A 72,089-nucleotide genomic window follows, 5' to 3' on the forward strand; every position below is an offset into this window, starting at 1 on the left:
CTCTTTTTTTCACAGCTCCCTACTGGACTCCTTTTACCCAATCACCAGGATTCTGTGGGAAACAGCAGTAGACAACTTGAGGTTACTTGGTCTCCAGTACTGGCAGGTTTTGAAAAAAGGCGGGGCTTTGGGAGCATGGCGAAAATCGCCATCACGCCATGGAAATACGTTTGCCTCTCATTTCTTCAGTTATCGTGATATCGCTCCGACACTTCTGGTGAGTGATCCTAGTCTGACCCCCAAGAGAAGTAGACAGCTGAAGTTTGTGGGCGTGGCCTATTCTCTTAAATAGCGCCCCCTAGGTCCATTTAAACTAATAGCCCCAAGCCAAGCTTTGACTGAGGATTGCGAAATTTGGTACACTAATGTGGTGTCTCAGGACCTACAAAAAAGTCTCTTGGAGCCAAGTGCAAAGTCGCACAGGAAGTCGGCCATTTTGGTCCAAGTACGCGATTTAGTGGTTTTCGCACACGTTGTTTGGAGAGTGATGCTCCGTCGCCCTTTTCACCAATCTCCTTCAAACTTCTGCTATATACTCTTAAGACATAGGGGAAAAAATTCAACCGTCGGATTTTTCAAAAGTTGAAAGGTGTGGGCGTGGCTAAGCCTCAAACTTTGACCTGTCGCCACGCCACTCTTTTTTTCACAGCTCCCTACTGGACTCCTTTTACCCAATCACCAGGATTCTGTGGGAAACAGCAGTAGACAACTTGAGGTTACTTAGTCTCCAGTACTGGCAGGTTTTGAAAAAAGGCGGGGCTTTGGGAGCATGGCGAAAATCGCCATCACGCCATGGAAATACGTTTGCCTCTCATTTCTTCAGTTATCGTGATATCGCTACGAAACTTCTGGTGAGTGATCCTAGTCTGACCCCCAAGAGAAATAGACAGCTGAAGTTTGTGGGCGTGGCCTATTCTCTTAAATAGCGCCCCCTAGGACCATTTAAACTAATAGCCCCAAGCCATGCTTTGACTGAGGATTACGAAATTTGGTACACTAATGTGGTGTCTCAGGACCTACAAAAAAGTCTCTTGGAGCCAGGACAAAGTCGCACAGGAAGTCGGCCATTTTGGTCCAAGTACGCGATTTAGTGGTTTTCGCACACGTTGTTTGGAGAGTGATGCTCTGTCGCCCTTTTCACCAATCACTTTCAAACTTCTGCTGTATACTCATACGACGTAGGGGAAAAAATTCAACCGTCGGATTTTTCAAAAGTTGAAAGGTGTGGGCGTGGCTAAGCCTCAAACTTTGACCTTTCGCCATTACTTTACTTGACTTAATAACTCCCATGTGCATGATCAGATCTTTTTCAAACTTTGTCTGTGTGATCATTGACCATATCTGTAAAAAATGACAATGTGGACAGCTGACATCACCTAAGCCCCGCCCCCTGACTACAGGAAGTCTATTTTTTATTCTGAAATACCCATATTTGTCCCCTCTAATTTAGTGAACATGACACTAAGGTCATACACTGTCTTCATGATGTTGTAATGACCATTCAGATCTGATTGCTTTCCAGAAAGGGAGGGGCTTTTATGCCATGGCGAATTCTGGCGTAACGCCGTAACCTTACAATTCAATTTAATGGTGAGCTCAGAGGGGATGCTGAGTCAGGGTGAGGTGCGGACTAGGAAGCCATTTGCAGATTCTGGCGTCGGGGTGGTTGACGATTCTGTTCTGCCAGACGTGCCCTGGTGCCCCGGGCTGCTGGCCAGGCCGGAGCGGCGCAGAGCTGCGAGGGCCGAACGACGCTGCTTGCAGCTTTAATTAGGCCCGAGCAGCGAAAGCGCTGCGAAGGCCTCTTGTTTTTGCTCTGATTATTATTATTTTTTGTTATTCCGTGCCCCCTTTGAACAGCTTTTTGGGGACCTTAACATACCCCAAAACTCACAATATTTTGCACACTTGTCAGGCCTGGTGAAAAATTTGATATTTTAAAGGTCCCAAAAAAATCGCAAAGAAAATGGCTGAACAGCGCCCCCTACAAAGTGAAAAAAAACCCTCTCCATAAAGCTTAGTTTATCGTACAGTTATGAAATTTGGTACACTTGTAGTACTCAACAGTCCGCACAGAAAAGTCTCTTGCAACCATGGTCAATATCAAACAGGAAGTCGGCCATTTTGGGTTGAAATGGCGATTTTTTGCCGTTTTTGCCGTTTTTAGGGTCCGTTTCTGATTGGATTGCTCGATCATTTTTCGCACGATCGTCTCAAAAATTGTGTAAAATTGCTCAGAAGGGATGGGCGAACAAAATGAGATAAGGATTCTGAGTTTTCGTATATGTTGAAGGGGCGGAGCCAGGCCTCGAAGTTTGACTACTCGCCAAAAATATTTAAATTGCTATAACTTCATAACTGAATGGAATAGAGTTACCAAACTTTCTGTGGTCATTCGTCATCCACCCACAAAGTAAATTGAAAGGTCGGATGATGACATCACACAAGCCCCGCCCCCTCAGGACCAAAAAGATCAAGATTTACTGTGAAAGGTCCCAAATTGCCCCATTTCACTTAATCACCACAAATTTGTAGCTGGTAACTCAAGACAAGTGGGGGTTGCTTGGCGTCACTTTATGGGAGTTTTCGGCAGAGGGCGGGGCTGTGGTGGCGCGGCGAATTCAGGCGTACCGCCTTGGCCTTACGTTTGCCTCCCATTTCGTCATTTCCAAAGATATCGTCACGAAACTTCTTGTGAGTGATCCTAGTCCGGCCCCCCAAAAGATCTGATGTGAACATCTGGTGGGCGTGGCCTATTTTCTGAAATAGCGCCCCCTAGGACCATTAAAACTGTCAGCCCCAAGCCATGCTTTGACTGAGGATTACGAAATTTGGTACACTAATGTGGTGTCTCAGGACCTACAAAAAAGTCTCTTGAAGCCAAGTGCAAAGTCGCACAGGAAGTCGGCCATTTTGGTCCAAGTGCGCGATTTAGTGGTTTTCACACACGTTGTTTGGAGAGTGATACTCCGTCGCCCTTTTCACCAATCACTTTCAAACTTCTGCTATATAGTCTTAAGACATAGAGGAAAAAATTCAACCGTCGGATTTTAAATAAGTATAAAGGTGTGGGCGTGGCTAAGCCTCAAACTTTGACCTTTCGCCACGCCACTCTTTTTTTCACAGCTCCTTATTGGACTCCTTTTACCCAATCACCAGGAATCTCTGGTAAATAGCAGCAGGCAAGTTGAGGTCACTTGGTCTCCAGTACTGGAAGGTTTTGCAAAAAGGCGGGGCTTTGGGAGCATGGCGAAATTCGCCATCACGCCATGGAAATACGTTTGCCTCTCATTTCTTCATTTATCGTGATATCACCTCGACCATTGTTGTGAGTGATCCTAGTCTGACCCCCAATAGAAAAGGTCAGCTTAAGTTTGTGGGCGTGGCCTATTTTCTGTATTAGCGCCCCCTAGGACCATTAAAACTGTCAGCCCCAAGCCATGCTTTGACTGAGGATTACGAAATTTGGTACACTAATGTGGTGTCTCAGGACCTACAAAAAAGTCTCTTGGAGCCAAGTGCAAAGTCGCACAGGAAGTCGGCCATTTTGGTCCAAGTGCGCGATTTAGTGGTTTTCACACACGTTGTTTGGAGAGTGATGCTCCGTCGCCCTTTTCACCAATCGCCTTCGAGCTTCTGCTATATACTCTTAAGACATAGAGGAAAAAATTCAACCGTCGGATTTTAAATAAGTATAAAGGTGTGGGCGTGGCTAAGCCTCAAACTTTGACCTTTCGCCACGCCACTCTTTTTTTCACAGCTCCCTATTGGACTCCTTTTACCCAATCACCTGGAATCTCTGGTAAATAGCAGCTGACAAGTTGAGGTCACTTGGTCTACAGTACTGGCAGGTTTTGAAAAAAGGCGGGGCTTTGGGAGCATGGCGAAATTCGCCATCACGCCATGGCAATACGTTTGCCTCTCATTTCTTCAATTATCGTGACATCGCCACAAAATGTCTGGTGAGTGATCCTAGTCTGACCCCCAATAGAAATGGGCATCTGAGATTTGTGGGCGTGGCCTATATTCTGAAATAGCGCCCCCTAGGACCATTAAAACTGTCAGCCCCAAGACAAGGTTTGACTGAGGATTACGAAAATTGGTACACTCATGTAGGGTCTCTGGCCCTACAAAAAAGTCTCTTGGAGCCAAGCGCAATTTCGCACAGGAGGTCGGCCATTTTGGTCCAAGTACTCGATTTAGTGGTTTTCGCACACGTTGTTTGGACATTGATGGCCCGTTGCCCTTTACACCGATCACCTTCAAACTTATGCTATGTACTTTTAAGTCAAAGCGGAAAAAATTCAACCGTCGGATTTTAAATAAGTATAAAGGTGTGGGCGTGGCTAAGCCTCAAACTTTGACCTTTCGCCATGACATTACTTGACTTAATAACTCCCATGTGCATGATCAGATCTAATTCAAACTTTGTCTGTGTGATCACTGACCACATCTCAAGATAAAGACAATGTGGACAGCTGACATCACCTAAGCCCCGCCCCCTGACAACAGGAAGTCTATTGTTTTATGGTGAAATGCCCATATTTGTCCCCTCTAATTTAATGAAAATGACACTCAGGTCATACAGTGTCTTCATGATGTTTTAAAGACCATTCAGATCTGATAGCTTTCCAGAAAGGGAGGGGCTTTGATGTCATGGTGAATGCTGGCGTGACGCCATGACCTTACATTTGACTGTAACTTCCACAAACGGCCTCCGATTTGCCCGAAACTGAATATGGCAATGAACAATCATGCCCTTTAGCCAATGAGGCACAAACGGTTGGTGAATGTTATATAATGTCACCAAAGCTGACCTCAATGGGACTTTTCTGTAGTTGGTCACAGCGCCACCTAGATAACGTTATCCTTCGATAACTTTAAAAAACATGGTCAGAATAGCATTAAAGTTGGTCACTGTCATCACACCACCAGTGTGGTAAAGATAGAGGATTCCCTAGTGGTGAGACATAAAATATAATGGTGGGCTCAAAGGGGATGCTGAGTCAGGGTGAGTTGCGGACAAGGTGGCCGTTAGCAGTTTCTGGTGTTGGGGTGGTCGACGTTTGTGTTCTGCGGACGTGCCCTGGTGCCCCGGGCTGCCGGCCAGGCAGGAGCGGCGCGGAGCTGCGAGGGCCGAACGACGCTGCTTGCAGCTTTAATTAGGCCCGAGCAGCGAAAGCGCTGCGAAGGCCTCTTGTTTTTGCTCTGATTATTATTATTTTTTGTTATTCCGTGCCCCCTTTGAACAGCTTTTTGGGGACCTTAACATACCCCAAAACTCACAATATTTTGCACACTTGTCAGGCCTGGTGAAAAATTTGATATTTTAAAGGTCCCAAAAAAATCGCAAAGAAAATGGCTGAACAGCGCCCCCTACAAAGTGAAAAAAACCCCTCTCCATAAAGCTTAGTTTATCGTACAGTTATGAAATTTGGTACACTTGTAGTACTCCACAGTCCGCACAGAAAAGTCTCTTGCAACCATGGTCAATATCAAACAGGAAGTCGGCCATTTTGGGTTGAAATGGCGATTTTTTGCCGTTTTTGCCGTTTTTAGGGTCCGTTTCTGATTGGATTGCTCGATCATTTTTCGCACGATCGTCTCAAAAATTGTGTAAAATTGCTCAGAAGGGATGGGCGAACAAAATGAGATAAGGATTCTGAGTTTTCGTATATGTTGAAGGGGCGGAGCCAGGCCTCGAAGTTTGACTACTCGCCAAAAATATTTAAATTGCTATAACTTCATAACTGAATGGAATAGAGTTACCAAACTTTCTGTGGTCATTCGTCATCCACCCACAAAGTAAATTGAAAGGTCGGATGATGACATCACACAAGCCCCGCCCCCTCAGGACCAAAAAGATCAAGTTTTACTGTGAAAGGTCCCAAATTGCCCCATTTCACTTAATCACCACAAATTTGTAGCTGGTAACTCAAGACAAGTGGGGGTTGCTTGGCGTCACTTTATGGGAGTTTTCGGCAGAGGGCGGGGCTGTGGTGGCGCGGCGAATTCAGGCGTACCGCCTTGGCCTTACGTTTGCCTCCCATTTCGTCATTTCCAAAGATATCGTCACGAAACTTCTTGTGAGTGATCCTAGTCCGGCCCCCCAAAAGATCTGATGTGAACATCTGGTGGGCGTGGCCTATTTTCTGAAATAGCGCCCCCTAGGACCATTAAAACTATTAGCCCCAAGCCATGCTTTGACTGAGGATTACGAAATTTGGTACACTAATGTGGTGTCTCAGGACCTACAAAAAAGTCTCTTGGAGTCAAGTTCAAAGTCGCACAGGAAGTCGGCCATTTTGGATCAAGTACGCGATTTAGTGGTTTTCGCACACGTTGTTTGGAGAGTGATGCTCCGTCGCCCTTTTCACCAATCTCCTTCAAACTTCTGCTATATACCCTTAAGACATAGGGGAAAAAATTCAACCGTCGGATTTTTCAAAAGTTGAAAGGTGTGGGCGTGGCTAAGCCTCAAACTTTGACCTGTCGCCACGCTACTCTTTTTTTCACAGCTCCCTACTGGACTCCTTTTACCCAATCACCAGGATTCTGTGGCAAACAGCAGTAGACAAGTTGAGGTTACTTGGTCTCCAGTACTGGCAGGTTTTGAAAAAAGGTGGGGCTTTGGGACCATGGCGAAAATCGCCATCACACCATGGAAATACGTTTGTCTCTCATTTCTTCAGTTATCGTGATATTGCTACGAAACTTCTGGTGAGTGATCCTAGTCTGAGCTCCAAGAGAAATAGACAGCTGAATTTTGTGGGCGTGGCCTATGTTTTGAAATAGCGCCCCCTAGGACCATTTAAACTATTAGCCCCAAGCCATGCTTTGACTGAGGATTACGAAATTTGGTACACTAATGTGGTGTCTCAGGACCTACAAAAAAGTCTCTTGGAGTCAAGTTCAAAGTCGCACAGGAAGTCGGCCATTTTGGATCAAGTACGCGATTTAGTGGTTTTCGCACACGTTGTTTGGAGAGTGATGCTCCGTCGCCCTTTTCACCAATCTCCTTCAAACTTCTGCTATATACCCTTAAGACATAGGGGAAAAAATTTAACCGTCGGATTTTTCAAAAGTTGAAAGGTGTGGGCGTGGCTAAGCCTCAAACTTTGACCTGTCGCCACGCTACTCTTTTTTTCACAGCTCCCTACTGGACTCCTTTTACCCAATCACCAGGATTCTGTGGCAAACAGCAGTAGACAAGTTGAGGTTACTTGGTCTCCAGTACTGGCAGGTTTTGAAAAAAGGCGGGGCTTTGGGACCATGGCGAAAATCGCCATCACGCCATGGAAATACGTTTGTCTCATTTCTTCAGTTATCGTGATATTGCTACGAAACTTCTGGTGAGTGATCCTAGTCTGAGCTCCAAGAGAAATAGACAGCTGAAGTTTGTGGGCGTGGCCTATATTCTTAAATAGCGCCCCCTAGAGCCATTAAAACTTTCAGCCCCAAGCCATGCTTTGACTGAGGATTACGAAATTTGGTACACTAATGTGGGGTCTCAGGACCTACAAAAAAGTCTCTTGGAGCCAAGCGTAAAGTCGCACAGGAAGTCGGCCATTTTGGTGCAAGTACGTGATTTAGTGGTTTTCGCACACATTGTTTGGAGAGTGATGCTCCGTCGCCCTTTTCACCAATCACCTTCAAACTTCTGCAATACACTCTTAAGACATAGGGGAAAAAATTCAACCGTCGGATTTTTCAAAAGTTGAAAGGTGTGGGCGTGGCTAAGCCTCAAACGTTGACCTTTCGCCATTACTTTACTTGACTTAATAACTCCCATGTGCATGATCAGATCTTTTTCGAACTTTGTCTGTGTGATCATTGACCATATCTGTAAACAATGACAATGTGGACAGCTGACATCACCTAAGCCCCGCCCCCTGACTACAGGAATTTATTTTTTATGCTGAAATGCCCATATTTGTCCCCTCTAATTTAGTCAACATGACCCTAAGGTCATGCACTGTCTTCATGATGCTGTAATGACCATTCAGATCTGATAGCTTTCCAGAAAGGGAGGGGCTTTGATGCCATGGTGAATTCTGGCGTAACGCCGTAATCTTAATATTCAATTTAATGGTGAGCTCAGAGGGGATGCTGAGTCAGGGTGAGGTGCAGACTAGGAGGCCATTCGCGGTTTCTGGTGTCGGGGTGGTTGACGTTTCTGTTCTGTCAGACGTGCACTGGTGCCCCGGGCTGCCGTCCAGACCGGAGCGGCGCGGAGCTGCGAGGGCCGAACGACGCTGCTTGCAGCTTTAATTATTATTATTTTTTGTTATTCCGTGCCCCCTTTGAACAGCTTTTTGGGGACCTTAACATACCCCAAAACTCACAATATTTTGCACACTTGTCAGGCCTGGTGAAAAATTTGATATTTTAAAGGTCCCAAAAAAATCGCAAAGAAAATGGCTGAACAGCGCCCCCTACAAAGTGAAAAAAAACCCTCTCCATAAAGCTTAGTTTATCGTACAGTTATGAAATTTGGTACACTTGTAGTACTCAACCGTCCGCACAGAAAAGTCTCTTGCAACCATGGTCAATATCAAACAGGAAGTCGGCCATTTTGGGTTGAAATGGCGATTTTTTGCCGTTTTTGCCGTTTTTAGGGTCCGTTTCTGATTGGATTGCTCGATCATTTTTCGCACGATCGTCTCAAAAATTGTGTAAAATTGCTCAGAAGGGATGGGCGAACAAAATGAGACAAAGATTCTGACTTTTCGTACATGTTGAAGGGGCGGGGCCACGCCTCGAAGTTTGACTACTCGCCAAAAAATTTTAAATTGCTATAACTTCATAACTGAAAGGAATAGAATTACCAAACTTTCTGTGGTCATTCGTCATCCAGCCACAAAGTAAATTGAATGGTCGGATGATGACATCACACAAGCCCCGCCCCCTCAGGACCAAAAAGGTCAAGTTTTACTGTGAAAGGTCCCAAATTGCCCCATTTCACTTAATCACCACAAACTTGTAGCTGTTAACTCAAGACAAGTGGAGGTTGCTTGGCGTCACTTTATGGGAGTTTTCGGCAGAAGGTGGGGCTGTGGCGGCGCGGCGAAGTGAGGCGTACCGCCATGGCCTTACGTTTGCCTTCCATTTCGTCATTTCTAAAGATATCGTCACGAAACTTGTTGTGAGTGATCCTAGTCCGGCCCCTCAAAAGATCTGATGTGAACATCCGGTGGGCGTGGCCTATTTTCTGAAATAGCGCCCCCTAGGACCATTAAAACTGTCAGCCCCAAGCCATGCTTTGACTGAGGAGTACGAAATTTGGTACACTAATGTGGAGTCTCAGGACCTACAAAAAAGTCTCTTGGAGCCAAGTGCAAAGTTGCACAGGAAGTCGGCCATTTTGGTCCAAGTACGCAATTTAGTGGTTTTTGCACACGTTGTTTGGAGAGTGATGCTCCGTCGCCATTTTCACCAATCTCCTTCAAACTTCTGCCATCTGCTCTTAAGACATAGAGGAAAAAATTCAACCGTCGCATTTTTCAAAAGTTGAAAGGTGTGGGCGTGGCTAAGCCTCAAACTTTGACCTGTCGCCGCGCCACTCTTTTTTTCACAGCTCCCTACTGGACTCCTTTTACCCAATCAGCAGGAGTCTCTGGCAAATAGCAGTAGACAACTTGAGGTCACTTGGTCTCCAGTACTGGAAGGTTTCAAAAAAAGGCAGGGCTTTGGGAGCATGGCGAAAATCGCCATCACGCCATGGAAATACGTTTGCCTCTCATTTCTTCATTTATCGTGATATCATTACGAAACTTCTGGTGAGTGATCCTAGTCTGACCCCAAAGAGACATAGACAGCTGAAATATGTGGGCGTGGCCTAATTTCTGAAATAGCGCCCCCTAGGACCATTTAAACTAATAGCCCCAAGCCATGCTTTGACTGAGGATTACGAAATTTGGTACACTAATGTGGTGTCCCAGGGCCTACAAAAAAGTCTCTTGGAGCCAAGCACAAAATTCCACAGGAAGTCGGCCATTTTGGTCCAAGTACGCGATTTAGTGGTTTTCGCACACGTTGTTTGGAGAGTGATGCTCCGTCGCCCTTTTCACCAATCGCCTTCAAACTTCTGCTATATACTCTTAAGGCATAGGGGAAAAAATTCAACCGTCGGATTTTTCAAAAGTTGAAAGGTGTGGGCGTGGCTAAGCCTCAAACTTTGACCTGTCGCCGCGCCACTCTTTTTTTCACAGCTCCCTACTGGACTCCTTTTACCCAATCAGCAGGAGTCTCTGGCAAATAGCAGTAGACAACTTGAGGTCACTTGGTATCCAGTACTGGAAGGTTTCAAAAAAAGGCGGGGCTTTGGGAGCATGGCGAAAATCGCCATCACGCCATGGAAATACGTTTGCCTCTCATTTCTTCATTTATCGTGATATCGTTACGAAACTTCTGGTGAGTGATCCTAGTCTGACCCCAAAGAGACATAGACAGCTGAAATATGTGGGCGTGGCCTAATTTCTGAAATAGCGCCCCCTAGGACCATTTAAACTAATAGCCCCAAGCCATGCTTTCACTGAGGATTACGAAATTTGGTACACTAATGTGGTGTCCCAGGACCTACAAAAAAGTCTCTTGGAGCCAAGCACAAAATTGCACAGGAAGTCGGCCATTTTGCTCCAAGTACGCGATTTAGTGGTTTTCGCACACGTTGTTTGGAGAGTGATGCTCCGTCGCCCTTTTCACCAATCGCCTTCAAACTTCTGCTATATACTCTTAAGGCATAGGGGAAAAAATTCAACCGTCGGATTTTTCAAAAGTTGAAAGGTGTGGGCGTGGCTAAGCCTCAAACTTTGACCTTTCGCCATTACTTGACTTAATAACTCCCATGTGCATGATCAGATCTTTTTCGAACTTTGTCTGTGTGATCATTGACCATATCTGTAAACAATGACAATGTGGACAGCTGACATCATCTAAGCCCCGCCCCCTGACTAAAGGAAGTTATTATTTTATGCTGAAATGCCCATATTTGTCCCCTCTAATTTAGTCAACATGACACCTAGGTCATGCACTGTCTTCATGATGCTGTAATGGCCATTCAAATCTGATAGCTTTCCAGAAAGGGAGGGGCTTTGATGCCATGGCGAATTCTTGCGTATGCCGTAACCTTACAATTCAATTTAATGGTGAGCTCAGAGGGGATGCTTAGTCAGGGTGAGGTGCGGACTAGGAGGCCATTTGCTGTTTCCGGTGACGGGATGATTGACGTTTCTGTTCTGCCAGACATGCCCTGGTGCCCCGGGCTGCCGGCCAGGCCGGAGCGGCGCGGAGCTGCGAGGGCCGAACGACGCTGCTTGCAGCTTTAATTAGGCCCGAGCAGCGAAAGCGCTGCGAAGGCCTCTTGTTTTTGCTCTGATTATTATTATTTTTTGTTATTCCGTGCCCCCTTTGAACAGCTTTTTGGGGACCTTAACATACCCCAAAACTCACAATATTTTGCACACTTGTCAGGCCTGGTGAAAAATTTGATATTTTAAAGGTCCCAAAAAAATCGCAAAGAAAATGGCTGAACAGCGCCCCCTACAAAGTGAAAAAAACCCCTCTCCATAAAGCTTAGTTTATCGTACAGTTATGAAATTTGGTACACTTGTAGTACTCAACAGTCCGCACAGAAAAGTCTCTTGCAACCATGGTCAATATCAAACAGGAAGTCGGCCATTTTGGGTTGAAATGGCGATTTTTTGCCGTTTTTGCCGTTTTTAGGGTCCGTTTCTGATTGGATTGCTCGATCATTTTTCGCACGATCGTCTCAAAAATTGTGTAAAATTGCTCAGAAGGGATGGGCGAACAAAATGAGATAAGGATTCTGAGTTTTCGTATATGTTGAAGGGGCGGAGCCAGGCCTCGAAGTTTGACTACTCGCCAAAAATATTTAAATTGCTATAACTTCATAACTGAATGGAATAGAGTTACCAAACTTTCTGTGGTCATTCGTCATCCACCCACAAAGTAAATTGAAAGGTCGGATGATGACATCACACAAGCCCCGCCCCCTCAGGACCAAAAAGATCAAGTTTTACTGTGAAAGGTCCCAAATTGCCCCATTTCACTTAATCACCACAAATTTGTAGCTGGTAACTCAAGACAAGTGGGGGTTGCTTGGCGTCACTTTATGGGAGTTTTCGGCAGAGGGCGGGGCTGTGGTGGCGCGGCGAATTCAGGCGTACCGCCTTGGCCTTACGTTTGCCTCCCATTTCGTCATTTCCAAAGATATCGTCACGAAACTTCTTGTGAGTGATCCTAGTCCGGCCCCCCAAAAGATCTGATGTGAACATCTGGTGGGCGTGGCCTATTTTCTGAAATAGCGCCCCCTAGGACCATTAAAACTATTAGCCCCAAGCCATGCTTTGACTGAGGATTACGAAATTTGGTACACTAATGTGGTGTCTCAGGACCTACAAAAAAGTCTCTTGGAGTCAAGTTCAAAGTCGCACAGGAAGTCGGCCATTTTGGATCAAGTACGCGATTTAGTGGTTTTCGCACACGTTGTTTGGAGAGTGATGCTCCGTCGCCCTTTTCACCAATCTCCTTCAAACTTCTGCTATATACCCTTAAGACATAGGGGAAAAAATTCAACCGTCGGATTTTTCAAAAGTTGAAAGGTGTGGGCGTGGCTAAGCCTCAAACTTTGACCTGTCGCCACGCTACTCTTTTTTTCACAGCTCCCTACTGGACTCCTTTTACCCAATCACCAGGATTCTGTGGCAAACAGCAGTAGACAAGTTGAGGTTACTTGGTCTCCAGTACTGGCAGGTTTTGAAAAAAGGCGGGGCTTTGGGACCATGGCGAAAATCGCCATCACGCCATGGAAATACGTTTGTCTCTCATTTCTTCAGTTATCGTGATATTGCTACGAAACTTCTGGTGAGTGATCCTAGTCTGAGCTCCAAGAGAAATAGACAGCTGAATTTTGTGGGCGTGGCCTATGTTTTGAAATAGCGCCCCCTAGGACCATTTAAACTATTAGCCCCAAGCCATGCTTTGACTGAGGATTACGAAATTTGGTACACTAATGTGGTGTCTCAGGACCTACAAAAAAGTCTCTTGGAGTCAAGTTCAAAGTCGCACAGGAAGTCGGCCATTTTGGATCAAGTACGCGATTTAGTGGTTTTCGCACACGTTGTTTGGAGAGTGATGCTCCGTCGCCCTTTTCACCAATCTCCTTCAAACTTCTGCTATATACCCTTAAGACATAGGGGAAAAAATTTAACCGTCGGATTTTTCAAAAGTTGAAAGGTGTGGGCGTGGCTAAGCCTCAAACTTTGACCTGTCGCCACGCTACTCTTTTTTTCACAGCTCCCTACTGGACTCCTTTTACCCAATCACCAGGATTCTGTGGCAAACAGCAGTAGACAAGTTGAGGTTACTTGGTCTCCAGTACTGGCAGGTTTTGAAAAAAGGCGGGGCTTTGGGACCATGGCGAAAATCGCCATCACGCCATGGAAATACGTTTGTCTCATTTCTTCAGTTATCGTGATATTGCTACGAAACTTCTGGTGAGTGATCCTAGTCTGAGCTCCAAGAGAAATAGACAGCTGAAGTTTGTGGGCGTGGCCTATATTCTTAAATAGCGCCCCCTAGAGCCATTAAAACTTTCAGCCCCAAGCCATGCTTTGACTGAGGATTACGAAATTTGGTACACTAATGTGGGGTCTCAGGACCTACAAAAAAGTCTCTTGGAGCCAAGCGTAAAGTCGCACAGGAAGTCGGCCATTTTGGTGCAAGTACGTGATTTAGTGGTTTTCGCACACATTGTTTGGAGAGTGATGCTCCGTCGCCCTTTTCACCAATCACCTTCAAACTTCTGCAATACACTCTTAAGACATAGGGGAAAAAATTCAACCGTCGGATTTTTCAAAAGTTGAAAGGTGTGGGCGTGGCTAAGCCTCAAACGTTGACCTTTCGCCATTACTTTACTTGACTTAATAACTCCCATGTGCATGATCAGATCTTTTTCGAACTTTGTCTGTGTGATCATTGACCATATCTGTAAACAATGACAATGTGGACAGCTGACATCACCTAAGCCCCGCCCCCTGACTACAGGAATTTATTTTTTATGCTGAAATGCCCATATTTGTCCCCTCTAATTTAGTCAACATGACCCTAAGGTCATGCACTGTCTTCATGATGCTGTAATGACCATTCAGATCTGATAGCTTTCCAGAAAGGGAGGGGCTTTGATGCCATGGCGAATTCTGGCGTAACGCCGTAATCTTAATATTCAATTTAATGGTGAGCTCAGAGGGGATGCTGAGTCAGGGTGAGGTGCAGACTAGGAGGCCATTCGCGGTTTCTGGTGTCGGGGTGGTTGACGTTTCTGTTCTGTCAGACGTGCACTGGTGCGACGGCAGACCGGAGCGGCGCGGAGCTGCGAGGGCCGAACGACGCTGCTTGCAGCTTTAATTAGGCCCGAGCAGCGAAAGCGCTGCGAAGGCCTCTTGTTTTTGCTCTGATTATTATTATTTTTTGTTATTCCGTGCCCCCTTTGAACAGCTTTTTGGGGACCTTAACATACCCCAAAACTCACAATATTTTGCACACTTGTCAGGCCTGGTGAAAAATTTGATATTTTAAAGGTCCCAAAAAAATCGCAAAGAAAATGGCTGAACAGCGCCCCCTACAAAGTGAAAAAAAACCCTCTCCATAAAGCTTAGTTTATCGTACAGTTATGAAATTTGGTACACTTGTAGTACTCAACAGTCCGCACAGAAAAGTCTCTTGCAACCATGGTCAATATCAAACAGGAAGTCGGCCATTTTGGGTTGAAATGGCGATTTTTTGCCGTTTTTGCCGTTTTTAGGGTCCGTTTCTGATTGGATTGCTCGATCATTTTTCGCACGATCGTCTCAAAAATTGTGTAAAATTGCTCAGAAGGGATGGGCGAACAAAATGAGATAAGGATTCTGAGTTTTCGTATATGTTGAAGGGGCGGAGCCAGGCCTCGAAGTTTGACTACTCGCCAAAAATATTTAAATTGCTATAACTTCATAACTGAATGGAATAGAGTTACCAAACTTTCTGTGGTCATTCGTCATCCACCCACAAAGTAAACTGAAAGGTCGGATGATGACATCACACAAGCCCCGCCCCCTCAGGACCAAAAAGATCAAGTTTTACTGTGAAAGGTCCCAAATTGCCCCATTTCACTTAATCACCACAAATTTGTAGCTGGTAACTCAAGACAAGTGGGGGTTGCTTGGCGTCACTTTATGGGAGTTTTCGGCAGAGGGCGGGGCTGTGGCGGCGCGGCGAATTCAGGCGTACCGCCTTGGCCTTACGTTTGCCTCCCATTTCGTCATTTCCAAAGATATCGTCACGAAACTTCTTGTGAGTGATCCTAGTCCGGCCCCCCAAAAGATCTGATGTGAACATCTGGTGGGCGTGGCCTATTTTCTGAAATAGCGCCCCCTAGGACCATTAAAACTGTCAGCCCCAAGCCATGCTTTGACTGAGGATTACGAAATTTGGTACACTAATGTGGTGTCTCAGGACCTACAAAAAAGTCTCTTGAAGCCAAGTGCAAAGTCGCACAGGAAGTCGGCCATTTTGGTCCAAGTGCGCGATTTAGTGGTTTTCACACACGTTGTTTGGAGAGTGATACTCCGTCGCCCTTTTCACCAATCACTTTCAAACTTCTGCTATATAGTCTTAAGACATAGAGGAAAAAATTCAACCGTCGGATTTTTCAAAAGTTGAAAGGTGTGGGCGTGGCTAAGCCTCAAACTTTGACCTGTCGCCGCACCACTCTTTTTTTCACAGCTCCCTACTGGACTCCTTTTACCCAATCAGCAGGAGTCTCTGGCAAATAGCAGTAGACAACTTGAGGTCACTTGGTATCCAGTACTGGAAGGTTTCAAAAAAAGGCAGGGCTTTGGGAGCATGGCGAAAATCGCCATCACGCCATGGAAATACGTTTGCCTCTCATTTCTTCATTTATCGTGATATCGTTACGAAACTTCTGGTGAGTGATCCTAGTCTGACCACAAAGAGACATAGACAGCTGAAATATGTGGGCGTGGCCTAATTTCTGAAATAGCGCCCCCTAGGACCATTTAAACTAATAGCCCCAAGCCATGCTTTGACTGAGGATTACGAAATTTGGTACACTAATGTGGTGTCCCAGGACCTACAAAAAAGTCTCTTGGAGCCAATCACAAAATTGCACAGGAAGTCGGCCATTTTGGTCCAAGTACGCGATTTAGTGGTTTTCGCACACGTTGTTTGGAGAGTGATGCTCCGTCGCCCTTTTCACCAATCGCCTTCAAACTTCTGCTATATACTCTTAAGGCATAGGGGAAAAAATTCAACCGTCGGATTTTTCAAAAGTTGAAAGGTGTGGGCGTGGCTAAGCCTCAAACTTTGACCTGTCGCCGCGCCACTCTTTTTTTCACAGCTCCCTACTGGACTCCTTTTACCCAATCAGCAGGAGTCTCTGGCAAATAGCAGTAGACAACTTGAGGTCACTTGGTATCCAGTACTGGAAGGTTTCAAAAAAAGGCGGGGCTTTGGGAGCATGGCGAAAATCGCCAGCACGCCATGGAAATACGTTTGCCTCTCATTTCTTCATTTATCGTGATATTGTTACGAAACTTCTGGTGAGTGATCCTAGTCTGACCCCAAAGAGACATAGACAGCTGAAATATGTGGGCGTGGCCTAATTTCTGAAATAGCGCCCCCTAGGACCATTTAAACTATTAGCCCCAAGCCATGCTTTCATTGAGGATTACGAAATTTGGTACACTAATGTGGTGTCCCAGGACCTACAAAAAAGTCTCTTGGAGCCAAGCACAAAATTGCACAGGAAGTCGGCCATTTTGGTCCAAGTACGCGATTTAGTGGTTTTCGCACACGTTGTTTGAAGAGTGATGCTCCTTCGCCCTTTTCACCAATCGCCTTCAAACTTCTGCTATATACTCTTAAGGCATAGGGGAAAAAAGTCAACCGTCGGATTTTTGTAAAGTTGAAAGGTGTGGGCGTGGCTAAGCCTCAAACTTTGACCTTTCGCCATTACTTGACTTAATAACTCCCATGTGCATGATCAGATCTTTTTCGAACTTTGTCTGTGTGATCATTGACCATATCTGTAAACAATGACAATGTGGACAGCTGACATCATCTAAGCCCCGCCCCCTGACTAAAGGAAGTTATTATTTTATGCTGAAATGCCCATATTTGTCCCCTCTAATTTAGTCAACATGACACCTAGGTCATGCACTGTCTTCATGATGCTGTAATGGCCATTCAAATCTGATAGCTTTCCAGAAAGGGAGGGGCTTTGATGCCATGGCGAATTCTGGCGTAACGCCGTAACCTTACAATTCAATTTAATGGTGAGCTCAGAGGGGATGCTTAGTCAGGGTGAGGTGCGGACTAGGAGGCCATTTGCTGTTTCCGGTGACGGGATGATTGACGTTTCTGTTCTGCCACACATGCCCTGGTGCCCCGGGCTGCCGGCCAGGCCGGAGCGGCGCGGAGCTGCGAGGGCCGAACGACGCTGCTTGCAGCTTTAATTAGGCCCGAGCAGCGAAAGCGCTGCGAAGGCCTCTTGTTTTTGCTCTGATTAGGCCCGAGCAGCGAAAGCGCTGCGAAGGCCTCTTGTTTTTGCTCTGATTAGGCCCGAGCAGCGAAAGCGCTGCGAAGGCCTCTTGTTTTTGCTCTGATTATTATTATTTTTTGTTATTCCGTGCCCCCTTTGAACAGCTTTTTGGGGACCTTAACATACCCCAAAACTCACAATATTTTGCACACTTGTCAGGCCTGGTGAAAAATTTGATATTTTAAAGGTCCCAAAAAAATCGCAAAGAAAATGGCTGAACAGCGCCCCCTACAAAGTGAAAAAAAACCCTCTCCATAAAGCTTAGTTTATCGTACAGTTATGAAATTTGGTACACTTGTAGTACTCAACCGTCCGCACAGAAAAGTCTCTTGCAACCATGGTCAATATCAAACAGGAAGTCGGCCATTTTGGGTTGAAATGGCGATTTTTTGCCGTTTTTGCCGTTTTTAGGGTCCGTTTCTGATTGGATTGCTCGATCATTTTTCGCACGATCGTCTCAAAAATTGTGTAAAATTGCTCAGAAGGGATGGGCGAACAAAATGAGACAAAGATTCTGACTTTTCGTACATGTTGAAGGGGCGGGGCCAGGCCTCGAAGTTTGACTACTCGCCAAAAAATTTTAAATTGCTATAACTTCATAACTGAAAGGAATAGAATTACCAAACTTTCTGTGGTCATTCGTCATCCAGCCACAAAGTAAATTGAATGGTCGGATGATGACATCACACAAGCCCCGCCCCCTCAGGACCAAAAAGGTCAAGTTTTACTGTGAAAGGTCCCAAATTGCCCCATTTCACTTAATCACCACAAACTTGTAGCTGTTAACTCAAGACAAGTGGAGGTTGCTTGGCGTCACTTTATGGGAGTTTTCGGCAGAAGGTGGGGCTGTGGCGGCGCGGCGAAGTGAGGCGTACCGCCATGGCCTTACGTTTGCCTTCCATTTCGTCATTTCTAAAGATATCGTCACGAAACTTGTTGTGAGTGATCCTAGTCCGGCCCCTCAAAAGATCTGATGTGAACATCCGGTGGGCGTGGCCTATTTTCTGAAATAGCGCCCCCTAGGACCATTAAAACTGTCAGCCCCAAGCCATGCTTTGACTGAGGAGTACGAAATTTGGTACACTAATGTGGAGTCTCAGGACCTACAAAAAAGTCTCTTGGAGCCAAGTGCAAAGTTGCACAGGAAGTCGGCCATTTTGGTCCAAGTACGCAATTTAGTGGTTTTCGCACACGTTGTTTGGAGAGTGATGCTCCGTCGCCATTTTCACCAATCTCCTTCAAACTTCTGCCATCTGCTCTTAAGACATAGAGGAAAAAATTCAACCGTCGCATTTTTCAAAAGTTGAAAGGTGTGGGCGTGGCTAAGCCTCAAACTTTGACCTGTCGCCGCGCCACTCTTTTTTTCACAGCTCCCTACTGGACTCCTTTTACCCAATCAGCAGGAGTCTCTGGCAAATAGCAGTAGACAACTTGAGGTCACTTGGTCTCCAGTACTGGAAGGTTTCAAAAAAAGGCAGGGCTTTGGGAGCATGGCGAAAATCGCCATCACGCCATGGAAATACGTTTGCCTCTCATTTCTTCATTTATCGTGATATCATTACGAAACTTCTGGTGAGTGATCCTAGTCTGACCCCAAAGAGACATAGACAGCTGAAATATGTGGGCGTGGCCTAATTTCTGAAATAGCGCCCCCTAGGACCATTTAAACTAATAGCCCCAAGCCATGCTTTGACTGAGGATTACGAAATTTGGTACACTAATGTGGTGTCCCAGGGCCTACAAAAAAGTCTCTTGGAGCCAAGCACAAAATTCCACAGGAAGTCGGCCATTTTGGTCCAAGTACGCGATTTAGTGGTTTTCGCACACGTTGTTTGGAGAGTGATGCTCCGTCGCCCTTTTCACCAATCGCCTTCAAACTTCTGCTATATACTCTTAAGGCATAGGGGAAAAAATTCAACCGTCGGATTTTTCAAAAGTTGAAAGGTGTGGGCGTGGCTAAGCCTCAAACTTTGACCTGTCGCCGCGCCACTCTTTTTTTCACAGCTCCCTACTGGACTCCTTTTACCCAATCAGCAGGAGTCTCTGGCAAATAGCAGTAGACAACTTGAGGTCACTTGGTATCCAGTACTGGAAGGTTTCAAAAAAAGGCGGGGCTTTGGGAGCATGGCGAAAATCGCCATCACGCCATGGAAATACGTTTGCCTCTCATTTCTTCATTTATCGTGATATCGTTACGAAACTTCTGGTGAGTGATCCTAGTCTGACCCCAAAGAGACATAGACAGCTGAAATATGTGGGCGTGGCCTAATTTCTGAAATAGCGCCCCCTAGGACCATTTAAACTAATAGCCCCAAGCCATGCTTTCACTGAGGATTACGAAATTTGGTACACTAATGTGGTGTCCCAGGACCTACAAAAAAGTCTCTTGGAGCCAAGCACAAAATTGCACAGGAAGTCGGCCATTTTGGTCCAAGTACGCGATTTAGTGGTTTTCGCACACGTTGTTTGGAGAGTGATGCTCCGTCGCCCTTTTCACCAATCGCCTTCAAACTTCTGCTATATACTCTTAAGGCATAGGGGAAAAAATTCAACCGTCGGATTTTTCAAAAGTTGAAAGGTGTGGGCGTGGCTAAGCCTCAAACTTTGACCTTTCGCCATTACTTGACTTAATAACTCCCATGTGCATGATCAGATCTTTTTCGAACTTTGTCTGTGTGATCATTGACCATATCTGTAAACAATGACAATGTGGACAGCTGACATCATCTAAGCCCCGCCCCCTGACTAAAGGAAGTTATTATTTTATGCTGAAATGCCCATATTTGTCCCCTCTAATTTAGTCAACATGACACCTAGGTCATGCACTGTCTTCATGATGCTGTAATGGCCATTCAAATCTGATAGCTTTCCAGAAAGGGAGGGGCTTTGATGCCATGGCGAATTCTTGCGTATGCCGTAACCTTACAATTCAATTTAATGGTGAGCTCAGAGGGGATGCTTAGTCAGGGTGAGGTGCGGACTAGGAGGCCATTTGCTGTTTCCGGTGACGGGATGATTGACGTTTCTGTTCTGCCAGACATGCCCTGGTGCCCCGGGCTGCCGGCCAGGCCGGAGCGGCGCGGAGCTGCGAGGGCCGAACGACGCTGCTTGCAGCTTTAATTAGGCCCGAGCAGCGAAAGCGCTGCGAAGGCCTCTTGTTTTTGCTCTGATTATTATTATTTTTTGTTATTCCGTGCCCCCTTTGAACAGCTTTTTGGGGACCTTAACATACCCCAAAACTCACAATATTTTGCACACTTGTCAGGCCTGGTGAAAAATTTGATATTTTAAAGGTCCCGAAAAAATCGCAAAGAAAATGGCTGAACAGCGCCCCCTACAAAGTGAAAAAAACCCCTCTCCATAAAGCTTAGTTTATCGTACAGTTATGAAATTTGGTACACTTGTAGTACTCAACAGTCCGCACAGAAAAGTCTCTTGCAACCATGGTCAATATCAAACAGGAAGTCGGCCATTTTGGGTTGAAATGGCGATTTTTTGCCGTTTTTGCCGTTTTTAGGGTCCGTTTCTGATTGGATTGCTCGATCATTTTTCGCACGATCGTCTCAAAAATTGTGTAAAATTGCTCAGAAGGGATGGGCGAACAAAATGAGATAAGGATTCTGAGTTTTCGTATATGTTGAAGGGGCGGAGCCAGGCCTCGAAGTTTGACTACTCGCCAAAAATATTTAAATTGCTATAACTTCATAACTGAATGGAATAGAGTTACCAAACTTTCTGTGGTCATTCGTCATCCACCCACAAAGTAAATTGAATGGTCGGATGATGACATCACACAAGCCCCGCCCCCTCAGGACCAAAAAGATCAAGTTTTACTGTGAAAGGTCCCAAATTGCCCCATTTCACTTAATCACCACAAATTTGTAGCTGGTAACTCAAGACAAGTGGGGGTTGCTTGGCGTCACTTTATGGGAGTTTTCGGCAGAGGGCGGGGCTGTGGCGGCGCGGCGAATTCAGGCGTACCGCCTTGGCCTTACGTTTGCCTCCCATTTCGTCATTTCCAAAGATATCGTCACGAAACTTCTTGTGAGTGATCCTAGTCCGGCCCATCAAAAGATCTGATGTGAACATCCGGTGGGCGTGGCCTATTTTCTGAAATAGCGCCCCCTAGGACCATTAAAACTGTCAGCCCCAAGCCATGCTTTGACTGAGGATTACGAAATATGGTACACTAATGTGCTGTCTCAGGACCTACAAAAAAGTCTCTTGGAGCCAAGTGCAAAGTCGCACAGGAAGTCGGCCATTTTGGTCCAAGTACGCGATTTAGTGGTTTTCGCACACGTTGTTTGGAGAGTGATGCTCCGTCGCCCTTTTCACCATTCTCCTTCAAACTTCTGCTATGTACTCGTAAGACATAGGGAAAAAAATTCAACCGTCGGATTTTTCAAAAGTTGAAAGGTGTGGGCGTGGCTAAGCCTCAAACTTTGACCTGCCGCCACGCCACTCTTTTTTTCACAGCTCCCTACTGGACTCCTTTTACCCAATCACCAGGATTCTGTGGGAAACAGCAGTAGACAACTTGAGGTTACTTGGTCTCCAGTACTGGCAGGTTTTGAAAAAAGGCGGGGCTTTGGGAGCATGGCGAAAATCGCCATCACGCCATGGAAATACGTTTGCCTCTCATTTCTTCAGTTATCGTGATATCGCTCCGACACTTCTGGTGAGTGATCCTAGTCTGACCCCCAAGAGAAGTAGACAGCTGAAGTTTGTGGGCGTGGCCTATTCTCTTAAATAGCGCCCCCTAGGTCCATTTAAACTAATAGCCCCAAGCCAAGCTTTGACTGAGGATTGCGAAATTTGGTACACTAATGTGGTGTCTCAGGACCTACAAAAAAGTCTCTTGGAGCCAAGTGCAAAGTCGCACAGGAAGTCGGCCATTTTGGTCCAAGTACGCGATTTAGTGGTTTTCGCACACGTTGTTTGGAGAGTGATGCTCCGTCGCCCTTTTCACCAATCTCCTTCAAACTTCTGCTATATACTCTTAAGACATAGGGGAAAAAATTCAACCGTCGGATTTTTCAAAAGTTGAAAGGTGTGGGCGTGGCTAAGCCTCAAACTTTGACCTGTCGCCACGCCACTCTTTTTTTCACAGCTCCCTACTGGACTCCTTTTACCCAATCACCAGGATTCTGTGGGAAACAGCAGTAGACAACTTGAGGTTACTTAGTCTCCAGTACTGGCAGGTTTTGAAAAAAGGCGGGGCTTTGGGAGCATGGCGAAAATCGCCATCACGCCATGGAAATACGTTTGCCTCTCATTTCTTCAGTTATCGTGATATCGCTACGAAACTTCTGGTGAGTGATCCTAGTCTGACCCCCAAGAGAAATAGACAGCTGAAGTTTGTGGGCGTGGCCTATTCTCTTAAATAGCGCCCCCTAGGACCATTTAAACTAATAGCCCCAAGCCATGCTTTGACTGAGGATTACGAAATTTGGTACACTAATGTGGTGTCTCAGGACCTACAAAAAAGTCTCTTGGAGCCAGGACAAAGTCGCACAGGAAGTCGGCCATTTTGGTCCAAGTACGCGATTTAGTGGTTTTCGCACACGTTGTTTGGAGAGTGATGCTCTGTCGCCCTTTTCACCAATCACTTTCAAACTTCTGCTGTATACTCATACGACGTAGGGGAAAAAATTCAACCGTCGGATTTTTCAAAAGTTGAAAGGTGTGGGCGTGGCTAAGCCTCAAACTTTGACCTTTCGCCATTACTTTACTTGACTTAATAACTCCCATGTGCATGATCAGATCTTTTTCAAACTTTGTCTGTGTGATCATTGACCATATCTGTAAAAAATGACAATGTGGACAGCTGACATCACCTAAGCCCCGCCCCCTGACTACAGGAAGTCTATTTTTTATTCTGAAATACCCATATTTGTCCCCTCTAATTTAGTGAACATGACACTAAGGTCATACACTGTCTTCATGATGTTGTAATGACCATTCAGATCTGATTGCTTTCCAGAAAGGGAGGGGCTTTTATGCCATGGCGAATTCTGGCGTAACGCCGTAACCTTACAATTCAATTTAATGGTGAGCTCAGAGGGGATGCTGAGTCAGGGTGAGGTGCGGACTAGGAAGCCATTTGCAGATTCTGGCGTCGGGGTGGTTGACGATTCTGTTCTGCCAGACGTGCCCTGGTGCCCCGGGCTGCTGGCCAGGCCGGAGCGGCGCAGAGCTGCGAGGGCCGAACGACGCTGCTTGCAGCTTTAATTATTATTATTTTTTGTTATTCCGTGCCCCCTTTGAACAGCTTTTTGGGGACCTTAACATACCCCAAAACTCACAATATTTTGCACACTTGTCAGGCCTGGTGAAAAATTTGATATTTTAAAGGTCCCAAAAAAATCGCAAAGAAAATGGCTGAACAGCGCCCCCTACAAAGTGAAAAAAACCCCTCTCCATAAAGCTTAGTTTATCGTACAGTTATGAAATTTGGTACACTTGTAGTACTCAACAGTCCGCACAGAAAAGTCTCTTGCAACCATGGTCAATATCAAACAGGAAGTCGGCCATTTTGGGTTGAAATGGCGATTTTTTGCCGTTTTTGCCGTTTTTAGGGTCCGTTTCTGATTGGATTGCTCGATCATTTTTCGCACGATCGTCTCAAAAATTGTGTAAAATTGCTCAGAAGGGATGGGCGAACAAAATGAGATAAGGATTCTGAGTTTTCGTATATGTTGAAGGGGCGGAGCCAGGCCTCGAAGTTTGACTACTCGCCAAAAATATTTAAATTGCTATAACTTCATAACTGAATGGAATAGAGTTACCAAACTTTCTGTGGTCATTCGTCATCCACCCACAAAGTAAATTGAAAGGTCGGATGATGACATCACACAAGCCCCGCCCCCTCAGGACCAAAAAGATCAAGTTTTACTGTGAAAGGTCCCAAATTGCCCCATTTCACTTAATCACCACAAATTTGTAGCTGGTAACTCAAGACAAGTGGGGGTTGCTTGGCGTCACTTTATGGGAGTTTTCGGCAGAGGGCGGGGCTGTGGTGGCGCGGCGAATTCAGGCGTACCGCCTTGGCCTTACGTTTGCCTCCCATTTCGTCATTTCCAAAGATATCGTCACGAAACTTCTTGTGAGTGATCCTAGTCCGGCCCCCCAAAAGATCTGATGTGAACATCTGGTGGGCGTGGCCTATTTTCTGAAATAGCGCCCCCTAGGACCATTAAAACTATTAGCCCCAAGCCATGCTTTGACTGAGGATTACGAAATTTGGTACACTAATGTGGTGTCTCAGGACCTACAAAAAAGTCTCTTGGAGTCAAGTTCAAAGTCGCACAGGAAGTCGGCCATTTTGGATCAAGTACGCGATTTAGTGGTTTTCGCACACGTTGTTTGGAGAGTGATGCTCCGTCGCCCTTTTCACCAATCTCCTTCAAACTTCTGCTATATACCCTTAAGACATAGGGGAAAAAATTCAACCGTCGGATTTTTCAAAAGTTGAAAGGTGTGGGCGTGGCTAAGCCTCAAACTTTGACCTGTCGCCACGCTACTCTTTTTTTCACAGCTCCCTACTGGACTCCTTTTACCCAATCACCAGGATTCTGTGGCAAACAGCAGTAGACAAGTTGAGGTTACTTGGTCTCCAGTACTGGCAGGTTTTGAAAAAAGGCGGGGCTTTGGGACCATGGCGAAAATCGCCATCACGCCATGGAAATACGTTTGTCTCTCATTTCTTCAGTTATCGTGATATTGCTACGAAACTTCTGGTGAGTGATCCTAGTCTGAGCTCCAAGAGAAATAGACAGCTGAATTTTGTGGGCGTGGCCTATGTTTTGAAATAGCGCCCCCTAGGACCATTTAAACTATTAGCCCCAAGCCATGCTTTGACTGAGGATTACGAAATTTGGTACACTAATGTGGTGTCTCAGGACCTACAAAAAAGTCTCTTGGAGTCAAGTTCAAAGTCGCACAGGAAGTCGGCCATTTTGGATCAAGTACGCGATTTAGTGGTTTTCGCACACGTTGTTTGGAGAGTGATGCTCCGTCGCCCTTTTCACCAATCTCCTTCAAACTTCTGCTATATACCCTTAAGACATAGGGGAAAAAATTTAACCGTCGGATTTTTCAAAAGTTGAAAGGTGTGGGCGTGGCTAAGCCTCAAACTTTGACCTGTCGCCACGCTACTCTTTTTTTCACAGCTCCCTACTGGACTCCTTTTACCCAATCACCAGGATTCTGTGGCAAACAGCAGTAGACAAGTTGAGGTTACTTGGTCTCCAGTACTGGCAGGTTTTGAAAAAAGGCGGGGCTTTGGGACCATGGCGAAAATCGCCATCACGCCATGGAAATACGTTTGTCTCATTTCTTCAGTTATCGTGATATTGCTACGAAACTTCTGGTGAGTGATCCTAGTCTGAGCTCCAAGAGAAATAGACAGCTGAAGTTTGTGGGCGTGGCCTATATTCTTAAATAGCGCCCCCTAGAGCCATTAAAACTTTCAGCCCCAAGCCATGCTTTGACTGAGGATTACGAAATTTGGTACACTAATGTGGGGTCTCAGGACCTACAAAAAAGTCTCTTGGAGCCAAGCGTAAAGTCGCACAGGAAGTCGGCCATTTTGGTGCAAGTACGTGATTTAGTGGTTTTCGCACACATTGTTTGGAGAGTGATGCTCCGTCGCCCTTTTCACCAATCACCTTCAAACTTCTGCAATACACTCTTAAGACATAGGGGAAAAAATTCAACCGTCGGATTTTTCAAAAGTTGAAAGGTGTGGGCGTGGCTAAGCCTCAAACGTTGACCTTTCGCCATTACTTTACTTGACTTAATAACTCCCATGTGCATGATCAGATCTTTTTCGAACTTTGTCTGTGTGATCATTGACCATATCTGTAAACAATGACAATGTGGACAGCTGACATCACCTAAGCCCCGCCCCCTGACTACAGGAATTTATTTTTTATGCTGAAATGCCCATATTTGTCCCCTCTAATTTAGTCAACATGACCCTAAGGTCATGCACTGTCTTCATGATGCTGTAATGACCATTCAGATCTGATAGCTTTCCAGAAAGGGAGGGGCTTTGATGCCATGGCGAATTCTGGCGTAACGCCGTAATCTTAATATTCAATTTAATGGTGAGCTCAGAGGGGATGCTGAGTCAGGGTGAGGTGCAGACTAGGAGGCCATTCGCGGTTTCTGGTGTCGGGGTGGTTGACGTTTCTGTTCTGTCAGACGTGCACTGGTGCGACGGCAGACCGGAGCGGCGCGGAGCTGCGAGGGCCGAACGACGCTGCTTGCAGCTTTAATTATTAGGCCCGAGCAGCGAAAGCGCTGCGAAGGCCTCTTGTTTTTGCTCCGATTATTATTCTTTCTTTTTTTGTTATTCCGTGCCCCCTTTGAATGGCTTTTTGGGGACCTTAACATACCCCAAAACTCACAATATTTTGCAAACTTGTCAGGCCTGGTGAAAAATTTGATATTTTAAAGGTCCCAAAAAAATCGCAAAGAAAATGGCTGAACAGCGCCCCCTACAATGTGAAAAAAACCCCTCTCCATAAAGCTTAGTTTATCGTACAGTTATGAAATTTGGTACACTTGTAGTACTCAACAGTCCGCACAGAAAAGTCTCTTGCAAGCATGGTCAATATCAAACAGGAAGTCGGCCATTTTGGGTTGAAATGGCGATTTTTAGCCGTTTTTGCAGTTTTTAGGGTCCGTTTCTGATTGGATTGCTCGATCATTTTTCGCACGATCGTCTCAAAAATTGTGTAAAAATGCTCAGAAGGGATGGGCAAACAAAATGAGATGAGGATTCTGAGTTTTCGTATATGTTGAAGGGGCGGGGCCAGGCCTTGAAGTTTGACTACTCGCCAATTTTTTTTTAATTGCTATAACTTCATAACTGAATAGAATAGAGTTACCAAACTTTCTGTGGTCATTCATCATCCACCCACAAAGTAATATGAATGGTTGGATGATGACATCACACAAGCTCCGCCCGCTCAGGACCAAAAAGGTCAAGTTTTACTGTGAAAGGTCCCAAATTGCCCCATTTCACTTAATCACCACAAATTTGTAGCTGGTAACTCAAGACAAGTGGGGGTTGCTTGGCGTCACTTTATGGGAGTTTTCGGCAGAGGGCGGGGCTGTGGCGGCGCGGCGAAGTCAGACGTACCGCCGTGGCCTTACGTTTGCCTCCCATTTCGTCATTTCTAAAGATATCGTCACGAAACTTTTTGTGAGTAATCCTAGTCTGGCCCCTCAAACAATCTGATGTCAACATCCGGTGGGCGTGGCCTATTTTCTGAAATAGCGCCCCCTAGGACCATTAAAACTGTCAGCCCCAAGCCATGCTTTGACTGAGGATTACGCAATTTGGTACACTAATGTGGTGTCTCAGGACCTACAAAAAAGTCTCTTGGAGCCTAGTGCAAAGTCGCACAGGAAGTCGGCCATTTTGGTCCAAGTACGCGATTTAGTGGTTTTCGCACACGTTGTTTGGAGAGTGATGCTCCGTCGCCCTTTTCACCATTCTCCTTCAAACTTCTGCTATGTACTCGTAAGACATAGGGAAAAAAATTCAACCGTCGGATTTTTCAAAAGTTGAAAGGTGTGGGCGTGGCTAATTCTCAAACTTTGACCTGCCGCCACGCCACTCTTTTTTTCACAGCTCCCTACTGGACTCCTTTTACCCAATCACCAGGATTCTGTGGGAAACAGCAGTAGACAACTTGAGGTTACTTGGTCTCCAGTACTGGCAGGTTTTGAAAAAAGGCGGGGCTTTGGGAGCATGGCGAAAATCGCCATCACGCCATGGAAATACGTTTGCCTCTCATTTCTTCAGTTATCGTGATATCGCTCCGACACTTCTGGTGAGTGATCCTAGTCTGACCCCCAAGACAAATAGACAGCTGAAGTTTGTGGGCGTGGCCTATTCTCTTAAATAGCGCCCCCTAGGACCATTTAAACTAATAGCCCCAAGCCATGCTTTGACTGAGGATTACGAAATTTGGTACACTAATGTGGTGTCTCAGGACCTACAAAAAAGTCTCTTGGAGCCAAGGACAAAGTCGCACAGGAAGTCGGCCATTTTGGTCCAAGTACGCGATTTAGTGGTTTTCGCACACGTTGTTTGGAGAGTGATGCTCCGTCGCCCTTTTCACCAATTACTTTCAAACTTCTGCTGTATACTCTTACGACGTAGGGGAAAAAATTCAACCGTCGGATTTTTCAAAAGTTGAAAGGTGTGGGCGTGGCTAAGCCTCAAACTTTGACCTTTCGCCATTACTTTACTTGACTTAATAACTCCCATGTGCATGATCAGATCTTTTTCAAACTTTGTCTGTGTGATCATTGACCATATCTGTAAAAAATGACAATGTGGACAGCTGACATCACCTAAGCCCCGCCCCCTGACTACAGGAAGTCTATTTTTTATGCTGAAATACCCATATTTGTCCCCTCTAATTTAGTGAACATGACACTAAGGTCATACACTGTCTTCATGATGTTGTAATGACCATTCAGATCTGATAGCTTTCCAGAAAGGGAGGGGCTTTTATGCCATGGCGAATTCTGGCGTAACGCCGTAACCTTACAATTCAATTTAATGGTGAGCTCAGAGGGGATGCTGAGTCAGGGTGAGGTGCGGACTAGGAGGCCATTTGCGGATTCTGGCGTCGGGGTGGTTGACGATTCTGTTCTGCCAGACGTGCCCTGGTGCCCCGGGCTGCTGGCCAGGCCGGAGCGGCGCAGAGCTGCGAGGGCCGAACGACGCTGCTTGCAGCTTTAATTATTAGGCCCGAGCAGCGAAAGCGCTGCGAAGGCCTCTTGTTTTTGCTCTGATTATTATTATTTTTTGTTATTCCGTGCCCCCTTTGAACAGCTTTTTGGGGACCTTAACATACCCCAAAACTCACAATATTTTGCACACTTGTCAGGCCTGGTGAAAAATTTGATATTTTAAAGGTCCCAAAAAAATCGCAAAGAAAATGGCTGAACAGCGCCCCCTACAAAGTGAAAAAAACCCCTCTCCATAAAGCTTAGTTTATCGTACAGTTATGAAATTTGGTACACTTGTAGTACTCAACAGTCCGCACAGAAAAGTCTCTTGCAACCATGGTCAATATCAAACAGGAAGTCGGCCATTTTGGGTTGAAATGGCGATTTTTTGCCGTTTTTGCCGTTTTTAGGGTCCGTTTCTGATTGGATTGCTCGATCATTTTTCGCACGATCGTCTCAAAAATTGTGTAAAATTGCTCAGAAGGGATGGGCGAACAAAATGAGATAAGGATTCTGAGTTTTCGTATATGTTGAAGGGGCGGAGCCAGGCCTCGAAGTTTGACTACTCGCCAAAAATATTTAAATTGCTATAACTTCATAACTGAATGGAATAGAGTTACCAAACTTTCTGTGGTCATTCGTCATCCACCCACAAAGTAAATTGAAAGGTCGGATGATGACATCACACAAGCCCCGCCCCCTCAGGACCAAAAAGATCAAGTTTTACTGTGAAAGGTCCCAAATTGCCCCATTTCACTTAATCACCACAAATTTGTAGCTGGTAACTCAAGACAAGTGGGGGTTGCTTGGCGTCACTTTATGGGAGTTTTCGGCAGAGGGCGGGGCTGTGGTGGCGCGGCGAATTCAGGCGTACCGCCTTGGCCTTACGTTTGCCTCCCATTTCGTCATTTCCAAAGATATCGTCACGAAACTTCTTGTGAGTGATCCTAGTCCGGCCCCCCAAAAGATCTGATGTGAACATCTGGTGGGCGTGGCCTATTTTCTGAAATAGCGCCCCCTAGGACCATTAAAACTATTAGCCCCAAGCCATGCTTTGACTGAGGATTACGAAATTTGGTACACTAATGTGGTGTCTCAGGACCTACAAAAAAGTCTCTTGGAGTCAAGTTCAAAGTCGCACAGGAAGTCGGCCATTTTGGATCAAGTACGCGATTTAGTGGTTTTCGCACACGTTGTTTGGAGAGTGATGCTCCGTCGCCCTTTTCACCAATCTCCTTCAAACTTCTGCTATATACCCTTAAGACATAGGGGAAAAAATTCAACCGTCGGATTTTTCAAAAGTTGAAAGGTGTGGGCGTGGCTAAGCCTCAAACTTTGACCTGTCGCCACGCTACTCTTTTTTTCACAGCTCCCTACTGGACTCCTTTTACCCAATCACCAGGATTCTGTGGCAAACAGCAGTAGACAAGTTGAGGTTACTTGGTCTCCAGTACTGGCAGGTTTTGAAAAAAGGCGGGGCTTTGGGACCATGGCGAAAATCGCCATCACGCCATGGAAATACGTTTGTCTCTCATTTCTTCAGTTATCGTGATATTGCTACGAAACTTCTGGTGAGTGATCCTAGTCTGAGCTCCAAGAGAAATAGACAGCTGAATTTTGTGGGCGTGGCCTATGTTTTGAAATAGCGCCCCCTAGGACCATTTAAACTATTAGCCCCAAGCCATGCTTTGACTGAGGATTACGAAATTTGGTACACTAATGTGGTGTCTCAGGACCTACAAAAAAGTCTCTTGGAGTCAAGTTCAAAGTCGCACAGGAAGTCGGCCATTTTGGATCAAGTACGCGATTTAGTGGTTTTCGCACACGTTGTTTGGAGAGTGATGCTCCGTCGCCCTTTTCACCAATCTCCTTCAAACTTCTGCTATATACCCTTAAGACATAGGGGAAAAAATTTAACCGTCGGATTTTTCAAAAGTTGAAAGGTGTGGGCGTGGCTAAGCCTCAAACTTTGACCTGTCGCCACGCTACTCTTTTTTTCACAGCTCCCTACTGGACTCCTTTTACCCAATCACCAGGATTCTGTGGCAAACAGCAGTAGACAAGTTGAGGTTACTTGGTCTCCAGTACTGGCAGGTTTTGAAAAAAGGCGGGGCTTTGGGACCATGGCGAAAATCGCCATCACGCCATGGAAATACGTTTGTCTCATTTCTTCAGTTATCGTGATATTGCTACGAAACTTCTGGTGAGTGATCCTAGTCTGAGCTCCAAGAGAAATAGACAGCTGAAGTTTGTGGGCGTGGCCTATATTCTTAAATAGCGCCCCCTAGAGCCATTAAAACTTTCAGCCCCAAGCCATGCTTTGACTGAGGATTACGAAATTTGGTACACTAATGTGGGGTCTCAGGACCTACAAAAAAGTCTCTTGGAGCCAAGCGTAAAGTCGCACAGGAAGTCGGCCATTTTGGTGCAAGTACGTGATTTAGTGGTTTTCGCACACATTGTTTGGAGAGTGATGCTCCGTCGCCCTTTTCACCAATCACCTTCAAACTTCTGCAATACACTCTTAAGACATAGGGGAAAAAATTCAACCGTCGGATTTTTCAAAAGTTGAAAGGTGTGGGCGTGGCTAAGCCTCAAACGTTGACCTTTCGCCATTACTTTACTTGACTTAATAACTCCCATGTGCATGATCAGATCTTTTTCGAACTTTGTCTGTGTGATCATTGACCATATCTGTAAACAATGACAATGTGGACAGCTGACATCACCTAAGCCCCGCCCCCTGACTACAGGAATTTATTTTTTATGCTGAAATGCCCATATTTGTCCCCTCTAATTTAGTCAACATGACCCTAAGGTCATGCACTGTCTTCATGATGCTGTAATGACCATTCAGATCTGATAGCTTTCCAGAAAGGGAGGGGCTTTGATGCCATGGCGAATTCTGGCGTAACGCCGTAATCTTAATATTCAATTTAATGGTGAGCTCAGAGGGGATGCTGAGTCAGGGTGAGGTGCAGACTAGGAGGCCATTCGCGGTTTCTGGTGTCGGGGTGGTTGACGTTTCTGTTCTGTCAGACGTGCACTGGTGCCCCGGGCTGCCGTCCAGACCGGAGCGGCGCGGAGCTGCGAGGGCCGAACGACGCTGCTTGCAGCTTTAATTATTATTCTTTTTTCTTCCGCGTCTTTGAATGGCCTTTAGGGGGTCTTAGCATATCCAAAAAGTCACCAAATACTGGCCCAATATAGAAAGTGCGTGAAATTTACGTATTTCACTGGCGATGTGAAAGTTCGTCAAAAAGTGACTGAACAGCGCCCCCTAGAAAGTGAAAAATACCCCTCTCCATAAAGCTTAGTTTATCGTACAGTTATGAAATTTGGTATACTTGTAGTACTCAACAGTCCGCACAGAAAAGTCTCTTGCAACCATGGTCAATATCAAACAGGAAGTCGGCCATTTTGGAGTAAAGTGGCCATTTTGACCCCGTTTTGGCCATTTCTAGGGTCTATATTTGGTTGAACAGTTTGGTCATTTTTCGCACCATCGTCTCAAAAATTGTGCGAGATCGAACAGAATCGATGGACGATTCAAATGAGACAATAAAATTGACTTTTCGTAAATACTGAAGGGGCGGGGCCAGGCCTCAAAGTTCGAGCACTCGCCAAAAAAATTCAAATTGCTATAATTTCATAAATGAAAGAATTACAGTTAAAGAAATGTTCTGTGGACAATTGTCATCGCCCTCCGAAGACAAATGAATGGTCGATTGATGATGTCACATAAGCCCCGCCCCCTCAGGACTTAAAAGGTCAAGTTTTACTGGGAAATTTTCCAAAATTCGCCCTTTCCAATAATCACCCCAAATTTGTAGCGGGTAACTGAAGACAAGTTGGGGTTGCTTGGCTTCACTTTATGGGAGTTTTCTGCAGAAGGCGGGGCTGTGGCGGCGCGGCGAATTCAGGCGTACCACTTAGGCCTTACGTTTGCCTCCCATTTCGTCATTTCTAGAGATATCGCCACGAAGCTTCTTGTGAGTGATCCTAGTCTGGCCCCCCAAAAGATCTGATGTGAAATTCCGGTGGGCGTGGTCTATTTTCTGAAATAGCGCCCCCTAGGACCATTAAAACTGACAGCCCCAAGCCATGCTTTGACTGAGGATTACGAAATTTGGTACACTAATGTGGTGTCTCAGGACCTACAAAAAAGTCTCTTGGAGCCAAGTGCATTGTCGCACAGGAAGTCGGCCATTTTGGTCCAAGTGCGCAATTTAGTGGTTTTCGCACACGTTGTTTGGAGAGTGATGCTCCGTCGCCCTTTTCACCAATTGCCTTCACACTTCGGCTACATACTCTTAACACATAGATGAAAAAATTCAACCGTCGGATTTTAAATAAGTATAAAGGTGTGGGCGTGGCTAAGCCTCAAACTTTGACCTGTCGCCACGCCACTCTTTTTTTTCACAGCTCCCTATTGGACTCCTTTTAACCAATCACCACCAAACAGTGGCGAATAGCAGCAGACAAGTTGAGGTCACTTGGTCTATAGTACTGGCAGGTTTCGAATAAAGGCGGGGCTTTGGAAGAATGGCGAAATTCGCCATCACGACATGGAAATACGTTTGTCTCTCATTTCTTCAGTCATTGTGACATCGCCATACAAGTTCTGATGAGTGATCCTACTCTGACCCCTAATAGAATTGGACAGCTGAAGTTTGTGGGCGTGGCCTATTTTCTGAAACAGCGCCCCCTAGGACCATTAAAACAGTCAGCCCCAAGCCATGCTTTGACTGAGGATCACAAAATTTGGCACACTAATGTAGTGTACCAGGACCTACAAAAAAGTCTCTTGGAGCCAAGCACAATGTCGCACAGGAGGTCGGCCATTTTGGTCCAAGTACTCGATTTAGTGGTTTTCGCACACGTTATTAGGAGAATGATATCTCCTCGCCCTTTCCACCGATCACCTTCAAACCTCTGCTATATACTCTTAAGACATAGAGGAAAAAATTCAACCGTCGGATTTTAAATAAGTATAAAGGTGTGGGCGTGGCTAAGCCTCAAACTTTGACCAGTCGCCATTACCTTATTTGACTTAACAACTCCCATGTGCATGATCAGATCAATTTCATACTTTGTCTGTGTGATCACTGACCACATCTGAAGACAGTGACAATGTGGACAGCTGACATCACCTAAGCCCCGCCCCCTGACTACAGGAAGTCAACTGTTTTATGGTGAAATGCCCATATTTGTTCCCTCTAATTTAGTCAAGATGACACTAAGGTCATGCACTGTCTTCATGATGTTGTAATGACCATTCAGATCTGATAGCTTTTCAGAAAGGCAGGGGCTTTGATGCCATGGCGATTTCTGACGTGACACTGTGACCTTACGTTTGACTGTAACTTCCACAAACAGCCTCCGACTTGCCCGAGACTGAACATCGCATCACCAGTGTGGTAAAGATAGAGTATCTCCTAGTGGTGAGACGTGTAATGGTGGGCTCAGAGGGGATGCTGAGTCAGGGTAAGGTGTGGACGAGGAGGCCGTTCACGGTTTCTGGTGTCGGGGTGGTTGACTTTCTGTTCCGCCAGACGTTCCCTGGTGCCCCCGGCTGCCGGCCAGGATGGAGAAGCGCGGAGCTGGGTTTGGAGAGCGTCGGGGATGGAGCGGAGGGGGTGCGGAAGGAGGGCGAGCAGCTTCGCTGCGAGGGCCGAACGACGCTGCTTGCAGCTTTAATTAGGCCCGAGCAGCGAAAGCGCTGCGAAGGCCTCTTGTTTTTGCTCTGATTATTATTATTTTTTGTTATTCCGTGCCCCCTTTGAACAGCTTTTTGGGGACCTTAACATACCCCAAAACTCACAATATTTTGCACACTTGTCAGGCCTGGTGAAAAATTTGATATTTTAAAGGTCCCAAAAAAATCGCAAAGAAAATGGCTGAACAGCGCCCCCTACAAAGTGAAAAAAACCCCTCTCCATAAAGCTTAGTTTATCGTACAGTTATGAAATTTGGTACACTTGTAGTACTCCACAGTCCGCACAGAAAAGTCTCTTGCAACCATGGTCAATATCAAACAGGAAGTCGGCCATTTTGGGTTGAAATGGCGATTTTTTGCCGTTTTTGCCGTTTTTAGGGTCCGTTTCTGATTGGATTGCTCGATCATTTTTCGCACGATCGTCTCAAAAATTGTGTAAAATTGCTCAGAAGGGATGGGCGAACAAAATGAGATAAGGATTCTGAGTTTTCGTATATGTTGAAGGGGCGGAGCCAGGCCTCGAAGTTTGACTACTCGCCAAAAATATTTAAATTGCTATAACTTCATAACTGAATGGAATAGAGTTACCAAACTTTCTGTGGTCATTCGTCATCCACCCACAAAGTAAATTGAAAGGTCGGATGATGACATCACACAAGCCCCGCCCCCTCAGGACCAAAAAGATCAAGTTTTACTGTGAAAGGTCCCAAATTGCCCCATTTCACTTAATCACCACAAATTTGTAGCTGGTAACTCAAGACAAGTGGGGGTTGCTTGGCGTCACTTTATGGGAGTTTTCGGCAGAGGGCGGGGCTGTGGTGGCGCGGCGAATTCAGGCGTACCGCCTTGGCCTTACGTTTGCCTCCCATTTCGTCATTTCCAAAGATATCGTCACGAAACTTCTTGTGAGTGATCCTAGTCCGGCCCCCCAAAAGATCTGATGTGAACATCTGGTGGGCGTGGCCTATTTTCTGAAATAGCGCCCCCTAGGACCATTAAAACTATTAGCCCCAAGCCATGCTTTGACTGAGGATTACGAAATTTGGTACACTAATGTGGTGTCTCAGGACCTACAAAAAAGTCTCTTGGAGTCAAGTTCAAAGTCGCACAGGAAGTCGGCCATTTTGGATCAAGTACGCGATTTAGTGGTTTTCGCACACGTTGTTTGGAGAGTGATGCTCCGTCGCCCTTTTCACCAATCTCCTTCAAACTTCTGCTATATACCCTTAAGACATAGGGGAAAAAATTCAACCGTCGGATTTTTCAAAAGTTGAAAGGTGTGGGCGTGGCTAAGCCTCAAACTTTGACCTGTCGCCACGCTACTCTTTTTTTCACAGCTCCCTACTGGACTCCTTTTACCCAATCACCAGGATTCTGTGGCAAACAGCAGTAGACAAGTTGAGGTTACTTGGTCTCCAGTACTGGCAGGTTTTGAAAAAAGGTGGGGCTTTGGGACCATGGCGAAAATCGCCATCACGCCATGGAAATACGTTTGTCTCTCATTTCTTCAGTTATCGTGATATTGCTACGAAACTTCTGGTGAGTGATCCTAGTCTGAGCTCCAAGAGAAATAGACAGCTGAATTTTGTGGGCGTGGCCTATGTTTTGAAATAGCGCCCCCTAGGACCATTTAAACTATTAGCCCCAAGCCATGCTTTGACTGAGGATTACGAAATTTGGTACACTAATGTGGTGTCTCAGGACCTACAAAAAAGTCTCTTGGAGTCAAGTTCAAAGTCGCACAGGAAGTCGGCCATTTTGGATCAAGTACGCGATTTAGTGGTTTTCGCACACGTTGTTTGGAGAGTGATGCTCCGTCGCCCTTTTCACCAATCTCCTTCAAACTTCTGCTATATACCCTTAAGACATAGGGGAAAAAATTTAACCGTCGGATTTTTCAAAAGTTGAAAGGTGTGGGCGTGGCTAAGCCTCAAACTTTGACCTGTCGCCACGCTACTCTTTTTTTCACAGCTCCCTACTGGACTCCTTTTACCCAATCACCAGGATTCTGTGGCAAACAGCAGTAGACAAGTTGAGGTTACTTGGTCTCCAGTACTGGCAGGTTTTGAAAAAAGGCGGGGCTTTGGGACCATGGCGAAAATCGCCATCACGCCATGGAAATACGTTTGTCTCATTTCTTCAGTTATCGTGATATTGCTACGAAACTTCTGGTGAGTGATCCTAGTCTGAGCTCCAAGAGAAATAGACAGCTGAAGTTTGTGGGCGTGGCCTATATTCTTAAATAGCGCCCCCTAGAGCCATTAAAACTTTCAGCCCCAAGCCATGCTTTGACTGAGGATTACGAAATTTGGTACACTAATGTGGGGTCTCAGGACCTACAAAAAAGTCTCTTGGAGCCAAGCGTAAAGTCGCACAGGAAGTCGGCCATTTTGGTGCAAGTACGTGATTTAGTGGTTTTCGCACACATTGTTTGGAGAGTGATGCTCCGTCGCCCTTTTCACCAATCACCTTCAAACTTCTGCAATACACTCTTAAGACATAGGGGAAAAAATTCAACCGTCGGATTTTTCAAAAGTTGAAAGGTGTGGGCGTGGCTAAGCCTCAAACGTTGACCTTTCGCCATTACTTTACTTGACTTAATAACTCCCATGTGCATGATCAGATCTTTTTCGAACTTTGTCTGTGTGATCATTGACCATATCTGTAAACAATGACAATGTGGACAGCTGACATCACCTAAGCCCCGCCCCCTGACTACAGGAATTTATTTTTTATGCTGAAATGCCCATATTTGTCCCCTCTAATTTAGTCAACATGACCCTAAGGTCATGCACTGTCTTCATGATGCTGTAATGACCATTCAGATCTGATAGCTTTCCAGAAAGGGAGGGGCTTTGATGCCATGGTGAATTCTGGCGTAACGCCGTAATCTTAATATTCAATTTAATGGTGAGCTCAGAGGGGATGCTGAGTCAGGGTGAGGTGCAGACTAGGAGGCCATTCGCGGTTTCTGGTGTCGGGGTGGTTGACGTTTCTGTTCTGTCAGACGTGCACTGGTGCCCCGGGCTGCCGTCCAGACCGGAGCGGCGCGGAGCTGCGAGGGCCGAACGACGCTGCTTGCAGCTTTAATTATTATTATTATTTATTATTCCGTGCGCGAAATGAATGGCTTTTTGGGGACCTTAACATACCCCAAAACTCACAATATTTTGCACAATTGTCAGGCCTGGTGAAAAATTTGATATTTTAAAGGTCCCAAAAAAATCGCAAAGAAAATGGCTGAACAGCGCCCCCTACAAAGTGAAAAAAACCCCTCTCCATAAAGCTTAGTTTATCGTACAGTTATGAAATTTGGTACACTTGTAGTACTCAACAGTCCGCACAGAAAAGTCTCTTGCAAGCATGGTCAATATCAAACAGGAAGTCGGCCATTTTGGGATGAAATGGCGATTTTTGGCCGTTTTTGCCGTTTTTAGGGTCAGTCTCTGATTGGATTGCTCGATCAATTTTCGCACGATTGTCTCAAAAATGGTATAAAATTGCTCAGAAGAAATGGCCGAACAAAATGAGACAAGGATTCTGAGTTTTCGTATATGCTGAAGGGGCGGGGCCAGGCCTCGAAGTTTGACTACTCGCCAAAAAAATTAAAACTGCTATAACTTCATAATTGAATGGAATAGAGTTACCAAACTTTCTGTGGTCATTTGTCATCCTCCCACAAAGTAAAATGAATGGTCGGATGATGACATCACACAAGCCCCGCCCCCTCAGGACCAAAAAGGTCAAGTTTTACTATGAAAGGTCCCAAATGGCCCCATTTCACTCAATCCCCACAAATTTGTAACTGTTAACTCAAGACAAGTGGGGGTTGCTTGGCGTCACTTTATGGGAGTTTTCGACAGAGGGCGGGGCTGTGGCGGCGCGGCGAAGTCAGGCGTACCGCCGTGGCCTTACGTTTGCCTCCCATTTCGTCATTTCTAAAAATATCGTCACGAAACTTCTTGTGAGTGATCCTAGTCCGGCCCCTCAAAAGAACTGATGTGAACATCCGGTGGGCGTGGCCTATTTTCTGAAATAGCGCCCCCTAGGACCATTAAAACTGTCAGCCCCAAGCCATGCTTTGACTGAGGATTACGAAATTTGGTACACTAATGTGGTGTCTCAGGACCTACAAAAAAGTCTCTTGGACCCAAGTGCAAAGTCGTACAGGAAGTCGGCCATTTTGGTCCAAGTACGCGATTTAGTGGTTTTCGCACACGTTGTTTGGAGAGTGATGCTCCGTCGTCCTTTTCACCAATCTCCTTCAAACTTCTGCCATATGCTCTTAAGACATCGGGGAAAAAATTCAACCGTCGGATTTTTCAAAAGTTGAAAGGTGTGGGCGTGGCTAAGCCTCAAACTTTGACCTTTCGCCACGCCACTCTTTTTTTCACAGCTTCCTATTGGACTCCTTTTACCCAATCACCAATAATCTCTGGCAAATAGCAGTAGACAACTTGAGGTCACTTGGTATCCAGTACTGGCAGGTTTCGAGTAAAGGCGGGGCTTTGGCAGCATGGCGAAAATCACCATCACGCCATGGAAATACGTTTGCCTCTCATTTCTTCAGTTATTGTGATAGCGCTACGAAACTTCTTGTAAGTGATCCTTGTCTGACCCCCAAGAGACAAACATAGCTGAAATTTGTGGGCGTGGCCTATTTTCTTAAATAGCGCCCCCTAGGACCATTTAAACTAATAGCCCCAAGCCATGCTTTGACTGAAGATTACGAAATTTGGTACACTAATGTGGGGTCTCAGGACCTACAAAAAAGTCTCTTGGAGCCAAGCGTAAAGTCGCACAGGAAGTCAGCCATTTTGGTCCAAGTACGCGATTTAGTGGTTTTCGCACACGTTGTTTGGAGAGTGATGCTCCGTCGCCCTTTTCACCAATCACTTTCAAACTTCTACTATATACTCTTAAGACGTAGGGGAAAAAATTCAACCGTCGCATTTTTCAAAAGTTGAAAGGTGTGGGCGTGGCTAAGTCTCAAACTTTGACCTTTCGCCATTACTTTACTTGACTTAATAACTCCCATGTGCAAGATCAGATCTTTTTCAAACTTTGTCTGTGTGATCATTGACCATATCTGTAAAAAATGACAATGTGGACAGCTGACATCACCTAAGCCCCGCCCCCTGACCACAGGAAGTCTATTTTTTTATGCTGAAATGCCCATATTTGTCCCCTCTAATTTAGTCAACAAGACACCAAGGTCATGCACTGTCTTCATGATGCTGTATTGACCATTCAGATCTGATAGCTTTCCAGAAAGGGAAGGGCTTTGATGCCATGGCGAATTCTGGCGTAACGCCGCACCCTTACAATTCAATTTAATGGTGAGCTCAGAGGGGATGCTGAGTAAGGGTGAGGTGCGGACTAGGAGGCCATTTGCGGTTTCTAGTGTCGGGGCGGTTGACGTTTCTGTTCTGCCAGACGTGCCCTGGTGCCCCGGGCTGCCGGCCAGGCCGGAGCGGCGCGGAGCTGCGAGGGCCGAACGACGCTGCTTGCAGCTTTAATTAGGCCCGAGCAGCGAAAGCGCTGCGAAGGCCTCTTGTTTTTGCTCCGATTATTATTCTTTCTTTTTTTGTTATTCCGTGCCCCCTTTGAATGGCTTTTTGGGGACCTTAACATACCCCAAAACTCACAATATTTTGCAAACTTGTCAGGCCTGGTGAAAAATTTGATATTTGAAAGGTCCCAAAAAAATCGCAAAGAAAATGGCTGAACAGCGCCCCCTACAATGTGAAAAAAAACCCTCTCCATAAAGCTTAGTTTATCGTACAGTTATGAAATTTGGTACACTTGTAGTACTCAACAGTCCGCACAGAAAAGTCTCTTGCAAGCATGGTCAATATCAAACAGGAAGTCGGCCATTTTGGGTTGAAATGGCGATTTTTAGCCGTTTTTGCAGTTTTTAGGGTCCGTTTCTGATTGGATTGCTCGATCATTTTTCGCACGATCGTCTCAAAAATTGTGTAAAAATGCTCAGAAGGGATGGGCAAACAAAATGAGATGAGGATTCTGAGTTTTCGTATATGTTGAAGGGGCGGGGCCAGGCCTTGAAGTTTGACTACTCGCCAATTTTTTTTTAATTGCTATAACTTCATAACTGAATAGAATAAAGTTACCAAACTTTCTGTGGTCATTCGTCATCCACCCACAAAGTAATATGAATGGTTGGATGATGACATCACACAAGCCCCGCCCGCTCAGGACCAAAAAGGTCAAGTTTTACTGTGAAAGGTCCCAAATTGCCCCATTTCACTTAATCACCACAAATTTGTAGCTGGTAACTCAAGACAAGTGGGGGTTGCTTGGCATCACTTTATGGGAGTTTTCGGCAGAGGGCGGGGCTGTGGCGGCGCGGCGAAGTCAGGCGTACCGCCATGGCCTTACGTTTCACTCCCATTTCGTCATTTCTAAAGATATGGTCACGAAACTTCTTGTGAGTGTTCCTAGTCCGGCTCCCCAAAAGACCTGATGTGAACATCCGGTGGGCGTGGCCTATTTTCTGAAATAGCGCCCCCTAGGACCATTAAAACTGTCAGCCCCAAGCCATGCTTTGACTGAGGATTACGAAATTTGGTACACTAATGCGGTGTCTCAGGACCTACAAAAAAGTCTCTTGGAGCCAAGTGCAAAGTCGCACAGGAAGTCGGCCATTTTGGTCCAAGTACGCGATTTAGTGGTTTTCGCACACGTTGTTTGGAGAGTGATGGTCCGTCGCCCTTTTCACCAATCTCCTTCAAACTTCTGCTATATACTCTTAAGACATAGGGGAAAAAATTCAACCGTCGGATTTTTCAAAAGTTGAAAGGTGTGGGCGCGGCTAAGCCTCAAACTTTGACCTTTTGCCATGCCACTTTTTTTTTCACAGCTCCCTATTGGACTCCTTTTACCCAATCACCAGGATTCTCTGGCAAATAGCAGCAGACAACTTGAGGTTACTTGGTCTCCAGTACTGGCAGGTTTCGAAAAAAGGCGGGGCTTTGGGAGCATGGCGAAAATCGCCATCACGCCATGGAAATACGTTTGCCTCTCATTTCTTCAGTTATCGAGATATCACCTCGAAATTTGTTGTGAGTGATCCTAGTCTGACCTGCAATAGAAATGGAGAGCTAAAATTTGTGGGCGTGGCCTATTTTCGGAAATGGCGTCCCCTAGGACCATTAAAACTGTCAGCCCCTAGCCATGCTTTGACTGAGGATTACGAAAATTGGTACACTAATGTGGTGTCTCCGGACCTACAAAAAAGTCTCTTGGAGCCAAGTGTAAAGTCGCACAGGAAGTCGGCCATTTTGGTCCAAGTACGCGATTTAGTTGTTTTGGCACACGTTGTTTGGAGAGTGATGTTCCGTTGCCCTTTTCACCAATCGCCTTCAAGCTTCTGCTATTTACTCTTAAGACATAGGGGAAAAAATTCAACCGTCGGATTTTTCAAAAGTTGAAAGGTGTGGGCGTGGCTAAGCCTCAAACATTGACCTTTCGCCATTACTTTACTTGACTTAACTCCCATGTGCATGATCAGATCTTTTTCGAACTTTGTCTGTGTGATCATTGACCATATCTTTAAACAATGACAATGTGGACAGCTGACATCACCTAAGCCCCGCCCCCTGAATACAGGAAGTTATTTTTTTATGCTGAAATGCCCATATTTGTCCCCTCTAATTTAGTCAACATGACACCAAGGTCATGCACTGTCTTCATGATGCTGTAATGACCATTCAGATATGATAGCTTTCCAGAAAGGGAGGTGCTTTGATGCCATGGCGAATTCTGGCGTAACGCCATAACCTTACAATGTAATTTAATGGTGAGCTCAGAGGGGATGCTGAGTCAGGGTGAGGTGCGGACTAGGTGGCCATTTGTGGTTTCTGGTTTCGGGGTGGTTGACGTTTCTGTACTGCTAGATGTGCCTTAGTGCCCCGGACTGCCGGCCAGGCCGGAGCGGCGCGGAGCTGCGAGGGCCGAACGACGCTGCTTGCAGCTTTAATTAGGCCCGAGCAGTGAAGCTGCGAAGGCCTATTGTATCTGCTCCGTTTATTATTTGTTTTCTTTTTTTTTTTCTTTCTTTTTTTTTCTTCCGCGTCTTTGGATGGCCTTTAGGGGGTCTTAGCATATCCAAAAACTCACCAAATTCTGGCCCAATATAGAAAGTGCGTGAAATTTACGTATTTCACTGGCAACGTGAAAGTTGGTAAAAAATTGTTTCAACAGCGCCCCCTGGAAAATTAAAAATACCCCTCCGCTTTGACCTTTTTTCATAGTAGAGTGATGAAATTTGGTACACTTGTAGAACTCAACAATACGCACAGAAAAGCCTCTTGCACCCATGGTCAATATCAAACAGGAAGTCGGCCATTTTGGACTAAAGTGGCCATTTTGACCCCATTTTGGCCATTTCTAGGGTCTATATTTGGTTGAACAGTTTGGTCATTTTTCGCACGATCGTCTCAAAAATAGTGTGCGATCGAACAGAAGCGATGGACGATTAAAATGAGACAATAAAATTGACTTTTCGTAAATACTGAAGGGGCGGGACCAGGCCTCAAAGTTCGAGCACTCGCCAAAAAAATTCAAATTGCTATAGATTCATAAATGAAAGAATTACAGTTAAAGAAATGTTCTATGGACAATTGTCGTCGCCCTCCGAAGACAAATGAATGGTCGATTGATGATGTCACATAAGCCCCGCCCCCTCAGGACTTAAAAGGTCAAGTTTTACTAGGAAAGTTCCCAAAATTCGCCCTTTCAAATAATCACCCCAAATTTGTAGCAGGTCACTGAAGACAAGTTGGGGTTGCTTGCCGTCACTTTATGGGAGTTTTCTGCAGAAGGCTGGGCTGTGGCGGCGCGGCGAAGTCAGGCGTACCGACGTGGCCTTACGTTTGCCTCCCATTTCGTCATTTCTAGAGATATCGCCACGAAACGTCTTGGGAGTGATCCTAGTCCGGCCCCCCCAAAAATGTGATGTGAACATCCGGTGGGCGTGGCCTATTTTCTGAAATAGCGCCCTCTAGGACCATTAAAACTGCCAGCCCCAAGCCATGCTCTGACTGACGAGTACAAAATTTGGTACACTAATGTGGTGTCTCAGGACCTACAAAAAAGTCTCTTGGAGCCAAGTGCAATGTCGCACAGGAAGTCGGCCATTTTGGTCCAAGTGCGCGATTTAGTGGTTTTCGCACACGTTGTTTGGAGAGTGATGCTCCGTCGCCCTTTTCACCAATTGCCTTCACACTTCTGCTATATACTCTTAAGACATAGATGAAAAAATTCAGCCGTCGGATTTTAAATAAGTATAAAGGTGTGGGCGTGGCTAAGCCTCAAACTTTGACCTGTCGCCACGCCACTCTTTTTTTTCACAGCTCCCTATTGGACTACTTTTAACCAATCACCACCAAACAGTGGCAAATAGCAGCAGACAAGTTGAGGTCACTTAGTCTATAGTACTGGCAGGTTTCGAATAAAGGCGGGGCTTTGAGAGCATGGCAAAATTCGCCATCACGCCATGGAAATACGTTTGTCTCTCATTTCTTCAATCATTGTGACATCGCCACACAAGTTCTGATGAGTGATCCTACTCTGACCCCTAATAGAACTGGGCAGCAGAAATTTGTGGGCGTGGCCTATTTTCTGAAATAGCGCCCCCTAGGTCCATTAAAACTGTCAGCCCCAAGCCTTGCTTTGACTGAGGAGTACGAAATTTGGTACACTAATGTGGTGTCTCAGGACCTACAAAAAAGTCTCTTGGAGTCAAGTGCGAAGTCGCACAGGAAGTCGGCCATTTTGGTCCAAGTACTGGATTTAGTGGTTTTCGCACACGTTGTTTGGAGAAGGATGCTCCATCACCCTTTTCACCAATCACTTTCAAACATCTGTTATCCACTCTTAAGACATAGATGAAAAAATTCAACCGTCGGATTTTAAATAAGTATAAAGCTGTGGGCGTGGCTAAGCCTCAAACTTTGACCTGTCGCCACGCCACTCTTTTTTTCACAGCTCCCTATTGGGCTCCTTTTAACCAATCACCAGCAATCACTGGCTAATAGCAGCAGACAAGTTGAGGTCACTTGTTCTATAGTACTGGCAGGTTTCGAGTAAAGGCGGGGCTTTGGGAGCATGGCGAATTTCGCCATCACGCCATGGATATATGTTTGTCTCTCATTTCTTCAATTATTGTCACATCGCCACACAACTTCTGATGAGTGATCCTACTCTGACCCCCAATAGAAATGGACAGCTGAAGTTTGTGGGCGTGGCCTATTTTCTGAAATAGCGCCCCCTAGGACCATTAAAACTGTCAGCCCCAAGCCATGCTTTGACTGAGGATCACGAAATTTGGCACACTAATGTAGTGTCTCAGGACCTACAAAAAAGTCTCTTGGAGCCAAGCGCAATGTCGCACAGGAGGTCGGCCATTTTGGTCCAAGTACGCGATTTAGTGGTTTTCGCACACGTTATTAGGAGAATGATATCTCGTCGCACTTTCCACCGATCACCTTCAAACTCCTGCTATATACTCTTAAGACATAAAGGAAAAAATTCAACCGTCGGATTTTAAATAAGTATAAAGGTGTGGGCGTGGCTAAGCCTCAAACTTTGACCAGTCGCCATTACGTTACTTGACTTAATAACTCCCATGTGCATGATCAGATCAATTTCAAACTTTGTCTGTGTGATCACTGACCACATCTCAAGACAGTGACAATGTGGACCGCTGGCATCACCTAAGCCCCGCCCCCTGACTACAGGAAGTCTACTGTTTTATGGTGAAATGCCCATATTTGTCCCCTCTAATTTAGTCAACATGACACTAAGGTCATGCACTGTCTTCATGATGTTGTAATGACCATTCAGATCTGATAGCTTTTCAGAAAGGGAGGGGCTTTGATGCCATGGCGAATTCTGGCGTGACGCTGTGACCTTACGTTTGACTGTAACTTCCACTAACAGCCTCCGATCTGCCCGAGACTGAACATCACATCACCAGTGTGGTAAAGATAGAGTATCTCCTAGTGGTGAGACGTGTAATGGTGGGCTCAGAGGGGATGCTGAGTCAGGGTGAGGTGTGGACGAGGAGGCCGTTCACGGTTTCTGGTGTCGGGGTGGTTGACTTTCTGTTCTGCCAGACGTGCCCTGGTGCCCCCGGCTGCCGGCCTGGATGGAGAAGCGCTGAGCTGGGTTTGGAGAGTGTCGGGGATGGAGCGGAGGGGGTGCGGAAGGAGGGCGAGCAGCTTCGCTGCGAGGGCCGAACGACGCTGCTTGCAGCTTTAATTAGGCCCGAGCAGCGAAAGCGCTGCGAAGGCCTCTTGTTTTTGCTCTGTTTATTATTATTTTTATTTATTATTCCGGTGCCGCTTTGAATGGCTTTTTGGGGACCTTAACATACCCCAAAACTCACAATATTTTGCATACTTGTCAGGCCTGGTGAAAAATTTGATATTTTAAAGGTCCCAAAAAAATCGCAAAGAAATTGGCTGAACAGCGCCCCCTAGAAAATGAAAAAAAACCCTCTCCATAAAGCTTAGTTTATCGTACCGTTATGAAATTTGGTACACTTATAGTACTCAATAGTCCGCACAGAAAAGTCTCTTGCAAGCATGGTCAATATCAAACAGGAAGTCGGCCATTTTGGGTTGAAATGGCGATTTTTTGCCGTTTTGGCCGTTTTTAGGGTCCGTTTCTGATTGGATTGCTCGATCATTTTTTGCACGATCATCTCAAAAATTCTGTAAAATTGCTCAGAAGAGATGGGCGAACAAAATGAGACAATAAAATTGACTTTTCGTAAATACTGAAGGGGCGGGGCCAGGCCTCGAAGTTTGACTACTCGCCAAAAATTTTTAAATTGCTATAACTTCATAACTGAATGGAATAGAGTTACCAAACTTTCTGTGGTCATTCGTCATCACCTCACAAAGTAAATTGAATGGTCGCATGATGACATCACACAAGCCCCGCCCCCTCAGGACCAAAAAGGTTAAGTTTTACTGTGAAAGGTCCCAAATTGCCCCATTTCACTAAATCACCACAAATTTGTAGCTGGTAACTCAAGACAAGTGGGGGTTGCTTGGTGTCACATTATGTGAGTTTTCGGCAGAGGGCGGGGCTGTGGCGGCGCGGCGAAGTCAGGCGTACCGCCGTGGCCTTACGTTTGCCTCCCATTTCGTCATTTCTAAAGATATCATCACGAAACTTCTTGTGAGTGATCCTAGTCTGGCCCCCCAAAAGATCTGATGTGAACATCCGGTGGGCGTGGCCTATTTTCTGAAATAGCGCCCCCTAGGACCATTAAAACTGTCAGCCCCAAGCCATGCTTTGACTGAAGATTACGAAATTTGGTACACTAATGTGGTGTCTCAGGACCTACAAAAAAGTCTCTTGGACCCAAGTGCAAAGTCGCACAGGAAGTCGGCCATTTTGGTCCAAGTACGCGATTTACTGGTTTTCGCACACCTTGTTTGGAGAGTGATGCTCCGTCGCCCTTTTCACCAATCTCCTTGAAACGTCTGCTATATACTCTTAAGACAAAGAGGAAAAAATTCAACCGTCGGATTTTTCAAAAGTTTAACGGTGTGGGCGTGGCTAAGCCTCAAACTTTGACCTGTCGCCACGCCACTCATTTTTTCACAGCTCCCTACTGGACTCCTTTTACCCAATCAGCAGGAATCTCTGGCAAACAGCAGTAGACAACTTGAGGTCACTTGGTATCCAGTACTGGCAGGTTTCAAAAAAAGGCGGGGCTTCAGGAGCATGGCGAAAATCGCCATCACGCCGTGGAAGTATGTTTGCCTCTCATTTCTTCAGTTATCGTGATATTGCTACGAAACTTCTGGTGCGTGATCCTAGTCTGACCCCCAAGCGACATAGATATCTGAATTTAGTGGGCGTGGCCTATTTTCTTAAATAGCGCCCCCTAGGACCATTTAAACTAATAGCCCCAAGCTATGCTTTGACTGAGGATTACGAAATTTGGTACACTAATGTGGTGTCTCAGGACCTACAAAAAAGTCTCTTGGAGCCAAGCGCAAAGTCGCACAGGAAGTCGGCCATTTTGGTCCAAGTGCGCGATTTAGTGGTTTTCGCACACGTTGTTTGGAGAGTGATGCTCCGTCGCCCTTTTCACCAATCTCCTTCAAACTTCTGCTATATACTCTTAAGACATAGGGGAAAAAATTCAACCGTCGGATTTTTCAAAAGTTGAAAGATGTGGGCGTGGCTAAGCCTCAAACTTTGACCTGTCGCCACGCCACTCTTTTTTTCACAGCTCCCTACTGGACTCCTTTTACCCAAACACCAGGATTCTGTGGCAAACAGCAGTAGACAAGTTGAGGTTACTTTGTCTTCAGTACTGGAAGGTTTTGAAAAAAGGCGGGGCTTTGGGAGCATGGCGAAAATCGCCATCACGCCATGGAAATACGTTTGCCTCTCATTTCTTAAGTTATCGAGATATCACCTCGAAATTTGTTGTGAGTGATCCTAGTCTGACCCCCAATAGAAATGGACAGCTAAAATTTGTGGGCGTGGCCATTTTTCTGAAATAGCGCCCCCTAGGACCATTAAAACTGTCAGCCCCTAGCCATTCTTTGACTGAGGATTACGAAATTTGGTACACTAATGAGGTGTCTCCGGACCTACAAAAAAGTCTCTTGGAGCCAAGTGCAAAGTCGCACAGGAAGTCGGGCATTTTGGTCCAAGTACGCGATTTAGTTGTTTTGGCACACGTTGTTTGGAGAGTGATGCTCCGTTGCCCTTTTCACCAATCGCCTTCAAACTTCTGCTATTTACTCTTAAGACATAGGAGAAAAAATTCAACCGTCGGATTTTTCAAAAGTTGAAAGGTGTGGGCGTGGCTAAGTCTCAAACTTTGACCTTTCGCCATTACTTTACTTGACTTAATAACTCCCATGTGCATGATCAGATCTTTTTCGAACTTTGTCTGTGTGATCATTGACCATATCTTTAAACAATGACAATGTGGACAGCTGACATCACCTAAGCCCCGCCCCCTGAATACAGGAAGTCTATTGTTTTATGCTGAAATGCCCATATTTGTCCCCTCTAATTTAGTCAACATGACACTAAGGTCATGCACGGTCTTCATGATGCTGTAATGACCATTCAGATCTGATAGCTTTCCAGATAGGGAGGGGCTTTGATGCCATGGCGAATTCTGGCGTAACGCCGTAACCTTACAATTCAATTTAATGGTGAGCTCAGAGGGGATGCTGAGTCAGGGTGAGGTGCGGACGAGGAGGCCATTTGCGGTTTCTGGTGTCGGGGTGGTTGACGTTTCTGTTCTGCCAGACGTGCCCTGGTGCCCCGGGCTGCCGGCCAGGCCGGAGCGGCGCGGAGCTGCGAGGGCCGAACGACGCTGCTTGCAGCTTTAATTAGGCCCGAGCAGCGAAAGCGCTGCGAAGGCCTCTTGTTTTTGCTCTGATTATTATTAGGCCCGAGCAGCGAAAGCGCTGCGAAGGCCTCTTGTTTTTGCTCTGATTATTATTAGGCCCGAGCAGCGAAAGCGCTGCGAAGGCCTCTTGTTTTTGCTCTGATTATTATTATTTTTTGTTATTCCGTGCCCCCTTTGAACAGCTTTTTGGGGACCTTAACATACCCCAAAACTCACAATATTTTGCACACTTGTCAGGCCTGGTGAAAAATTTGATATTTTAAAGGTCCCAAAAAAATCGCAAAGAAAATGGCTGAACAGCGCCCCCTACAAAGTGAAAAAAACCCCTCTCCATAAAGCTTAGTTTATCGTACAGTTATGAAATTTGGTACACTTGTAGTACTCAACAGTCCGCACAGAAAAGTCTCTTGCAACCATGGTCAATATCAAACAGGAAGTCGGCCATTTTGGGTTGAAATGGCGATTTTTTGCCGTTTTTGCCGTTTTTAGGGTCCGTTTCTGATTGGATTGCTCGATCATTTTTCGCACGATCGTCTCAAAAATTGTGTAAAATTGCTCAGAAGGGATGGGCGAACAAAATGAGATAAGGATTCTGAGTTTTCGTATATGTTGAAGGGGCGGAGCCAGGCCTCGAAGTTTGACTACTCGCCAAAAATATTTAAATTGCTATAACTTCATAACTGAATGGAATAGAGTTACCAAACTTTCTGTGGTCATTCGTCATCCACCCACAAAGTAAATTGAAAGGTCGGATGATGACATCACACAAGCCCCGCCCCCTCAGGACCAAAAAGATCAAGTTTTACTGTGAAAGGTCCCAAATTGCCCCATTTCACTTAATCACCACAAATTTGTAGCTGGTAACTCAAGACAAGTGGGGGTTGCTTGGCGTCACTTTATGGGAGTTTTCGGCAGAGGGCGGGGCTGTGGTGGCGCGGCGAATTCAGGCGTACCGCCTTGGCCTTACGTTTGCCTCCCATTTCGTCATTTCCAAAGATATCGTCACGAAACTTCTTGTGAGTGATCCTAGTCCGGCCCCCCAAAAGATCTGATGTGAACATCTGGTGGGCGTGGCCTATTTTCTGAAATAGCGCCCCCTAGGACCATTAAAACTATTAGCCCCAAGCCATGCTTTGACTGAGGATTACGAAATTTGGTACACTAATGTGGTGTCTCAGGACCTACAAAAAAGTCTCTTGGAGTCAAGTTCAAAGTCGCACAGGAAGTCGGCCATTTTGGATCAAGTACGCGATTTAGTGGTTTTCGCACACGTTGTTTGGAGAGTGATGCTCCGTCGCCCTTTTCACCAATCTCCTTCAAACTTCTGCTATATACCCTTAAGACATAGGGGAAAAAATTCAACCGTCGGATTTTTCAAAAGTTGAAAGGTGTGGGCGTGGCTAAGCCTCAAACTTTGACCTGTCGCCACGCTACTCTTTTTTTCACAGCTCCCTACTGGACTCCTTTTACCCAATCACCAGGATTCTGTGGCAAACAGCAGTAGACAAGTTGAGGTTACTTGGTCTCCAGTACTGGCAGGTTTTGAAAAAAGGCGGGGCTTTGGGACCATGGCGAAAATCGCCATCACGCCATGGAAATACGTTTGTCTCTCATTTCTTCAGTTATCGTGATATTGCTACGAAACTTCTGGTGAGTGATCCTAGTCTGAGCTCCAAGAGAAATAGACAGCTGAATTTTGTGGGCGTGGCCTATGTTTTGAAATAGCGCCCCCTAGGACCATTTAAACTATTAGCCCCAAGCCATGCTTTGACTGAGGATTACGAAATTTGGTACACTAATGTGGTGTCTCAGGACCTACAAAAAAGTCTCTTGGAGTCAAGTTCAAAGTCGCACAGGAAGTCGGCCATTTTGGATCAAGTACGCGATTTAGTGGTTTTCGCACACGTTGTTTGGAGAGTGATGCTCCGTCGCCCTTTTCACCAATCTCCTTCAAACTTCTGCTATATACCCTTAAGACATAGGGGAAAAAATTTAACCGTCGGATTTTTCAAAAGTTGAAAGGTGTGGGCGTGGCTAAGCCTCAAACTTTGACCTGTCGCCACGCTACTCTTTTTTTCACAGCTCCCTACTGGACTCCTTTTACCCAATCACCAGGATTCTGTGGCAAACAGCAGTAGACAAGTTGAGGTTACTTGGTCTCCAGTACTGGCAGGTTTTGAAAAAAGGCGGGGCTTTGGGACCATGGCGAAAATCGCCATCACGCCATGGAAATACGTTTGTCTCATTTCTTCAGTTATCGTGATATTGCTACGAAACTTCTGGTGAGTGATCCTAGTCTGAGCTCCAAGAGAAATAGACAGCTGAAGTTTGTGGGCGTGGCCTATATTCTTAAATAGCGCCCCCTAGAGCCATTAAAACTTTCAGCCCCAAGCCATGCTTTGACTGAGGATTACGAAATTTGGTACACTAATGTGGGGTCTCAGGACCTACAAAAAAGTCTCTTGGAGCCAAGCGTAAAGTCGCACAGGAAGTCGGCCATTTTGGTGCAAGTACGTGATTTAGTGGTTTTCGCACACATTGTTTGGAGAGTGATGCTCCGTCGCCCTTTTCACCAATCACCTTCAAACTTCTGCAATACACTCTTAAGACATAGGGGAAAAAATTCAACCGTCGGATTTTTCAAAAGTTGAAAGGTGTGGGCGTGGCTAAGCCTCAAACGTTGACCTTTCGCCATTACTTTACTTGACTTAATAACTCCCATGTGCATGATCAGATCTTTTTCGAACTTTGTCTGTGTGATCATTGACCATATCTGTAAACAATGACAATGTGGACAGCTGACATCACCTAAGCCCCGCCCCCTGACTACAGGAATTTATTTTTTATGCTGAAATGCCCATATTTGTCCCCTCTAATTTAGTCAACATGACCCTAAGGTCATGCACTGTCTTCATGATGCTGTAATGACCATTCAGATCTGATAGCTTTCCAGAAAGGGAGGGGCTTTGATGCCATGGCGAATTCTGGCGTAACGCCGTAATCTTAATATTCAATTTAATGGTGAGCTCAGAGGGGATGCTGAGTCAGGGTGAGGTGCAGACTAGGAGGCCATTCGCGGTTTCTGGTGTCGGGGTGGTTGACGTTTCTGTTCTGTCAGACGTGCACTGGTGCGACGGCAGACCGGAGCGGCGCGGAGCTGCGAGGGCCGAACGACGCTGCTTGCAGCTTTAATTATTTTTTGTTATTCCGTGCCCCCTTTGAACAGCTTTTTGGGGACCTTAACATACCCCAAAACTCACAATATTTTGCACACTTGTCAGGCCTGGTGAAAAATTTGATATTTTAAAGGTCCCAAAAAAATCGCAAAGAAAATGGCTGAACAGCGCCCCCTACAAAGTGAAAAAAACCCCTCTCCATAAAGCTTAGTTTATCGTACAGTTATGAAATTTGGTACACTTGTAGTACTCAACAGTCCGCACAGAAAAGTCTCTTGCAACCATGGTCAATATCAAACAGGAAGTCGGCCATTTTGGGTTGAAATGGCGATTTTTTGCCGTTTTTGCCGTTTTTAGGGTCCGTTTCTGATTGGATTGCTCGATCATTTTTCGCACGATCGTCTCAAAAATTGTGTAAAATTGCTCAGAAGGGATGGGCGAACAAAATGAGATAAGGATTCTGAGTTTTCGTATATGTTGAAGGGGCGGAGCCAGGCCTCGAAGTTTGACTACTCGCCAAAAATATTTAAATTGCTATAACTTCATAACTGAATGGAATAGAGTTACCAAACTTTCTGTGGTCATTCGTCATCCACCCACAAAGTAAATTGAAAGGTCGGATGATGACATCACACAAGCCCCGCCCCCTCAGGACCAAAAAGATCAAGTTTTACTGTGAAAGGTCCCAAATTGCCCCATTTCACTTAATCACCACAAATTTGTAGCTGGTAACTCAAGACAAGTGGGGGTTGCTTGGCGTCACTTTATGGGAGTTTTCGGCAGAGGGCGGGGCTGTGGTGGCGCGGCGAATTCAGGCGTACCGCCTTGGCCTTACGTTTGCCTCCCATTTCGTCATTTCCAAAGATATCGTCACGAAACTTCTTGTGAGTGATCCTAGTCCGGCCCCCCAAAAGATCTGATGTGAACATCTGGTGGGCGTGGCCTATTTTCTGAAATAGCGCCCCCTAGGACCATTAAAACTATTAGCCCCAAGCCATGCTTTGACTGAGGATTACGAAATTTGGTACACTAATGTGGTGTCTCAGGACCTACAAAAAAGTCTCTTGGAGTCAAGTTCAAAGTCGCACAGGAAGTCGGCCATTTTGGATCAAGTACGCGATTTAGTGGTTTTCGCACACGTTGTTTGGAGAGTGATGCTCCGTCGCCCTTTTCACCAATCTCCTTCAAACTTCTGCTATATACCCTTAAGACATAGGGGAAAAAATTCAACCGTCGGATTTTTCAAAAGTTGAAAGGTGTGGGCGTGGCTAAGCCTCAAACTTTGACCTGTCGCCACGCTACTCTTTTTTTCACAGCTCCCTACTGGACTCCTTTTACCCAATCACCAGGATTCTGTGGCAAACAGCAGTAGACAAGTTGAGGTTACTTGGTCTCCAGTACTGGCAGGTTTTGAAAAAAGGCGGGGCTTTGGGACCATGGCGAAAATCGCCATCACGCCATGGAAATACGTTTGTCTCTCATTTCTTCAGTTATCGTGATATTGCTACGAAACTTCTGGTGAGTGATCCTAGTCTGAGCTCCAAGAGAAATAGACAGCTGAATTTTGTGGGCGTGGCCTATGTTTTGAAATAGCGCCCCCTAGGACCATTTAAACTATTAGCCCCAAGCCATGCTTTGACTGAGGATTACGAAATTTGGTACACTAATGTGGTGTCTCAGGACCTACAAAAAAGTCTCTTGGAGTCAAGTTCAAAGTCGCACAGGAAGTCGGCCATTTTGGATCAAGTACGCGATTTAGTGGTTTTCGCACACGTTGTTTGGAGAGTGATGCTCCGTCGCCCTTTTCACCAATCTCCTTCAAACTTCTGCTATATACCCTTAAGACATAGGGGAAAAAATTTAACCGTCGGATTTTTCAAAAGTTGAAAGGTGTGGGCGTGGCTAAGCCTCAAACTTTGACCTGTCGCCACGCTACTCTTTTTTTCACAGCTCCCTACTGGACTCCTTTTACCCAATCACCAGGATTCTGTGGCAAACAGCAGTAGACAAGTTGAGGTTACTTGGTCTCCAGTACTGGCAGGTTTTGAAAAAAGGCGGGGCTTTGGGACCATGGCGAAAATCGCCATCACGCCATGGAAATACGTTTGTCTCATTTCTTCAGTTATCGTGATATTGCTACGAAACTTCTGGTGAGTGATCCTAGTCTGAGCTCCAAGAGAAATAGACAGCTGAAGTTTGTGGGCGTGGCCTATATTCTTAAATAGCGCCCCCTAGAGCCATTAAAACTTTCAGCCCCAAGCCATGCTTTGACTGAGGATTACGAAATTTGGTACACTAATGTGGGGTCTCAGGACCTACAAAAAAGTCTCTTGGAGCCAAGCGTAAAGTCGCACAGGAAGTCGGCCATTTTGGTGCAAGTACGTGATTTAGTGGTTTTCGCACACATTGTTTGGAGAGTGATGCTCCGTCGCCCTTTTCACCAATCACCTTCAAACTTCTGCAATACACTCTTAAGACATAGGGGAAAAAATTCAACCGTCGGATTTTTCAAAAGTTGAAAGGTGTGGGCGTGGCTAAGCCTCAAACGTTGACCTTTCGCCATTACTTTACTTGACTTAATAACTCCCATGTGCATGATCAGATCTTTTTCGAACTTTGTCTGTGTGATCATTGACCATATCTGTAAACAATGACAATGTGGACAGCTGACATCACCTAAGCCCCGCCCCCTGACTACAGGAATTTATTTTTTATGCTGAAATGCCCATATTTGTCCCCTCTAATTTAGTCAACATGACCCTAAGGTCATGCACTGTCTTCATGATGCTGTAATGACCATTCAGATCTGATAGCTTTCCAGAAAGGGAGGGGCTTTGATGCCATGGCGAATTCTGGCGTAACGCCGTAATCTTAATATTCAATTTAATGGTGAGCTCAGAGGGGATGCTGAGTCAGGGTGAGGTGCAGACTAGGAGGCCATTCGCGGTTTCTGGTGTCGGGGTGGTTGACGTTTCTGTTCTGTCAGACGTGCACTGGTGCGACGGCAGACCGGAGCGGCGCGGAGCTGCGAGGGCCGAACGACGCTGCTTGCAGCTTTAATTATTTTTTGTTATTCCGTGCCCCCTTTGAACGGCTTTTTGGGGACCTTAACATACCCCAAAACTCACAATATTTTGCAAACTTCTCAGGCCTGGTGAAAAATTTGATATTTTAAAGGTCCCAAAAAAATCGCAAAGAAAATGGCTGAACAGCGCCCCCTACAAAGTGAAAAAAAACCCTCTCCATAAAGCTTAGTTTATCGTACAGTTATGAAATTTGGTACACTTGTAGAACTCAACAGTCCGCACAGAAAAGTCTCTTGCAAGCATGGTCAATATCAAACAGGAAGTCGGCCATTTTGGGTTGAAATGGCGATTTTTAGCCGTTTTTGCCGTTTTTAGGGTCCGTTTCTGATTGGATTGCTCGATCATTTTTCGCACGATCGTCTCAAAACTTGTGTAAAATTGCTCAGAAGGAATGGGCGAACAAAATGAGACAAGGATTCTGAGTTTTCGTATATGTTGAAGGGGCGGGGCCAGGCCTCGAAGTTTGACTACTCGCCAAAAAATTTAAAATTGCTATAACTTAATAACTGAAAGGAATAGAATTACCAAACTTTCTGTGGTCATTCGTCATCCAGCCACAAAGTAAATTGAATGGTCGGATGATGACATCACACAAGCCCCGCCCCCTCAGGACCAAAAAGGTCAAGTTTTACTGTGAAAGGTCCCAAATTGCCCCATTTCACTTAATCACCACAAACTTGTAGCTGGTAACTCAAGACAAGTGGAGGTTGCTTGGCGTCACTTTATGGGAGTTTTCGGCAGAAGGCGGGGCTGTGGCGGCGCGGCGAAGTCAGGCGTACCGCCATGGCCTTACGTTTGCCTTCCATTTCGTCATTTCTAAAGATATCGTCACGAAACTTGTTGTGAGTGATCCTAGTCCGGCCCCTCAAAAGATCTGATGTGAACATCCGGTGGGCGTGGCCTATTTTCTGAAATAGCGCCCCCTAGGACCATTTAAACTAATAGCCCCAAGCCATGCTTTGACTGAGGATTACGAAATTTGGTACACTAATGTGGTGTCCCAGGACCTACAAAAAAGTCTCTTGGAGCCAATCACAAAATTGCACAGGAAGTCGGCCATTTTGGTCCAAGTACGCGATTTAGTGGTTTTCGCACACGTTGTTTGGAGAGTGATGCTCCGTCGCCCTTTTCACCAATCGCCTTCAAACTTCTGCTATATATTCTTAAGGCATAGGGGAAAAAATTCAACCGTCGGATTTTTCAAAAGTTGAAAGGTGTGGGCGTGGCTAAGCCTCAAACTTTGACCTGTCGCCGCGCCACTCTTTTTTTCACAGCTCCCTACTGGACTCCTTTTACCCAATCGGCAGGAGTCTCTGGCAAATAGCAGTAGACAACTTGAGGTCACTTGGTATCCAGTACTGGAAGGTTTCAAAAAAAGGCGGGGCTTTGGGAGCATGTCGAAAATCGCCATCACGCCATGGAAATACGTTTGCCTCTCATTTCTTCATTTATCGTGATATTGTTACGAAACTTCTGGTGAGTGATCCTAGTCTGACCCCAAAGAGACATAGACACCTGAAATATGTGGGCGTGGCCTAATTTCTGAAATAGCGCCCCCTAGGACCATTTAAACTATTAGCCCCAAGCCATGCTTTCACTGAGGATTACGAAATTTGGTACACTAATGTGGTGTCCCAGGACCTACAAAAAAGTCTCTTGGAGCCAAGCACAAAATTGCACAGGAAGTCGGCCATTTTGGTCCAAGTACGCGATTTAGTGGTTTTCGCACACGTTGTTTGGAGAGTGATGCTCCTTCGCCCTTTTCACCAATCGCCTTCAAACTTCTGCTATATACTCTTAAGGCATAGGGGAAAAAAGTCAACCGTCGGATTTTTCAAAAGTTGAAAGGTGTAGGCGTGGCTAAGCCTCAAACTTTGACCTTTCGCCATTACTTGACTTAATAACTCCCATGTGCATGATCAGATCTTTTTCGAACTTTGTGTGATCATTGACCATATCTGTAAACAATGACAATGTGGACAGCTGACATCATCTAAGCCCCGCCCCCTGACTAAAGGAAGTTATTATTTTATGCTGAAATGCCCATATTTGTCCCCTCTAATTTAGTCAACATGACACCTAGGTCATGCACTGTCTTCATGATGCTGTAATGGCCATTCAAATCTGATAGCTTTCGAGAAAGGGAGGGGCTTTGATGCCATGGCGAATTCTGGCGTAACGCCGTAACCTTACAATTCAATTTAATGGTGAGCTCAGAGGGGATGCTTAGTCAGGGTGAGGTGCGGACTAGGAGGCCATTTGCTGTTTCCGGTGACGGGATGATTGACGTTTCTGTTCTGCCAGACATGCCCTGGTGCCCCGGGCTGCCGGCCAGGCCGGAGCGGCGCGGAGCTGCGAGGGCCGAACGACGCTGCTTGCAGCTTTAATTAGGCCCGAGCAGCGAAAGCGCTGCGAAGGCCTCTTGTTTTTGCTCTGATTATTATTAGGCCCGAGCAGCGAAAGCGCTGCGAAGGCCTCTTGTTTTTGCTCTGATTATTATTATTTTTTGTTATTCCGTGCCCCCTTTGAACAGCTTTTTGGGGACCTTAACATACCCCAAAACTCACAATATTTTGCACACTTGTCAGGCCTGGTGAAAAATTTGATATTTTAAAGGTCCCAAAAAAATCGCAAAGAAAATGGCTGAACAGCGCCCCCTACAAAGTGAAAAAAAAACCCTCTCCATAAAGCTTAGTTTATCGTACAGTTATGAAATTTGGTACACTTGTAGTACTCAACAGTCCGCACAGAAAAGTCTCTTGCAACCATGGTCAATATCAAACAGGAAGTCGGCCATTTTGGGTTGAAATGGCGATTTTTTGCCGTTTTTGCCGTTTTTAGGGTCCGTTTCTGATTGGATTGCTCGATCATTTTTCGCACGATCGTCTCAAAAATTGTGTAAAATTGCTCAGAAGGGATGGGCGAACAAAATGAGATAAGGATTCTGAGTTTTCGTATATGTTGAAGGGGCGGAGCCAGGCCTCGAAGTTTGACTACTCGCCAAAAATATTTAAATTGCTATAACTTCATAACTGAATGGAATAGAGTTACCAAACTTTCTGTGGTCATTCGTCATCCACCCACAAAGTAAACTGAAAGGTCGGATGATGACATCACACAAGCCCCGCCCCCTCAGGACCAAAAAGATCAAGTTTTACTGTGAAAGGTCCCAAATTGCCCCATTTCACTTAATCACCACAAATTTGTAGCTGGTAACTCAAGACAAGTGGGGGTTGCTTGGCGTCACTTTATGGGAGTTTTCGGCAGAGGGCGGGGCTGTGGCGGCGCGGCGAATTCAGGCGTACCGCCTTGGCCTTACGTTTGCCTCCCATTTCGTCATTTCCAAAGATATCGTCACGAAACTTCTTGTGAGTGATCCTAGTCCGGCCCCCCAAAAGATCTGATGTGAACATCTGGTGGGCGTGGCCTATTTTCTGAAATAGCGCCCCCTAGGACCATTAAAACTGTCAGCCCCAAGCCATGCTTTGACTGAGGATTACGAAATTTGGTACACTAATGTGGTGTCTCAGGACCTACAAAAAAGTCTCTTGAAGCCAAGTGCAAAGTCGCACAGGAAGTCGGCCATTTTGGTCCAAGTGCGCGATTTAGTGGTTTTCACACACGTTGTTTGGAGAGTGATACTCCGTCGCCCTTTTCACCAATCACTTTCAAACTTCTGCTATATAGTCTTAAGACATAGAGGAAAAAATTCAACCGTCGGATTTTAAATAAGTATAAAGGTGTGGGCGTGGCTAAGCCTCAAACTTTGACCTTTCGCCACGCCACTCTTTTTTTCACAGCTCCTTATTGGACTCCTTTTACCCAATCACCAGGAATCTCTGGTAAATAGCAGCAGGCAAGTTGAGGTCACTTGGTCTCCAGTACTGGAAGGTTTTGCAAAAAGGCGGGGCTTTGGGAGCATGGCGAAATTCGCCATCACGCCATGGAAATACGTTTGCCTCTCATTTCTTCATTTATCGTGATATCACCTCGACCATTGTTGTGAGTGATCCTAGTCTGACCCCCAATAGAAAAGGTCAGCTTAAGTTTGTGGGCGTGGCCTATTTTCTGTATTAGCGCCCCCTAGGACCATTAAAACTGTCAGCCCCAAGCCATGCTTTGACTGAGGATTACGAAATTTGGTACACTAATGTGGTGTCTCAGGACCTACAAAAAAGTCTCTTGGAGCCAAGTGCAAAGTCGCACAGGAAGTCGGCCATTTTGGTCCAAGTGCGCGATTTAGTGGTTTTCACACACGTTGTTTGGAGAGTGATGCTCCGTCGCCCTTTTCACCAATCGCCTTCGAGCTTCTGCTATATACTCTTAAGACATAGAGGAAAAAATTCAACCGTCGGATTTTAAATAAGTATAAAGGTGTGGGCGTGGCTAAGCCTCAAACTTTGACCTTTCGCCACGCCACTCTTTTTTTCACAGCTCCCTATTGGACTCCTTTTACCCAATCACCTGGAATCTCTGGTAAATAGCAGCTGACAAGTTGAGGTCACTTGGTCTACAGTACTGGCAGGTTTTGAAAAAAGGCGGGGCTTTGGGAGCATGGCGAAATTCGCCATCACGCCATGGCAATACGTTTGCCTCTCATTTCTTCAATTATCGTGACATCGCCACAAAATGTCTGGTGAGTGATCCTAGTCTGACCCCCAATAGAAATGGGCATCTGAGATTTGTGGGCGTGGCCTATATTCTGAAATAGCGCCCCCTAGGACCATTAAAACTGTCAGCCCCAAGACAAGGTTTGACTGAGGATTACGAAAATTGGTAAACTCATGTAGGGTCTCTGGCCCTACAAAAAAGTCTCTTGGAGCCAAGCGCAATTTCGCACAGGAGGTCGGCCATTTTGGTCCAAGTACTCGATTTAGTGGTTTTCGCACACGTTGTTTGGACATTGATGGCCCGTTGCCCTTTACACCGATCACCTTCAAACTTATGCTATGTACTTTTAAGTCAAAGGGGAAAAAATTCAACCGTCGGATTTTAAATAAGTATAAAGGTGTGGGCGTGGCTAAGCCTCAAACTTTGACCTTTCGCCATGACATTACTTGACTTAATAACTCCCATGTGCATGATCAGATCTAATTCAAACTTTGTCTGTGTGATCACTGACCACATCTCAAGACAACGACAATGTGGACAGCTGACATCACCTAAGCCCCGCCCCCTGACAACAGGAAGTCTATTGTTTTATGGTGAAATGCCCATATTTGTCCCCTCTAATTTAATGAAAATGACACTCAGGTCATACAGTGTCTTCATGATGTTTTAAAGACCATTCAGATCTGATAGCTTTCCAGAAAGGGAGGGGCTTTGATGCCATGGTGAATGCTGGCGTGACGCCATGACCTTACATTTGACTGTAACTTCCACAAACGGCCTCCGATTTGCCCGAAACTGAATATGGCAATGAACAATCATGCCCTTTAGCCAATGAGGCACAAACGGTTGGTGAATGTTATATAATGTCACCAAAGCTGACCTCAATGGGACTTTTCTGTAGTTGGTCACAGCGCCACCTAGATAACGTTATCCTTCGATAACTTTAAAAAACATGGTCAGAATAGCATTAAAGTTGGTCACTGTCATCACACCACCAGTGTGGTAAAGATAGAGGATTCCCTAGTGGTGAGACATAAAATATAATGGTGGGCTCAAAGGGGATGCTGAGTCAGGGTGAGTTGCGGACAAGGTGGCCGTTAGCAGTTTCTGGTGTTGGGGTGGTCGACGTTTGTGTTCTGCGGACGTGCCCTGGTGCCCCGGGCTGCCGGCCAGGCCGGAGCGGCGCGGAGCTGCGAGGGCCGAACGACGCTGCTTGCAGCTTTAATTAGGCCCGAGCAGCGAAAGCGCTGCGAAGGCCTCTTGTTTTTGCTCTGATTATTATTATTTTTTGTTATTCCGTGCCCCCTTTGAACAGCTTTTTGGGGACCTTAACATACCCCAAAACTCACAATATTTTGCACACTTGTCAGGCCTGGTGAAAAATTTGATATTTTAAAGGTCCCGAAAAAATCGCAAAGAAAATGGCTGAACAGCGCCCCCTACAAAGTGAAAAAAAACCCTCTCCATAAAGCTTAGTTTATCGTACAGTTATGAAATTTGGTACACTTGTAGTACTCAACAGTCCGCACAGAAAAGTCTCTTGCAACCATGGTCAATATCAAACAGGAAGTCGGCCATTTTGGGTTGAAATGGCGATTTTTTGCCGTTTTTGCCGTTTTTAGGGTCCGTTTCTGATTGGATTGCTCGATCATTTTTCGCACGATCGTCTCAAAAATTGTGTAAAATTGCTCAGAAGGGATGGGCGAACAAAATGAGATAAGGATTCTTAGTTTTCGTATATGTTGAAGGGGCGGAGCCAGGCCTCGAAGTTTGACTACTCGCCAAAAATATTTAAATTGCTATAACTTCATAACTGAATGGAATAGAGTTACCAAACTTTCTGTGGTCATTCGTCATCCACCCACAAAGTAAATTGAATGGTCGGATGATGACATCACACAAGCCCCGCCCCCTCAGGACCAAAAAGATCAAGTTTTACTGTGAAAGGTCCCAAATTGCCCCATTTCACTTAATCACCACAAATTTGTAGCTGGTAACTCAAGACAAGTGGGGGTTGCTTGGCGTCACTTTATGGGAGTTTTCGGCAGAGGGCGGGGCTGTGGCGGCGCGGCGAATTCAGGCGTACCGCCTTGGCCTTACGTTTGCCTCCCATTTCGTCATTTCCAAAGATATCGTCACGGAACTTCTTGTGAGTGATCCTAGTCCGGCCCATCAAAAGATCTGATGTGAACATCCGGTGGGCGTGGCCTATTTTCTGAAATAGCGCCCCCTAGGACCATTAAAACTGTCAGCCCCAAGCCATGCTTTGACTGAGGATTACGAAATATGGTACACTAATGTGCTGTCTCAGGACCTACAAAAAAGTCTCTTGGAGCCAAGTGCAAAGTCGCACAGGAAGTCGGCCATTTTGGTCCAAGTACGCGATTTAGTGGTTTTCGCACACGTTGTTTGGAGAGTGATGCTCCGTCGCCCTTTTCACCATTCTCCTTCAAACTTCTGCTATGTACTCGTAAGACATAGGGAAAAAAATTCAACCGTCGGATTTTTCAAAAGTTGAAAGGTGTGGGCGTGGCTAAGCCTCAAACTTTGACCTGCCGCCACGCCACTCTTTTTTTCACAGCTCCCTACTGGACTCCTTTTACCCAATCACCAGGATTCTGTGGGAAACAGCAGTAGACAACTTGAGGTTACTTGGTCTCCAGTACTGGCAGGTTTTGAAAAAAGGCGGGGCTTTGGGAGCATGGCGAAAATCGCCATCACGCCATGGAAATACGTTTGCCTCTCATTTCTTCAGTTATCGTGATATCGCTCCGACACTTCTGGTGAGTGATCCTAGTCTGACCCCCAAGAGAAGTAGACAGCTGAAGTTTGTGGGCGTGGCCTATTCTCTTAAATAGCGCCCCCTAGGTCCATTTAAACTAATAGCCCCAAGCCAAGCTTTGACTGAGGATTGCGAAATTTGGTACACTAATGTGGTGTCTCAGGACCTACAAAAAAGTCTCTTGGAGCCAAGTGCAAAGTCGCACAGGAAGTCGGCCATTTTGGTCCAAGTACGCGATTTAGTGGTTTTCGCACACGTTGTTTGGAGAGTGATGCTCCGTCGCCCTTTTCACCAATCTCCTTCAAACTTCTGCTATATACTCTTAAGACATAGGGGAAAAAATTCAACCGTCGGATTTTTCAAAAGTTGAAAGGTGTGGGCGTGGCTAAGCCTCAAACTTTGACCTGTCGCCACGCCACTCTTTTTTTCACAGCTCCCTACTGGACTCCTTTTACCCAATCACCAGGATTCTGTGGGAAACAGCAGTAGACAACTTGAGGTTACTTATTCTCCAGTACTGGCAGGTTTTGAAAAAAGGCGGGGCTTTGGGAGCATGGCGAAAATCGCCATCACGCCATGGAAATACGTTTGCCTCTCATTTCTTCAGTTATCGTGATATCGCTACGAAACTTCTGGTGAGTGATCCTAGTCTGACCCCCAAGAGAAATAGACAGCTGAAGTTTGTGGGCGTGGCCTATTCTCTTAAATAGCGCCCCCTAGGACCATTTAAACTAATAGCCCCAAGCCATGCTTTGACTGAGGATTACGAAATTTGGTACACTAATGTGGTGTCTCAGGACCTACAAAAAAGTCTCTTGGAGCCAGGACAAAGTCGCACAGGAAGTCGGCCATTTTGGTCCAAGTACGCGATTTAGTGGTTTTCGCACACGTTGTTTGGAGAGTGATGCTCTGTCGCCCTTTTCACCAATCACTTTCAAACTTCTGCTGTATACTCATACGACGTAGGGGAAAAAATTCAACCGTCGGATTTTTCAAAAGTTGAAAGGTGTGGGCGTGGCTAAGCCTCAAACTTTGACCTTTCGCCATTACTTTACTTGACTTAATAACTCCCATGTGCATGATCAGATCTTTTTCAAACTTTGTCTGTGTGATCATTGACCATATCTGTAAAAAATGACAATGTGGACAGCTGACATCACCTAAGCCCCGCCCCCTGACTACAGGAAGTCTATTTTTTATTCTGAAATACCCATATTTGTCCCCACTAATTTAGTGAACATGACACTAAGGTCATACACTGTCTTCATGATGTTGTAATGACCATTCAGATCTGATTGCTTTCCAGAAAGGGAGGGGCTTTTATGCCATGGCGAATTCTGGCGTAACGCCGTAACCTTACAATTCAATTTAATGGTGAGCTCAGAGGGGATGCTGAGTCAGGGTGAGGTGCGGACTAGGAAGCCATTTGCAGATTCTGGCGTCGGGGTGGTTGACGATTCTGTTCTGCCAGACGTGCCCTGGTGCCCCGGGCTGCTGGCCAGGCCGGAGCGGCGCAGAGCTGCGAGGGCCGAACGACGCTGCTTGCAGCTTTAATTTTTATTTATTATTCCGGTGCCGCTTTGAATGGCTTTTTGGGGACCTTAACATACCCCAAAACTCACAATATTTTGCATACTTGTCAGGCCTGGTGAAAAATTTGATATTTTAAAGGTCCCAAAAAAATCGCAAAGAAATTGGCTGAACAGCGCCCCCTAGAAAATGAAAAAAAACCCTCTCCATAAAGCTTAGTTTATCGTACCGTTATGAAATTTGGTACACTTATAGTACTCAATAGTCCGCACAGAAAAGTCTCTTGCAAGCATGGTCAATATCAAACAGGAAGTCGGCCATTTTGGGTTGAAATGGCGATTTTTTGCCGTTTTGGCCGTTTTTAGGGTCCGTTTCTGATTGGATTGCTCGATCATTTTTTGCACGATCATCTCAAAAATTCTGTAAAATTGCTCAGAAGAGATGGGCGAACAAAATGAGACAATAAAATTGACTTTTCGTAAATACTGAAGGGGCGGGGCCAGGCCTCGAAGTTTGACTACTCGCCAAAATTTTTTAAATTGCTATAACTTCATAACTGAATGGAATAGAGTTACCAAACTTTCTGTGGTCATTCGTCATCACCTCACAAAGTAAATTGAATGGTCGCATGATGACATCACACAAGCCCCGCCCCCTCAGGACCAAAAAGGTTAAGTTTTACTGTGAAAGGTCCCAAATTGCCCCATTTCACTAAATCACCACAAATTTGTAGCTGGTAACTCAAGACAAGTGGGGGTTGCTTGGTGTTACATTATGTGAGTTTTCGGCAGAGGGCGGGGCTGTGGCGGCGCGGCGAAGTCAGGCGTACCGCCGTGGCCTTACGTTTGCCTCCCATTTCGTCATTTCTAAAGATATCATCACGAAACTTCTTGTGAGTGATCCTAGTCTGGCCCCCCAAAAGATCTGATGTGAACATCCGGTGGGCGTGGCCTATTTTCTGAAATAGCGCCCCCTAGGACCATTAAAACTGTCAGCCCCAAGCCATGCTTTGACTGAAGATTACGAAATTTGGTACACTACTGTGGTGTCTCAGGACCTACAAAAAAGTCTCCTGGACCCAAGTGCAAAGTCGCACAGGAAGTCGGCCATTTTGGTCCAAGTACGCGATTTACTGGTTTTCGCACACCTTGTTTGGAGAGTGATGCTCCGTCGCCCTTTTCACCAATCTCCTTGAAACGTCTGCTATATACTCTTAAGACAAAGAGGAAAAAATTCAACCGTCGGATTTTTCAAAAGTTTAACGGTGTGGGCGTGGCTAAGCCTCAAACTTTGACCTGTCGCCACGCCACTCATTTTTTCACAGCTCCCTACTGGACTCCTTTTACCCAATCAGCAGGAATCTCTGGCAAACAGCAGTAGACAACTTGAGGTCACTTGGTATCCAGTACTGGCAGGTTTCAAAAAAAGGCGGGGCTTCAGGAGCATGGCGAAAATCGCCATCACGCCGTGGAAGTATGTTTGCCTCTCATTTCTTCAGTTATCGTGATATTGCTACGAAACTTCTGGTGCGTGATCCTAGTCTGACCCCCAAGCGACATAGATATCTGAATTTAGTGGGCGTGGCCTATTTTCTTAAATAGCGCCCCCTAGGACCATTTAAACTAATAGCCCCAAGCTATGCTTTGACTGAGGATTACGAAATTTGGTACACTAATGTGGTGTCTCAGGACCTACAAAAAAGTCTCTTGGAGCCAAGCGCAAAGTCGCACAGGAAGTCGGCCATTTTGGTCCAAGTGCGCGATTTAGTGGTTTTCGCACACGTTGTTTGGAGAGTGATGCTCCGTCGCCCTTTTCACCAATCTCCTTCAAACTTCTGCTATATACTCTTAAGACATAGGGGAAAAAATTCAACCGTCGGATTTTTCAAAAGTTGAAAGATGTGGGCGTGGCTAAGCCTCAAACTTTGACCTGTCGCCATGCCACTCTTTTTTTCACAGCTCCCTACTGGACTCCTTTTACCCAAACACCAGGATTCTGTGGCAAACAGCAGTAGACAAGTTGAGGTTACTTTGTCTTCAGTACTGGAAGGTTTTGAAAAAAGGCGGGGCTTTGGGAGCATGGCGAAAATCGCCATCACGCCATGGAAATACGTTTGCCTCTCATTTCTTAAGTTATCGAGATATCACCTCGAAATTTGTTGTGAGTGATCCTAGTCTGACCCCCAATAGAAATGGACAGCTAAAATTTGTGGGCGTGGCCATTTTTCTGAAATAGCGCCCCCTAGGACCATTAAAACTGTCAGCCCCTAGCCATTCTTTGACTGAGGATTACGAAATTTGGTACACTAATGAGGTGTCTCCGGACCTACAAAAAAGTCTCTTGGAGCCAAGTGCAAAGTCGCACAGGAAGTCGGGCATTTTGGTCCAAGTACGCGATTTAGTTGTTTTGGCACACGTTGTTTGGAGAGTGATGCTCCGTTGCACTTTTCACCAATCGCCTTCAAACTTCTGCTATTTACTCTTAAGACATAGGAGAAAAAATTCAACCGTCGGATTTTTCAAAAGTTGAAAGGTGTGGGCGTGGCTAAGTCTCAAACTTTGACCTTTCGCCATTACTTTACTTGACTTAATAACTCCCATGTGCATGATCAGATCTTTTTCGAACTTTGTCTGTGTGATCATTGACCATATCTTTAAACAATGACAATGTGGACAGCTGACATCATCTAAGCCCCGCCCCCTGAATACAGGAAGTCTATTGTTTTATGCTGAAATGCCCATATTTGTCCCCTCTAATTTAGTCAACATGACACTAAGGTCATGCACGGTCTTCATGATGCTGTAATGACCATTCAGATCTGATAGCTTTCCAGATAGGGAGGGGCTTTGATGCCATGGCGAATTCTGGCGTAACGCCGTAACCTTACAATTCAATTTAATGGTGAGCTCAGAGGGGATGCTGAGTCAGGGTGAGGTGCGGACGAGGAGGCCATTTGCGGTTTCTGGTGTCGGGGTGGTTGACGTTTCTGTTCTGCCAGACGTGCCCTGGTGCCCCGGGCTGCCGGCCAGGCCGGAGCGGCGCGGAGCTGCGAGGGCCGAACGACGCTGCTTGCAGCTTTAATTAGGCCCGAGCAGCGAAAGCGCTGCGAAGGCCTCTTGTTTTTGCTCTGATTATTATTATTTTTTGTTATTCCGTGCCCCCTTTGAACAGCTTTTTGGGGACCTTAACATACCCCAAAACTCACAATATTTTGCACACTTGTCAGGCCTGTTGAAAAATTTGATATTTTAAAGGTCCCAAAAAAATCGCAAAGAAAATGGCTGAACAGCGCCCCCTACAAAGTGAAAAAAACCCCTCTCCATAAAGCTTAGTTTATCGTACAGTTATGAAATTTGGTACACTTGTAGTACTCAACAGTCCGCACAGAAAAGTCTCTTGCAACCATGGTCAATATCAAACAGGAAGTCGGCCATTTTGGGTTGAAATGGCGATTTTTTGCCGTTTTTGCCGTTTTTAGGGTCCGTTTCTGATTGGATTGCTCGATCATTTTTCGCACGATCGTCTCAAAAATTGTGTAAAATTGCTCAGAAGGGATGGGCGAACAAAATGAGATAAGGATTCTGAGTTTTCGTATATGTTGAAGGGGCGGAGCCAGGCCTCGAAGTTTGACTACTCGCCAAAAATATTTAAATTCCTATAACTTCATAACTGAATGGAATAGAGTTACCAAACTTTCTGTGGTCATTCGTCATCCACCCACAAAGTAAATTGAATGGTCGGATGATGACATCACACAAGCCCCGCCCCCTCAGGACCAAAAAGATCAAGTTTTACTGTGAAAGGTCCCAAATTGCCCCATTTCACTTAATCACCACAAAATTGTAGCTGGTAACTCAAGGCAAGTGGGGGTTGCTTGGCGTCACTTTATGGGAGTTTTCGGCAGAGGGCGGGGCTGTGGCGGCGCGGCGAATTCAGGCGTACCGCCTTGGCCTTACGTTTGCCTCCCATTTCGTCATTTCCAAAGATATCGTCACGAAACTTCTTGTGAGTGATCCTAGTCCGGCCCCCCAAAAGATCTGATGTGAACATCTGGTGGGCGTGGCCTATTTTCTGAAATAGCGCCCCCTAGGACCATTGAAACTGTCAGCCCCAAGCCATGCTTTGACTGAGGATTACGAAATTTGGTACACTAATGTGGTGTCTCAGGACCTACAAAAAAGTCTCTTGAAGCCAAGTGCAAAGTCGCACAGGAAGTCGGCCATTTTGGTCCAAGTGCGCGATTTAGTGGTTTTCACACACGTTGTTTGGAGAGTGATACTCCGTCGCCCTTTTCACCAATCTCCTTCAAACTTCTGCTATATACTCTTAAGACGTAGGGGAAAAAATTCAACCGTCGGATTTTTCAAAAGTTGAAAGGTGTGGGCGTGGCTAAGCCTCAAACTTTGACCTTTCGCCATGCCACTCTTATTTTCACAGCTCCCTATTGGACTCCTTTTACCCAATCACCAGGAATCTCAGGCAAATAGCAGTAGACCACTTGAGATCACTTGGTATGCAGTACTGGCAGGTTTCGAAAAAAGGCGGGGCTTTGGGAGCATGGCGAAAATCGCCATCACGCCATGGCAATACGTTTGCCTCTCATTTCTTCAGTTATCGTGATATTGCTACTAAACTTCTGGTGAGTGATCCTATTCTGACCCCCAAGAGAAATTCACAGCTGTGTTTGTGGGCGTGGCCTATTTTCTCAAATAGCGCCCACTAGAGCCATTAAAACTGTCAGCCCCAAGCCAAGCTTTGACTGAGGTTTACGAAATTTGGTACACTAATGTGGTGTCTCAGGACCTACAAAAAAGTCTCCTGGAGTCAAGCGCAAAGTCGCACAGGAAGTCGGCCATTTTGGTCCAAATACTCGATTTAGTGGTTTTCTATCACATTGTATGGACAGTGATGCTCCATCGTCCTTTTCACCAATCTCCTTCAAATTTCTGCTATATACTCTTAAGACATAGAGGAAAAAATTCAACCGTCGGATTTTTCAAAAGTTGAAAGGTGTGGGCGTGGCTAAGCCTCAAACTTTAACCTTTCGCCATTACATTACATGACTTAATAACTCCCAAGTGCATGAACAGATCTATTTCAAACTTTGTCTGTGTGATCACTGACCACATCTCAAGACAACGACAATGTGGACAGCTGACATCACCTAAGCCACGCCCCCTGACAACAGGAAGTATATTGTTTTATGGTGAAATACCCATATTTGTCCCATCTAATTTAGTGAACATGACACTAAGGTCATACACTGTCTTCATGATGTTGTAATGACCATTCAGATCTGATAGCTTTCCAGAAAGGGAGGGGATTTGATGCCATGGTGAATGCTGGCATGACGCCATGACCGTATATTTGACTGTAACTTCCACAAACGGCCTCCGATTTGCCCGAGACTGAACATGGCAATGAACAATCATGCCCTTTAGCCAATGAGGCACAAACGGTTGGTGAATGTTATATAATGTCACCAAAGCTGACCTCAATGGGACTTTTCTGTAGTTGGTCACAGCGCCCCCTAGATAACGTTATCCTTCAAAAACTTTAAAAAACATGGTCAGAATAGCATTAAAGTTGGTCACTGTCATCACATCACCAGTGTGGTTAAGATAGAGGATTCCCTAGTGGTGAGACATAAAATATAATGGTGGGCTCAAAGGGGATGCTGAGTCAGGGTGAGGTGCGGACGAGGTGGCCGTTAGCAGTTTCGGGTGTCGGGGTGGTCGATGTTTCTGTTTCGCAGACGTAGCCTGGTGCCCCGGGCTGCCGGCCAGGCCGGAGCGGCGCGGAGCTGCGAGGGCCGAACGACGCTGCTTGCAGCTTTAATTAGGCCCGAGCAGCGAAAGCGCTGCGAAGGCCTCTTGTTTTTGCTCTGATTATTATTATTTTTTGTTATTCCGTGCCCCCTTTGAACAGCTTTTTGGGGACCTTAACATACCCCAAAACTCACAATATTTTGCACACTTGTCAGGCCTGGTGAAAAATTTGATATTTTAAAGGTCCCAAAAAAATCGCAAAGAAAATGGCTGAACAGCGCCCCCTACAAAGTGAAAAAAACCCCTCTCCATAAAGCTTAGTTTATCGTACAGTTATGAAATTTGGTACACTTGTAGTACTCAACAGTCCGCACAGAAAAGTCTCTTGCAACCATGGTCAATATCAAACAGGAAGTCGGCCATTTTGGGTTGAAATGGCGATTTTTTGCCGTTTTTGCCGTTTTTAGGGTCCGTTTCTGATTGGATTGCTCGATCATTTTTCGCACGATCGTCTCAAAAATTGTGTAAAATTGCTCAGAAGGGATGGGCGAACAAAATGAGATAAGGATTCTGAGTTTTCGTATATGTTGAAGGGGCGGAGCCAGGCCTCGAAGTTTGACTACTCGCCAAAAATATTTAAATTGCTATAACTTCATAACTGAATGGAATAGAGTTACCAAACTTTCTGTGGTCATTCGTCATCCACCCACAAAGTAAATTGAAAGGTCGGATGATGACATCACACAAGCCCCGCCCCCTCAGGACCAAAAAGATCAAGTTTTACTGTGAAAGGTCCCAAATTGCCCCATTTCACTTAATCACCACAAATTTGTAGCTGGTAACTCAAGACAAGTGGGGGTTGCTTGGCGTCACTTTATGGGAGTTTTCGGCAGAGGGCGGGGCTGTGGTGGCGCGGCGAATTCAGGCGTACCGCCTTGGCCTTACGTTTGCCTCCCATTTCGTCATTTCCAAAGATATCGTCACGAAACTTCTTGTGAGTGATCCTAGTCCGGCCCCCCAAAAGATCTGATGTGAACATCTGGTGGGCGTGGCCTATTTTCTGAAATAGCGCCCCCTAGGACCATTAAAACTATTAGCCCCAAGCCATGCTTTGACTGAGGATTACGAAATTTGGTACACTAATGTGGTGTCTCAGGACCTACAAAAAAGTCTCTTGGAGTCAAGTTCAAAGTCGCACAGGAAGTCGGCCATTTTGGATCAAGTACGCGATTTAGTGGTTTTCGCACACGTTGTTTGGAGAGTGATGCTCCGTCGCCCTTTTCACCAATCTCCTTCAAACTTCTGCTATATACCCTTAAGACATAGGGGAAAAAATTCAACCGTCGGATTTTTCAAAAGTTGAAAGGTGTGGGCGTGGCTAAGCCTCAAACTTTGACCTGTCGCCACGCTACTCTTTTTTTCACAGCTCCCTACTGGACTCCTTTTACCCAATCACCAGGATTCTGTGGCAAACAGCAGTAGACAAGTTGAGGTTACTTGGTCTCCAGTACTGGCAGGTTTTGAAAAAAGGCGGGGCTTTGGGACCATGGCGAAAATCGCCATCACGCCATGGAAATACGTTTGTCTCTCATTTCTTCAGTTATCGTGATATTGCTACGAA

Source organism: Nothobranchius furzeri, chromosome 9 (genome assembly GCF_043380555.1).
Source record: "Nothobranchius furzeri strain GRZ-AD chromosome 9, NfurGRZ-RIMD1, whole genome shotgun sequence".
NCBI lineage: Eukaryota > Metazoa > Chordata > Actinopteri > Cyprinodontiformes > Nothobranchiidae > Nothobranchius > Nothobranchius furzeri.